General features: G+C 33.1%; 2 protein-coding genes across 3 annotated transcripts in view; one reads left to right on the top strand and one right to left on the bottom strand.

Moving 5' to 3' along the window:
• Positions 1–4,106, top strand: part of LOC106125376 (folliculin-interacting protein 2) — a 22,781-nt gene extending 18,675 nt beyond the window's left edge. For both annotated transcript variants that reach the window (XM_013322553.1, XM_013322554.1), the window contains exons 10-13: positions 437–1,926; positions 2,141–2,267; positions 2,563–2,674; positions 2,906–4,106. In XM_013322553.1, the coding sequence (XP_013178007.1) occupies positions 437–1,926; positions 2,141–2,267; positions 2,563–2,674; positions 2,906–3,112 (1,936 nt within the window). In that variant the 3' untranslated portion in view covers positions 3,113–4,106. The remainder of the gene's footprint in view (positions 1–436; positions 1,927–2,140; positions 2,268–2,562; positions 2,675–2,905) is intronic.
• Positions 4,107–41,125: 37,019 nt separating this feature from the next.
• Positions 41,126–70,610, bottom strand: LOC106125502 (NACHT domain- and WD repeat-containing protein 1). Its single transcript, XM_013322733.1, has 31 exons — positions 70,379–70,610; positions 54,560–54,726; positions 52,810–52,889; positions 52,545–52,667; positions 51,924–52,093; positions 51,305–51,459; positions 51,059–51,227; positions 50,789–50,948; positions 49,608–50,352; positions 49,391–49,534; positions 48,714–48,914; positions 48,283–48,461; positions 47,877–48,023; positions 47,561–47,679; positions 47,272–47,462; positions 46,509–46,632; positions 46,206–46,317; positions 45,824–46,102; positions 45,458–45,629; positions 45,036–45,154; positions 44,699–44,959; positions 44,267–44,437; positions 43,837–44,025; positions 43,409–43,607; positions 43,172–43,309; positions 42,900–42,986; positions 42,677–42,821; positions 42,304–42,376; positions 42,121–42,225; positions 41,768–41,846; positions 41,126–41,297 (listed from the first exon to the last, which is right to left on the bottom strand). The coding sequence occupies exons 2-31, from the start codon at positions 54,669–54,671 to the stop codon at positions 41,281–41,283; spliced, it is 4,965 nt and encodes a 1,654-aa protein (XP_013178187.1). The 5' UTR covers positions 54,672–54,726; positions 70,379–70,610; the 3' UTR covers positions 41,126–41,280.
• Positions 70,611–72,089: the final 1,479 nt, after the last annotated feature.

Raw genomic sequence — 72,089 nt, 5'->3', positions numbered from 1 at the left:
AGTATAACTTGTGGTAATGTTAGTTTCATTGAACACGAACGCGAGTTGAATGTCCCGCCCTTCCCGTTATCTCAACATAAATAGGTAATCTTCCTGTACGTGTTTCTCGTCTAGAATAACGTAAAATATAAGTGTTAATATATCATCCACATAGAGGTGGGCGAAATGTGTATTATAATTTGAAATATTTCTTCTTAATGTTGTCATAAATCGCCGAAGTGGTGATAGGATACTCGCCTTTGTTTGCAAATATGACTAGTTGATGAAATAATATTGCCATAAATATGAATTTATGGTTGTTATTTGATTTTTTATACTTAAATTATTAATTGTAAAAACTATTTTCAAACAAACCAACAATAAGAAACTGGAGGCAAAGACAGATATTTTTTTAGTAATAATTTGTTTTGTATTAATTGTGTAATCTCTATTTCAGTTTCATCAGCACTCTGCTCACCAACGTGCTCACTTATCACCTCGGCTGGGTGACTACAGTCAGCCCGTACGACGCCATCGCCCTCGCGGGAGGTCAGGCAAAGCCCTCCGGCAAAGAGTGTCGTCGTCCATACAACGCGCTGTGGGCGCAGCTCGGCGACCTCTGCGGCAGCATCGGCTGTCCACCCCGCGCCGCCAGGACCATCATCGCCGGCACCACCAACGCGCACTTCATCAACAAACTCCTCACCGTGCTCACATACTTCGTCCGCTGTGGTGATGTCACCAGGACCGACTTCGCATACAAAGACTGTGATTATCAGGAAGGCAAAGTCAAATGTGTCAATGTCGCACACGATTACGGTCTCGGCGGGAACGAGTCGTGCGGGAATAGCGCCGGGCGACTCAAGTCGCCCGATAGTTTAAAAGTGCCGTCGTTCAATACTCAGAGTAGCGGTAGTAGTGTTAGTACGTTAGTTTCGAGCGAGGTCAGCCTCAAAAGGTCGGCGACGCTCTCTAATTTTAATGATAAGCTCTCTAATGCCTCGGAGCCGGCGGTCTGCAGCGAGAGGTCGGTCGCCGGGATGAGGAGGAACCCCACGGTGCTGATCTCATTGAAAGGTTCGGACTCGAGTCTAGATTCCTCCGGGTCGGACTTGGAGTCGGAGAATAAGGTGGTGTTCGTTCTGGGCGAGGACGAGAAGTTGGTCGGTTTGAAGAACAAATCGAATGGCGGAAGGAGCGTCAAGAAGTCCTCGAATGCGCAGAAGGAGGGGACGGGTCCAGTGGCGCAGGAGACGTGCTCGGGGGCCCGGCGGGACTGCGCGCGGGACAGCTCGTGCGGCCCCGACAGCCCCTCCAAGTGCTGCCGTCAGACACTGCAACATTCCAAGCCAATAAAACATTCCGGTTTTAAGTTTGAATTCGATAAGTACCCACAGATAGTCACTAATTATATGAAGAGCAAAAACTTAGAGATACTAGATAGGCATTACATAGGGAAGCCGGGGAACTTAAAGCTGGACAACTTCCAGTTCGACCCGACGATAGTTCCGCCCATCCAGGAGGAGAGATGCGACACTTGCTACAAGTGCCAGCTGATGGAGTCGCTGCTGCAGACGCCCACCAATGCTTCCGAAATGGAGTACATGAACGACATGCCCCGACAGTCTGAGCCGCAAGTCGCCAAAGAGGTCATCGTGGGAGATGAGAAACGCGAGATGTCGCCGAAGACTTTTGTCAGAAAACGAAAGGAGAACACTATTATAGTAAACTTCAGTAGTTCCAGAGACAATTCAAGGCCGGCACCGCAACGTAGACATAGACAAAGCGGGGAAAAGCCCAAGGAAACAGTAGACGTGAAGCAAGTTCTAGAATTTCCATTGCCAAGTGTTTGTTGTCGATCTCACCAGTGCCAAATGCGATCCGGATTCGATGCGTCTCTGTTGGGCGGCCTCACTGAACACTATATACCTGATTTAATTTTACAAGGTGAGTAGGCATCTTTCTTTCTGCCATACCTTCAAAATTTTTCCTTTGAATTTGAATAGAACACAGCAGGACCTGTTATCCGACTCGAAGGACCATTATGTGAACTTTGAATGATTTTTCCAATAATATACATACATAATTGACTAATGTCTAAGTGATTTATTGTTAAACTTTTAATCTGAACACTTTTACAACAGTCTTGTTTCTATTCCAGGAACAATTTCAAATCCTAAAAGTTGGGAGACTGAGCTACGGCGGGACCTAGACCTCACATCGTACCTGAACAAAACTCTGGACACGCCCATGCAAGCAGTCGCCATCGTTGGAGATACAAATACTTGGTAATTATTATTATTATTAAACTCTAATTAAAACTTTATCGTAATTTATAATTTACTAGCTGACGCCTGCGACTCCGTCCACGCGGAACTAATACAGATATTCGTGAGTACCCTATGTGTTCTACGATACTATGTTCTACACCTATGCCAAGTTTCAGCGAGATCTGTGCAGCCGTTCCTGAGATATCTTCCGACATCCATCTATCCATACATACATCAAATAATTAGCATTTATAATATTGTAAGATTGATGATGGAGTATTATAAAAATTAATTAATTAATTATTTTTGTCAGGGAGGTGCGCGTGGTGGGGCGGGATTGCGGCTGGGGCGGGCTGTCGCCGTTAGTGGGCGGCATGTTGGACGCACTGCCTCTCATGCGACACGCTAAAGTACCCGCCTATCAGGTACATATGAACTAATACATCAAAACACATCTATTTATCCGCCAAAAACATAGAATCCATGGTATTTGTCTTATTTACCTTGAATTTTAGATTCCAGACATTCTTTAAAATGGCAAATGCATAAAACAGAGTTTGTTAAATATTTCATTAAAATAGCAATAAAAAATAAAGAATTATGATAGACTTTTCAATATTTTATCGTCATCTTTATTGTTTAATAATTTGTTACAGTGCATACAATATTTAGAAGGCAAATTACGTGAGTTATGCGTACTATCCAAGACTCTGGCTGATCTACTCATGACGACAGACTTTTGCGACATCGCTTCACTGACCAAATCCCTCAACATTGATGTGAACGACGTGCCCCTTCTCCTGGCCGTGGCCACCACCCACACGCCGCAGCTGGCCAATCGCTACGGCATCAGCTATAGGTAGCCACGCCCACAACACACACCACGCCCACCACACAACACTTTATTTCAACACGTCCCCATAGCTATAAGACTGACCTATATCTATCAATATTGAACACATCTATTTTAAATAATCCCCTCGCTTACTTTTTACCCCCACTTTGTAACTCTCACTGTCAAAATTATGACTTAACGTCACTGTCAACATTTGAAGTTACGTGTTGCAATTTTGATGTAATTTCTTTTTAACTTTGTAATACAAATTGTCCTTTTCCATTTGTAATAAGGTTTTTTGAAATATATGAATGTTAAAAATAAGATTTTTCAAAGATAGATAAAGTTAAAACAATTTTGGATACTTAGTGGAAGTAGCGGCTTTATACATTTCTAAACGTACATATCAAATATAACTTTTTTTCTATTAGTACTATAGATAATATAGATTACAAAAAAAAATCAGGTATTTTATCCATTTGGGCTTTAACAATCGGCGTAATACGTGACAATTGAATTTGCACTTTGTCACAAGAGTGAGAAATCATTTTTGTATAGCGTTGTCTCTGTCTATCGCAGTAACGTATTGTGACGTCACTTGTGCGATAGAGACAGCGCTCTACAAAACTATACCCATCTTTGCCATACATCGCACTCTTGCCAGGTAAAATGGCGCGTATTATATTTGCTTATTGAGCTTTGTTTATCGGTGGGAGACATATCTGTGATTTAATAGAGTTGGTATATTTTTATTTGTATATATTTACATATTTATTGTGATTCAATTTGATTGGAAAAATGAGTTTTGATGTTTTTGCTGTGATTGCGTTAGAAACGAAAATATGTATATTTAATACATTTTTTTTTGTCATAATAATAGTGTTTTGAACACTGGCAACTATTAAGTTTATATATGTAATCAAATCATTTAAATGCTGCCCTTCATTTGTTACTAACCGTGGATTTCTGAAACCAAAATCTCCGTTTAAAATATATTGTTCCCTGTTATGTCAAAGATAATGACAGAGACGACGATATGTTTTATACAGAGATTATAGTCTTAGAAACCCAAGGTAAATAATATTTTGTTATTTTGTTACAATGATTTTATTCCTTTTCAAAATAATTAACTTTAATATGAGAAAATTAACATTGTAACGTTATTTTTTTTACTAAAATATATATGTATTTAATCCGTTATATGTTTTCAGGGTTAAATGTAGAAATTACATATTTGGTTTATGTTTTTAATCTGTATGTAATGAAGCACAAGAATACTCCGCATATACGTACCTTTATTTATGCAATCGATTTGTGTGAAGGATTATTTTTTTATTTGTAATTTTGCAAGAAGTAATTTTTATACTTTAATGAAATAAATTATTTTTTTCTTACAGATATGTCGTTTTTTTTAACATTCTAAAATTTTTTTTATCAACTTACTAGCTGTCGCACGTACTCCGACTCCGACTCCGTCCGCGCGGGATTCAAAATAGATGTTTTCCGATTCTCTGAGAATATGCTCACAAAATTTCATGAGATTCGGTCAAGCCGTTTCGGAGGAGTATGGGAACGCAAATTGTGACACGAGAATTTTATATACAAGATTGATATTATAAATGCGAAAGTTTAGATGGATGGATGTTTGTTGGAAGGTAACTCAGAAACCACACAACGGATCTTGATGAAATTTGACACATATATGAAACATTGTCTGAAAAACACATAAACTAAGTATTTAGTTTACTTTTTAAATTCCACGAACGCAGTCACATCCAATAAAACTACGCATTTTTAGACAATGTGAGCCAAAGTTTAGCTTCTGAACCCAATAATTTAATTTCATCATCAAACATTATGGTATTAAGTATCGATCTTTAACAAAACTCTACATCGTAACCCCAGTCTCTTGGGAAATTAGTAAATGGAAAAATGTTAATAATATAAACGCGAATGTTTGGATAGATGTTTGTTTATCTCTAGAACGTCTACATTGATCTCGATGAAATTTGGCATAGATGTAGAACATAATCTGGACGAACACGTAGGTTACCAATTAAGTTTTTTTTAATCCGCGCAGACGGAATGTGCAGAGCGCAGTGTGTCATGCATGCAGGCATGTTGCGCGAATGTAGTAGCTCGATAAAACTACAGTACTGAATTGCTCAGGCTATCAGGCTATAGGTTGAATCAGGTTATCGTTTCAATAGAAACTATTAAATTTTTAATAGGTATTATTGAAAACACTAGCTGTCACCCGCGACTTCTTCCGCGCGTAATGTATAACAAAACCTCAATAAGTAGCTTATATGTTGGTTTAGATTATGTTCTACATCGGTGCAAAATTTCATCAAGGTCCGTTGAGCCGTTCCGGAGAGACCTAACAAACATCCGTCCATCCATCCATCTATCTAAACATTCCTATTTATAATATGAGTAAGAAGTAAGATATTTTACAAATATTAATTTAATAAAAAATTTGTACGGAAGTATTTTTTGGCTATCCAAGATTGGCTATTAAGTTTTGCTATGTATGATATTTGAACAAGCAAGTAATATAATATTAACGTAGGTAGGCTCAAACAAACACACTCGGCTTGAGTTAACTTAAACAAAAGAAAAACAATACGTTCAAAGCAACCCTTGCTTGGGGCGCTTAGCTAGAGATTTATTACTTTTTTGTTGTTTTACATGTAGGTTTAATAGAGGATTTTTTTGTGAACAAACCCAAAAAATAAGCTTTGATAGTTGAAATGAAAAAAAGATGATTGAAAAAACAAGGCATTTAGTCTTAAAAGTAAGTAATAATATTCATATGTCACGTAAAACTTATATAGATATCAGAAATGTAAAAATTTCATTATTTTCGTAATTATAAACGAGAAGCGAAGAATAATTCTCCGTCTATCTTATCGTTTTCTAACAAATTGGAAGGTTTTAATTTTATTGATTAATTTTGTATTCGTCTTTTTCTTTATAAAAATTATTAAACATCGATTTATTACTCCTTTTATTGTTTTCATTTTTGTCTATAAAAGTTTGTTGTTGGTTTTTCTGAGTTTGGGTAAGTTGTAAAACGCAATGTCTCGGTAATGTAAAAGTTTGATTGATGGTAAAACTTTGGTTTTCCAACGAACATTCTCTTTGGAGCTGTATTTTATTACAAACGATAACTTGCATCAAGCGTGGCGTTTTACCTTATTTTTTTAACCCAATGGATAGTAATTAAAAGTTAATATAAACAGAAAAATAAAAAATATATTCAGGCAACAAATTACCTTCAGAGCATCTAATTTCCAAAAATTCCATATTATAAATACGAATGTTTAGATGGATTGATGGATGGTATTTTTGTTTGAAGGTATCTTCAGTACGGCTGCATGGATCTCGCTAAATTTTGGCCATAGTCAGGAAGAACACATAGGCTACTAATTATGTTTATTTAATTTCACGCGGACAGAGTCGTGGACACCTAGTTATGTACATCTACAATAATATAATAAAAAAACTGTTTCTTAATTGCAGCTGTGTGTTTATGAAGCACTAAACAACCAAAAAACCCAGACTGTAATCGTTTAACACTCGAGGGAGGAAGACGAATCATATGACATTACACTCGTCTCTATTTCTATTTCTTTCTACTACGTAAAAGGTTCGAATTGACGTAGTTGACAGTTCATATATCAATCAATAGCGTATGTATGACGTATAACAAGGAACACTTATATACTGTTTGTTAGTATAAATGTATTCTGCACATACTTCGAGTTATATCACGGCCATTGTTCTCTAAAATATTCATGAACGGACCAATGTGGTTGTGAAATTTTTATGCACAATATAAATTATTTTACGTCTATACAATATGATCTTTCCATTGCCTATTTCTATTTTTTTTAGCAATTACCTAATTTTAGAACTCTTTCCCTTCCCATCCATTTCTTGTAAGGAAGGAATCCGAAGGGAAAGTGTATTTAAAGGAAGACGTAAGGGGAAACATTAGCTTTCTGTGCATCTTTTGTCGGCAACGCATATGAAATTGCGGATGTCTATTGGCCAGCGGTTGCTTCGTTATTTCGGCGAATTCAGGTGGCCGCCTGCTCATTTGCCAATTATTTATCTATTTATATATATAAAATTACACTATTTATATGGTTGAAAATTGGTGAGGAAGTAGCTTAGAGCCAGCAGACGGACATAGGATACTATTTAATCTTTTCTTTTTCTTTTTGAATTTATGCCTTGAAGAGCTGCTTTTTATTTAATTTATCTATATATTACATTTTTTATATATCCACGCGGACGTAGTCGCGGGTGACAGCTAGTTTATGATAAAGCACAATTCAATAATTATATTCAATATTATATGTTTAAATTAGTAATGAAACACAAATAAGTACAGATTTGTACAAACATTAATTTATAGTATTGTTTTGTATGTATATTTTTGGTAATAATTGCTTTGAACGTCTACCAAATACGTTAGTAAAAACACATCTTACTATATGTATTATATGTTACAACTAAAATAAAATAAATTATATTTACATTCTTACAGTAATTAAATGACTAATTAACTTAATTAATTTAGTTTGTATGTATAACTTGTAGAATAGCTCGTACATTATGGTAACACAGAGAAGACGGAGGACCAATTGTCAGACGACATCGTGCACAAACACGTTACTTATTGTTTGTGGCGTCTACATAAGAAAGGACTATTTTCCGCCAACATTCAATTCAATGAGTTTGTTTTTTATCTCTATACGCAAAGATAAACATGAGTTTTACGAATATAAGTCATAATAAGGTAAGAATTCAAGAATGTTTATATTTTGAGACCATAAATGAATACTGCAATAATCACGTTCAAATAGTTATTATCACTTTAGTATAAAAGATAAAAGGCACTTAATGTCAGCTTAGGTTTAATCAAATTATTGATTAATAATATTATTTTATTTTAATATAAATACCTTCCATAAAGTATATAACTGGTTTAATAATTACACTAGGTGTTCCTAAATGGGCAAACTGACAGAAACTATGGCGATATCACGAGATATATATTCCCCTAACAAAGGCAATTAAGTTTGGGTAAACTTAATAAAGCCTATTAACGCAACCCTTGTAATATTATCGTAAATCTCAACGTTTGTTCTCGTACGTAATATTAATTTTCAAAGTTTATCATGCACTAATTCGTATAATTAAAAGTCGTATTAATCAACCTCTTTGGTGATGAAAGAAATATAAAAAGTACTAGCGACAGCCCGCAACTCCGTCCGTGCGGAATTAAAAAAAAACTTAATCAGTAGAATATGTGTTCTTTAAGACTATGTTACTACACATATGCCAAATTTCAGCGAGATCTATGCAGCCGTTGTGGAGATACATTCAAACAAACATCCATCCATCCAAATATTCGCATTTATAACATTAGTAAGATATGAGGTTATAAAAAAATAAAACCCTTTACTAACCATCCTCGAGTGTACAAAGAAACGAGTAGATTTCCCATGGGAACATTCGGTTTACTTAATTTTATTAAAAACAATGTTGCTAAAAGACCAAAGAATTTCTATTTTTCTGCAATCAATATTGTATGTAGCACAATCTTAGTAGTACAATACCATGGAAACTACATGAATATTTACGAGGCAAGGAACATGTAAATTCTGTTTTGTGTAACGTCAACGAACCTTGAACCCTGGCACAATGGAAGGTATTGAATGCGGTGAATTATTATGAGTAATGTACGAGTAGATTTATTACATTCATACGTAAAAAAATTATATTGTTCAATCTTATTTTTTTTTATATCATAAAGTGGCAAACGAGCAAGCGGTAACCTGAAATCGCTGAAATAGCGAAGTGACCGTTGCCCATAGACGCAATTGCATATGCGTTGCCTACCTTTAATCGACGGAGGAGAGAATGCATAGAAAGCAAATATTTTCCCATCCCATGCATCCTCTCATCCGGAAAGTCCACTTCCACTTCCCATTCTTTCCTTATAAGAAAAAGGGCGCGAAGGGAGAGAGGACTAAAATTAGGCCACCGGGACGCACACTCATCAGACAAAACGCGGAATTGCTTCCACTTCACGCCTGTGTCTATGTGGTCGTGGTATTTCACCGGGCGAGCCGGGCCAATTTGTGCGAAGATGTTAAAGCGGGCTCTACCACTGTTAAAAACTTTTATTACAAATGCGAAAGTTTAGATGGATGTTTATTAGGAGGTATCTACAGAACGGCTAAACTGATCTCGGTGAAATTTAGCATAGATGTAGAACATAATGTCAAAACACACATATAAGCTACTAATTAAGATTTTTAACTGCGCGCGGACAATGTCGCGGGCAAAACCTAGTTAACATTAAATATAAAAATATAAAAGAATTGAACAAATCTGTGTATTACTTCTGAAGTCTGCAATTTGTAACCAAAATATTAAACAGAGAAATTCGAACAACGAAACAATAGGACGTCTTTTATATACTGTCTTTCATTTTATATTTATGTACATAATGAAAAAGTGTTATCACATAAGCGTGTAACACGTATTATACAAAATTACACAATAAAAAGTTTTAGTGGAATGTTTAGTAAAACTATTCGAACAAGCTCGCAACTTAATATATTCGAACTAACTTTCCAACTAAATTATGCTGTGAACTGGAAATTGGAGGATAAAGTAAGATCAAATTAAATTTGTAACTTTTAAAACTGCCAACACACCTGATATAAACTACTAGCTGTTGCCAGCGAATCCTTTCGCGCGGAATTAAAAACATAGTAGCCTATGTGTTCCTCCAGGCTGTGTTTTATATCTATGACTTTCAGCGAGATCTATGCAGCCGTTCTGGAGTTACCTTCAAACAATCCGTACATTTGCATTTTTAATATCAGTATGAAGCAAGATTATTAAAAAATGAATGTTTCGATTGATGTTTTTAGAAGGTATCTGCAGAACGGATCTCGGTGATATTTGGCATAGATGTAGAGCATAGTCTGGAAGAACATATAGGCTATTAATTAAGTTTTTTTTAATGCCGTACGACCTGAGACGCGGGCGACTGTCAGTATGTCAAGATATTCCATCTGATTGATATGTTGTCGTGAGGATTAAAAAAAATGGATCATAACAATAATTCTTAAAGAAATTAACGACTGTTTTTGAAACGATAAAATGAATAAAAAGCGAAAGTACGAAGTTTTTGCATTTATTTACATAGCGAACAAAACAAATTTTGGTGCGGATTTACGGCGGCGCGTAATCCGGAGGCGGATGGATGGAAAATTTTAAACTTGAATTGGGATTAGTCCCTTCTGGCGTAAATGGATGAAAACATTGCAAATTCAAATTTACTCATCATTTTCAAATACTTCAAATGATGGATTAAAATTCAATGTAACGATCGAAATAAATAAATAAATAGAGAATTTTATTTTAGTGTAATCCTTAATGCGGTCATATTGCCCGCAGAACGGACGTCCGATGGGCCCGAAAAGTCCTAGAGAGGCGGCCGCGGACGGGTCGAGGCAGCGTAGGTAGGTAGGCGTAGGACTCCCGCGATTGTGGCCAATGTGGCAATCGATGCCTACGTACACCAGTGGACGAATTCAGACTGAATATTCTCTTCTTAATTTTCTCTCGTAAGTATTTTAAGTAACATTTGTTGAATAAAACTTTAAACAGAAAAGAAAAGAATCGATTCGATCGTATTTTGCTCTTTACACGTTAAATTCAATAAAATGTTTTAGTCTGGGTAAACATTTATAGAACTAAATTCTGTGATCCGTGAATCGTTTGCCACAACAGGGATCGGCTTAACCTTTTCGTCTTTTCTGCGTACAATCGAGTTTGGAAACTTTTCCTATCTCACCTTCACGTGCGTCTTCGATAACAAAAACCGAAGAAAAATACGTTATTGAATACTCTATGCCAGAGTCGAGAAAAAATTACAAAAAATATACATTTTTTTTTTAAACACAGGACAACGGAAAAGATGTACATGTCTAGTTCACTGCGGTGTCTCATCGTCGAAATATGAAAAAAAAACACATTATCGTCCATTTAATTTTCTTTTGAAAACAAATATAACAATATGATTTATATGTTCTCCACTGTCCTCGGCGGTGTTTCCAAACCAACCCCTAAGGTCCTTCACGAAGCGAGCATACCATTTCCTTAAAACCTAGCAACGCATCTGCAGTTTTTCTGATGTTGCAGATGTGTCGTTGATCACCTTGGTGTTCCGGCAACTCGTTTGCTCCCTTCTCTTATAAAAAATACTTATTGCGCCAGTGCTAACTAGGGGTTATTCTTACAAAATATACATATTTAGTAACGTTGCTTGAATATATAAAGATAGCTAGATGGCACAGCGGTTGGAATAATGTAAATTTAATAAAACTGACATTTCAGATATCAAGGAAAAACTTTCCTCTTTGAAGTTCACTTTCAAAGTTGTCGTGGTCTTTTATTTAATAGCACCCGGTCCTTTATTGCTGGGGATTTAATTTAAATTAAATCGAAGACAAGGGGTAAGATGTTCCGGTATACGTCGATTCCTTCTAACAAATTATCGTAAGACTTAATGACTAATATTGTTTATGACACAAATTTTAATAAGTTATTTACCAAAATTGATTCCTGATCTCTTCTATAATTATTGAAAATACGTTGTTATAATTGTTTTTATATCTTTTATCTAAGTTTTGAGAATTGACAACACAACTTTTAGTATGATTTATCGTGAGTTTTTTGAAAATCCCCGTTTAGATCTTTATCTCTGTTTTGTTAAAGGTAATGACAGGGATGACGATATGTTTTATATGGAGACTAGAGGTCGCACGCGACTCCGTTCGCTCGGAATTAAAAAGAAACTATAATTAGAAGCCTATGTGTTCTTCCAGACTATGTACTATGTATGCCAAGTTTTATGATATCCGTTTAGCCGTTCCGAAGATACCTGCAAATAATCCATCTATCCATCTAAACCTTCGCATTTATAATATTAGTAAGAGTTGTGACGAAAATTAACGCTTATTAATAATAAAAGTTATCAAGAACTTTTAAAATATTAAAAGCTATGAAGAATGTCACTTGTTGTTATAAGAGAAATAAAGTATTTCATAGAACTGTCTTTTAAATTTTCCTCTTCATTTTATTGGTCGACGATGAATCGCACTTTCCACAGAAAGCTTCACCACAAAAGCTGTCTGAAAGCTTACAAGTGACAAAGGAAACTAGGTCAGAGGTTAAACGGACAGGTTTTAGTATAGCAATAATTTTCCACAGATATAGTCAGGAAGAAAAAAGGTAAAAGAAATAACGCATTATATTTTTAATATATTAAAAAATAAAACTATTGCAATAGCAACTTGTAATTGTGTTATAGTGTTTGCTACAATTTTTTTTTTAATTCTGAATTTTTTTTTATATTTCTAAAAATACAAATTTAAACCATTTCCAAAATCCTTTGAATTTTTTTATTATATATGTCAAGGTAAACTCTGTCTATTCCATTATTCATAACAGGCATATAAAGTTAATTTTTTTGTATATTATAAAGATACCCTACAGTTTGTCGACGTATAGAAAAAAATGGGTCAATCTATTCTATACGCCTATTGTTCAATAGAAAAAGCCTACGTAAGCCTATAAGTACGTTATCTCCCGAATAACGTCATCTAACTGCGTAACTGGGTGAAATTGTCAGACCTAACTTTGTTAATACGCTTCGGACATGGGGAATGTAAACACGTTATGCAGTAAGTTTTAGTGACTTCAAAAAGCAACAAAGAAACTTTTTATTAATGTTGAGACAAAGATTAGGATGTCGCTGTAATCTACACATATATATAAAAGAAAGTCTAGTTAGTTAAACTATTTATATTTTAACGCCTTGAAGATCTGCTTTTTATTTAACTTACTAATATTATAAATGCGAATGTTTAGATGGATGTGATGTTGATGGATGGAATGGTGTTTGAAGACATCTGAACGACTGAACGGATTTCGATTAAATTTTGGCATATGTATAGAACATAGTTTTAAAGAACACATAGGCTACACTAATTAAGTTTTTTTTATATATCCACGCGGACGGAGTCGCGGGCGATAGGTAGTAAGTAATAAAAACAGTTTCAAATTTTTTTTCTAGAAAGACTTCCCAAATAAGTATCTTACGATATACTTTCTATAGTAATTTTAAATTATTTGAATTATTTTCTTTTACATACATGTACATAAAGTGTTCATTAGTACATTTAAATAGAAATTACAACATAAAATACTAAAATAATTACCTCTAAAAAGCTCTTGATACTTCTTTAAACATGTCTCCTTTTCACCAAATTACACGTTTAAGTGTTTTCAGGCAAAAGTGTTAGAATTTTAATTGCCACTTAAATTATGTCAAGGATAACTTGTCACTTTTGAACTTGGTAATTAACGCCGAAATTTTTAACGAGTCCTTGTAAATTAACTAATAACGGCTACATTACAGCGTAGACGGAGTAAGTACAAAATAGTTTTTAAAATGTCGGAACTTACATCGTCATATTTTAATTTCAGAGCGTCGGTGGCTCAAGGGTCAAGCACTTGACTTGCAATATGCAAGTCCTGGGTTCGCATCCCGCCTTGTACCAAAGTGTTTTTCAATTTCCGATTTACATATGTACATTTATCCGACGTTCTTACGGTGAAGGAAAACATCGTGATGCAACCTGCACATATCTGAGAAGAAATTGAAAGATATGTGTGAAGTCAACCAACCGAAATGGCCAGCGTGGTTTACTATGGCCTAATCACCCTTAACTTAAGGTAGGCTCCGAGCCCTCAGTGGGGACATATAGCTGATGATGATGAAACAACCGTTAAGTTATCTCTCTTAGTACCGATTTAGTTGTACCTAACCTTACATTAACGTTAAATGGTTCTGAATGGGACATTTTGTTTGTTAAAACTTTCACGAAAGTGTGTCATTTTTGGTTCATTAAAATTTCTCACATTCGGAGCATTTTCAGTACACTTTTTTATTGTGATACGTCCTATTATTGTGGTAAAATATTACATTTTATCTTAAGATATATTATAACTTTGGTTGTTATCAATCTAACTAAAACAGATAAAATCAACGCATCCGTCAATCACAATGTGAAGTAGAGAGATGGATGTTTGCTTGTCTGGATGAGACGTGAAAAATTGTGTCTTATTTGTCTGACACAATTTTTTCGTCTAACAATTTTTTGTTACACTTGACAATGAGATTGTTCAGTTACATTGGGACGTAAGTATATTTACGTACGAAACGTAAGTATATTACGTACGAAAAATATGTACGTTTTATAATCAATTAAGAATGTAGTCCTCCCTTAAATGCCGTGAACGCGGTTCCTCTCGCGTTGCGGATGCCCATAGGCAGGTCAGCTAATATGAGGCAATCCGCTGATCTGATGTTCTAACGGTGAATGATAACATCGTGATGAAACCTGTATATGTGTGTGAAAAATTTAAAAATAGGTGTGAAGTCAGCCTGCACTGGGGTAGAGTGATTGACTATGGCCTAGTCACCTCTATCTTAGGGTAGGCTACAAGCTTCTCAGTGAGGATGTGTAGTGAGCTGATAATGATGATGATCCGCTGATAAACAATCAGACCCTTCTTCACCTCTTCGACACCTTTCTCCTAAAAAAAATAAAAAAGTGTTTCTAGATAATTCATACAATTATGTTATGTCTGTAAATTTAATTTCAATACTTATATTTAACAAAATTGTAGACACTATAGTTATAAAACATTCTCGTACAATAAATATTCCTCATTGAATTCACAACATCGCTCGTGGAGTTGTCTAACTTTCCAACTTCCCTACGAAACTCGAGATATCGCATTACGAAAGTGGATGGAATTACAGGAGAGAATTTGTATTCTATCTCATACTGGCATTCCTATTTATATTAAACTATTTTTTGCTCCTACGTTTACTGAATGGAACTAGAACTAAATAGAATACCTGAAACTTACTGCCAAAAATATCATACTAGGAAATAGACATCTATAAGTACAAAATGTCTTAAATATATGTTCTTATATCTTAAATATATGTATATATATATATTCTTTTACGTAACTTTCGTATTCAAATTTGACCAGTTTTATCCTTAAAATAACGTGAACCCAAAGTAAAAAATTCTTTCAAAAATATTTTTAATGGAATTTGGACCCGAGGAATTTATCAAAACAAAATACTTTTGAGCTTTATTTTCCTCGTCCTCTCTGTTCGGAGTAATTTTCGCGGTATTTATGTGGACAACATATTCACATAAAATAGGAATAAAATAGGAACGTAGAATATTTACATTTATATTGCTTAATTAAAATAATTTATATTAAAAATCCTTTAAAGGGACTTACCTTCAAAACTTTATCGTTTATCAGGATTCTATCGAAAATTTGTTACCAAGAATGTTTAAAGTTATTTATTAAACCCACCACAAGGGCAACTCATCATTTGTCGAGCCTTTGTGCGAACAACGATTGAGTTTTTGGAAGTTTCACGCCGTATCCCCCATTTTAATGATTAATATTTAACAGTCAAAAGTAACACATAACTACGATCATTTTCCATTGTGTATATCGCCCGCGCCTTCGTCCGCTTGGAAAAAAACTTATGTGTGCTTGTTAGCCTATGTGTACTTCCAGACTACGTTCTACATCAATGCCAAATTTCATTGTGATCTATTCAGCTCTTCTGAATTCTTACGAACATCCATCTATCTATAGATCTATACCTTCGTAATATTAAGTAAAATATTAGATAAAAATCTTAATATTGTGTTTATTTTGTTACCATATGATAACTCTGGTTATTTTCTATTATTTCATATCTTAATGTTAATAAAAAAAACTACGGTCCTAATCAGAGGTAATTCATATTTGCAAAAATAAAATTGTAAAATAAAAATTCATATTATTATAAAAAAACTGTATTCTATTTTTGTATTTTAATTGTTAAGTTCTTTTTACAGAGTTCGTTGTAATAAAAAATAAGAAATGAAGCGGTTTTTGCAATGTTAATTTCAAGCTTAGGTCGGTGCATAATTACGCGCTTATCAGCTCAACCTCGCTGTGAAGGTTTTAAGTTTTCAGGTGCAATAACCTTAAATGCTAAACAAAAATGTAATGCTTTTATTGTTTGATACATTTTGTATAGATAATTCTTTTAGGAATTTGTTATTTCTTTGTATAAAAATACAGACATCTTACTAATATTATAAATGCGAATGTTTGGATGGACTGATGTTTGAAGGTATAGACGTAGAACCTAGTCTGAAAGAACACATAGGCTACTTCTATTTATTTTTATTCGGCGCAGACGGAGTCGCGGAAAAAGCTAATATAGTTAAATAAAACATCTATATTTGTAATATGTAAACAATTTAACCGATTATGATGAAATTTGGTACATATATAGAACATAGTCTAGAAGAACACATAGGCTTCTTATTTGTTTTTTTTTCTTCCGTGCGGACGGAGTCGCGGGCGACAGCTAGTTTAAAATAATTAAAACGCAATAATGGTTTTAAGTTTTCGCGTATTTATTGGGTAAAATCAAACAAGGTTTTGTGAAACCATCGTCAAAAAATTGCCCCAAATCAATAAATACTTGTTCATTTGTTCCAATTAATAAAAAAAAACTATTGAACTGATTATAAAATCACTAGAAAGTCCTTTTTATTATTTGTCAATCGCATGTCATATAGCCTATGACGTGCGATTTTTTATTTGTCTGTTTAAGAGTCCACTCACACTAGAGACTTAGTCGCCCGATAGTGTGATCGCGCGCTTCATGAGCATATAATCGTTGTAATTGCGCACCTCCAAATATGCTCATACTGATTAAGCGCACAAACTATCGGGCGATTAAAAGTCTCTAGTGTACGGGGGCTCTAACTGAGCGACGCTGCGTTACTAGGATAATATAAAAGAAATAGAGCATTCTGTTCATATCAGCATAGTAGCATGTAATGCAGCAGAAGAGCGCCTCGGCGTCAAATCACAAAGGCGTGGTATGTTCACTCTTGTGTTAGTAATACGATTATGCACGACGCTGTTGCTAGACGAGATGTTATATACAATAAATGTTATGTATTGTATAAAAATAGATAATTGTACTTGAACATGCTTATATTGCTACTAGCTGTCGCCCGCGACTCCGTCCGTGCGGTATTAAAAACATAATAATTAGCCTATGTGTTCTTCCAGACTATGTTCTATATCTATGCCAAATTTAATCGAGATCCATTCAGCCGTTATATCTTATATATAAAATTCTCTTGTCACAATTTTCGTACCTATACTCCTCCGAAACGGCTTGACCGATTCTCATGAAATTTTGTGAGCATAGTAGAGTATAGCATAGTAGGTCTGAGAAACCAACATCTATTTTTAATCCCGCGCGGACGGAGTCGCGGGCGACAGCTAGTACAAGTTATATATTCGTAACTAAAACGTATTGTCTCACACGCGTCAAGGTTAATTTTCTTAGAAAGTAATTAAGATAATTAATTCTACGTTCATTAACAACATTTGTATAACACGAACATCGCTAAATTTGCTTACGAATTTCACGATTAAGCTTTGTTACCGAGGATACGCGCTGCGGTGTAACTTGTAAAGGAATACACCACAAATAAGGATTAATTACACGAAGGATTGCGACTAATAAGAGAGTATACATTTTTTTGGTATCTAAGTGATGAGAAATTCAAGAAGTTTTCCGCTTAATGTTGTGAAAAAAAAATTATGTGAGAATTAATGTACTAAAATCCTTTCGGAGGCTCTATCTAGATAGGGCTTTAGGCTCTCCAAAGGACTAGGGACTATGTCTAGTGATACAACGACACTCTCTTGTGACGTGAAACGTGTCTTTGGGCCTTTAATTAAAATTTAAATGTGAAAGTAAACCATACCTTATTAATTAATTTTCATATTATAAATGCGTTGATAAATTTAAAATCCTAATAAAATTTTAAAGGAAAAGTGTATTTTAACGTAAAATTTATTCATTATAATTCTTCTTTTAACATTTAATAGATGTTCTACTTAAAGTTTCGTTGTGCAAAGGACAGAAAAAATAAACATCGCCTTTGTAACTTTAACTTTTAGCGGAGCTTTCTGCATAATTACCTCTTTTATCAAAGCGGCTCGACCGCGCTGTTAATATTCTAACATAGTTAATACGCGTTTAAATAGGAACAAATAAGCTTAGCTTTGTTGTTTAAAAATATAAATGCAAATATAAATGGATGCTTGAAATTATCAAAGAGAAACTTAGATAAGATGTTTTCAAAATCGTTTAGGATTGTTAATAAATTTAAAAATAATGATAAATTATTATACTTGAATTTATTGTATAAAAAGGTGCGAACGCTACACAATTTATTGGGAGGTAAAAGCATCTAAGGATGATAAAATTGAGCATCGCCTTACGATTGAGTTAGATTGGTAGAAAAGTTATTTAAAAAAATGTTTTCTGCGCAACTATAATTTCAAATTCTTTTTTTTAAATCAAAATCGTAAACTTTAAATCTTGATATATTAACATATAGGGTATGTATGTTATTCGAATCATACATCTTACTAATATTATAAATGCGAATGTTTTGATGGATGGATGGATGTTTGTTTTAAGGTATGTCGAGAACGGCTCAACGGATCTACATGAAATACGGCATTGATATAGAGCATAGTCTGGAAGAACACATAGGCTATTAATTTAGTTTTTCTAAATTCCACAAGTTGCGGGCAACAGCTATTTAATTTAAATATGAAATGGATGTTCCTAATTTTCAAATTAAAAGCATCTTCAGGTGTAAAATGAACATTTAAATTATTAAGGAGTCGAGTTTATATTATCAAACATGTTCATTATGTAATCGAAGCAAGACAACGTAGCTTTCATTTAATATTCTCATTATAATGTCAGAAAATTGACAGATAAATGAGTTACTTTGAGATGATATCTTAAAAGCAATTTATATTATAATATTTTGTACGAACATTTAATGTTATTATTTTTGTTGTTATTTTTAATCTATCGTACTTCTTACTAATATTATAAATGCTAATGTTTCTATGGATGGATGCTTATTTAAAGGTATGTCCTGAACGGCTTAATAGATCTCGATGAAATTTGCTACAAACATAGAGCCTGGAAGAAACATATGCTACTTCTAATTCTTTTTTATTTGGACAGAGTCGCGGACAAAGTCGCGGCTAGTATAGTTAAATAAAACATTTGGATATGTTATTTTTTTTTAATTTTTCATCTTCAATTTGTTCTGAAACAAGAAATTGTTCAGTAAAGGTAAGACCAATTTGTTAAATTGAGAAGGGATTCCGTAACGAATTCCAAAGATTCATAAATATTTATTCAACAGCCGTTGGATTGTACAAGATCTTTTATTTCACGTATAAGTCGAGACCCGTAAAAACAAAATGTTACTTCTTACGATCCTTTTTAGAATTAAGGTCGTGTATTGAAATTTAAATAAGTAATACTTTTTATAAGTGATGAAAAAACTAAGGTTGTACCACATCATCAGCTCATTATATGTACCTATAAAGGAGCTCGGATCCTACTCAAAGTCGCTACACTACACCTACACAAACCCAAAGGTGACTAGGCCTTAAAACACGCTGGCCCAGTTGACCCTGGGTTGGTTTCTTCGCAGATATGTGCAGGTCGCATCATGATCTTTTCCTTCACCGTAAGAACGACGAGAATACGCAGGTTTGCTTATTTATTTTAAAATCATTAAAAGTGCTCAAGAAAGCTCTAAAGATTGCATCTTATACAAAAATAAATGGTTGTGAAAATCTACGCTAATGCTAAAGTACATACATGCTTGATAATATTCAACCCCTACAATTTGCGTCATGTTCAATTTTCCACGTAACTTGCTTACGTCACTCAATTAAATTCAGAATTGTGATAGTTTCTCGTGCATTACATTTTCATAAATTAGATTGGTTAAATTATTTGAAATAGTATTTAGTAAATAATTTATACAACCGTTAATGTTGTCTAATTATCGAGTTAAAAAGTTTTTAGTCAGATAAAAAAATGAATAAATTTTGGGCAAAATCTTACTATTAAATTATTCAAACTTTCGTGAGACATTATACTAAACTTAATATAAACACGGCTAAACACTCACGTATATACGTCCGGTGGCGGCACCGACTAGTTTCGAGCCCATCGGGGGCCCTTCATCAGGATGAGTGGTACTGGTATTATTTCGCGTATATACGTGAGTGTTTAGCTGTGTTTTTTTTTAATAATAATAATAATATAACAGTTTAGTTTAAAAGTGTATAAAATCTTACTAATATTATAAATGCGAATGTTTGTTGGCTTCAGAACGACTTTATGGATATCTCTGAAATTTGGCATTGATGTAAACATAATCAGGAAGAACACATAGACTACTTTAGTTTTATGTTAATTACGCGCGGACGGAGTCGCGGGCGACAGCTAGTTAATTAATACAGGTTGAAGTGCCCACTCATCAATACTATGTTAAAGTTTGCTTTAAATCATTTCGTTATAATTGAAAAGGTCTATAGAAATGTGTTATTAATATTGACACAAAACATACCGTAATGCGCAAACATGACTTCATTAATTAGTTCATCTCAACGAAGCTTATGTTCGCAGTAATTGGTTCGTGCAGTACATCGTTTTACTTCATTAACACCGCATGCAATGTTATCTTGTTAAGTATATTACATTTAACTTACTAATATTATAAATGCGAATGTTTGAATGTATGGATGGATGGATCTTTGTTACAAGAATTTGGATCTCGCTGAAATTTGGCATAGATGTAGAACATAGTAGGAATGAATAGAAGAGTCGTGAGCGACAGCTATTACAAAATATCATCCATTCAAAATTTTATATTTACAGTGCTTTTCGATTCAACGTAAATAGTGACACATCTTAAGAAAATTTTAAAGAGATGTTACTCCTTTTGTCGTATGAATCGTTTTGTGTTTGTACCGTGACTTTCTGACATTAAAATTTCTGTATAAAACATATTTTCATCCCTGTCATTTTTGATAACACAGAGATAACAATATTATGTTTTAAACGGAGATTTTGAACTCAGAAACCCACGGTAAGTTTTACGTCTTTAGTTTTTTATACAATAGTACGTATACTATGACATATATAATACGTATATCATTTCACTTGTAACAGGCCATAAAATAAACAAAGATTGATATCCAAACTCTTATTAAGAAAACCCTACAATACATTTGTTTGAAATGAAGATTTTGTTTACGTCATTTTTATTTCTTAATGCAACATTGACCGATTTCACTACAATATTATAAAAAATATGTATTTTTGTACAGATATATTCTATTATGTTAATGTAAATGAAGTAGAAAGAAGTAAATAAATTTATTATATAATACATAATTATACGTTATACAGTCCCTTATGTCGATTGAAAAAATCGGCTCGAAAAGTTCACAAAACTCAATTATTGTTCGAACAAAAGGCATAAAGTTAACAAGATCGCTTCTTGTGGTAAGCGTTTGATCATTACATTTGATTCTTTTTTTGGTACGATTTATTTCAACGAAATCTTTCAGTCTTTTTATCACTGAAAAACTCATCGTTAATTGTATTGAAATTTTCTTATTTATAAAATTATCTTAGAAACACTCGGGTTATATTTGTAATATGGGACGGCAGAAGACAGGTGTGAAGTGGTAGCTATTCCACGTTTCGTCTAATGAGTGTGCGTAGTCCTCTTTCCCTTCCCACCCTTTTTCTTATAAGAAAAGGATGGGAAGTGGAAGTGGAATTTCCGGATGAGAGGATGCATGGAAAGGGAAAATATTTTTTCTTTCTGTGCATCATCTCCTCCGTTGATTAAAGGTAGGCAACACATATGTCTGTGAGCAACGGTCACTTCGCTATTTCAGCGATTTCAGGTGGTCGCTCGCTCGTTTGCCACCTTATGAAAAAAAAAACGTAACTATTACTGGAAGTTGGCTGATGAAACATGGCTATTTCTTTTGTTCCGCGCTAAAGAAGTTTAGCGCAAATGTTCGTTACGTAAACACGAAAAAGAATATGCGTTGATTAAAGATAAAACGTGGTTTGTGTATAGTTATAAAAATTCTAACAAACCCTGTAAATCTCGCTTGCTTAATAAGCCAGAAAATTAAAAGCAAAAAGGTCCAAAGTTTTGATGAGAGTTTGAAAACTCTAAATGGTAACCCTCATTCAGAAAGTTTTACAAGAAAAAGTTGTTCTTATTCTGAATTTTTTTCTCAAGTTATAGGTTTTGTTATTTTTTACTTTTAATTGCAAAAGTATTTTACTGTTTTTCTATCGTTAATATAGACCAATAGTAAAACTGATAACGTGGTATAATGTTAGAAAGTTAATGTTTTGTCACTGAAAAATATTAAGTTCGATTTGTTTAAGTATTGTAGCATTTTATTATCTCTTAAGTCCTTAAAAAGTATCCATTATATACAAGTAAAATAAAACAAAATCCGTATTTTTAAAATTTATAACGTCGTTCACAATTTTTATTTTTACGTCCGCAATTATGTAAAAACTCTGCGAACACAGATTGCTTAAACATTAACTTGAATAAGAGCGGAAATTTTCTTTAAATCTCAGCTTGAATTACTCTTAATTTAAATATCCTTTACATAGCCATTCGTTTTTAAAGAAAATATTTACAATAAAAAAAAATGTGACAATTATTTTGAAAACTTTTTAATTTCTAGCGTAACGCTTTTATGTCGAAATACAGGAGGTATTTATTTTCCGTGTTTATTTTTTATGTTATTTCTTACGTATGTAGATCCGTTTCTTTGTAACCTCTCTTAGCTTAAATTGGTAAACTAATTTGGACTTGTATAACTTAAGTCATACTCTTCCTCGGTGTTATGTAAATAAGGTAAGTACTTCATTTTCAACCAGCCAACTATTTTCGAAGTCTACATGTTACTTTGATGCAAGTATTACTTAGGAAACTAAATGGATCCCTAAAACTATTTTGTTTCACACATTTAGTTGGAACGACATTAAAACTTTTCCTTACGAACATCATCATCATTAAACGCGTAATAGAACTGTCGAGCAATAATAATTAAAACTTTTTGGGTTCTTCGGTAGTTGGACACGTTCAAGTCAAGAATTTTTATATACACTGACATATTAAAAGGACTTTCACGATCACAAACTTAAATGGAACTAATGTGATACATGGAAATTTATATTTTTTGAATGTTTGTTACATATTCTTTTTTTTTAGTAATACCGTGAATAGTATATCTTGTATTATTGGAGCCTATGTGTGTATTTTCTATATCTGTCTCAAATTTCAATAGTCTGTGTTGAACCGTTGCTGAGTTGTCGATTAAATATGTTAATCAAACGTATCTCACGGGAACCTTACACATTTCCGGGATCATAGGTTCATCCAGACTGTTTTCTGCGTCTATACCAAATTCCAACGATGTCCATGCAGCCGTTATAAAGATATTTTTTACAAATCTATTCGTCCATTCGTATATCTAAACATTCGCATTTATAATATTAGTAAGAAGTAAGATAATGAAATATTCTATTATCATTGTTAGGATTTTTACACCTTCTGTTTAAAACTTCACAAAGGATAGAAAAATATAACCGAATACCGGTTGTAATTCTATATTTTACAATACATGTTTGAGGGTTTTCTGTGTGAAGTTATCAACAAAAAAAAAAGAAATAAATTAATAGCGCAGCCGCGTGAAATATCTAGTAAGAAATAATACATAAAACATTCATCTTCAACGTTTTTCTCCACATCTAATATCTTTGTGACCGATTCAATTAGGATTGGTCCCAATCCTTCCCATGAGACCCGTCTTATGACCAATGAAAAAATATCGATCACTTACCTAATAATATTCAATACATTTATAAGTAAAAGGAATGAAAAAAATAATTTGAACATAAATATCACATCAAAACTTTGACTTAGCGTTTCATTTTTGTCTGATTAAAATCTAAACAAAAGTATATTGCCGTATTCTATTATATAAAACAGTATCATATATTTATTGGCATAACTTATAATATAACTAGCTGTCGCCCGCGAATTTGTTTGCGCGGAATAATAAGAATAATAAGTAGCCTATGTGTTCTTCCAGACTATGTTTTACATGTATGCCAAATTTCAGCGAGATCCATGTAGTCGTTTTGGAGATATCTTCTAACAAACAACCATCCATCCATTTTCATTTTTAAATTTAGTAAGAAGATAATATGTCGTACAATATGAATACACAGAATTTAAAGTAATAATTTTCCTACAAAATTTAGCGAGCACTCAGACTATTTCGCTGTATTTAAAGCTCACGGGAGATGAAGTTTTTAAGCACGTTAAGCTTTTTGTGTAAGCTTCTTTGTTTACACATTATATGCAAAGTTGTCAAATACAAAACTTTTATCGCGTTTGAGCAAATCTTGCTAATTAAATTTTCCACGTTACTGTGTGTTACATTTACTTATTTTTATTAAAACATTAATAAAAAAAACAATACATAGGTAAAATAAATATTATAAAAACCTTTGAAGATGTACATAGTCTTTACAGGGAAATATAAATGTGTTGTGATTTCATGTTATTTCAGGGTAATTTTAATTAGTTAAGAAAAATACTAAAGGGACAGAAACAATTGACCCAGAGCTGGGGCCCCGACCGCTCTTTTGTAAGCAAAAAGATTACAGAGTACACAACCTGCAGGACCAACTATAATCAAGGTTTTATCACCCAGAAACCCGCAGAGAATAAATTACATTTTATATACGCTTTCATGGCTTTTTATGCCTAGTAGCTTGTATAATAATGAAAAAAAAATCTTTACAATAATAATAAGTTATTTTGAGTTATGTAATCTGCATAGCTATTTTAAGCCCATTACATCACTCACTAAGGCTTAGTATCTTAAGACACTTTTAGAACTCATTTATAGGTTTTAATTTACACCTTTTTTATTTCCATCGATACGTTTTTATCAACCTCGTCAATGAATAAATCAGAAAGGAACGTTGTAATGGAATCTATATTTAAATCTTAATGTAATTAGAAAGTAGAGTATGAAAAAAAGAGACGAAGTTATCTAATTAATTAATGAAAAAAACAGTAGCAAACATAAACAAAGTTTTTTGTGAGGGTCGCGCCGAGTATTCGAAACCATTAGCGTAATGGTCGGCAGTATTTATTTCTTTTTAAAAGCTATTGAGAAGAATAGTTTTAACTTACAAAAATATAAACTGATATGTTGAATTATAATATTTGAATTTACGTATTAGATTCACTAAGGAGCGTCGGTGGCTCAGTGGTCAAGCACTTGACTTGCAATATGCAAGTCCTGGGTTCGAATCCCGCCATGTGCCAATGTGTTTTTCGATTTACATATGTACATTTATCCGACGTTCTTACGGTGAAGGAAAACATCGTAATGCACATATCTGAGAAGAAATTCAAAGATATGTGTTTAGTCAACCAACACGCACTTGGCCAGCGTGGTTGACTATGGCCTAATCACCCTTAACATAGGATAGGCTCCGAGCCCCTCGGTGGGAACGTATAGTGAGCTGATGATAACAAAAGATTCTGTGTTGTATGTTACAGCAAATATTTTATTTCAATTTATAAAACATGCTATGTAGTAGGTATGGTGCGATCCCTTCCGACCGAGTTTTGCCCTCGTAAAGGGGAGGTTAGGGATGGCCTCATTATCTCAGGTAAAACAAGCGGGAATCATATTCGAGCGACCCTTAGTGTGTCGCAGATTTTATCTTTAGTAACGCATGTCAGTAAAATCATTAAAAGTAATAGGTAAATATATTTATTTAGCAAATAAAATAAGTATAAACGTTTCTTATTTAATAATTAAAAGGAAATACTAAGTGTCGTTCTACGTCTGAATAGTCACTAACGAAATAGCTTAGTGCGGTTTAAGTATGCGAAATCTATACTAAGAGACTTATTGACCATTATAGGATAATTAGTGTAGATTTAAAGCATGCTAAAATGTACTTAAAAAACGGCGATAGAAATTATGAAGGTATTTTTGTCCTAATTACATAGGTACGATATGACCAAGTTAACTGGACTTCTACGGTAAATACTGTTGCTTTAAACTGAATGAAAAAGAGAAAATATCAGCCTGAATGTAGCGGAAGTTACGATTGTTTGCGTAGCACTCGTGTGTGCAAATGTTCGTTGACAGTGCAGCGATGCGTTTTTCATGTCGGTTGAATTTCGTTAAAATTTTACTGACAAAAAAGTTACATTTTAAAGACTAATTTTATTTTATTATATTGGTTATAACTGTAAATTTAATCTTGTCATACATATTTGAGAGATGTAGGCACTTTCTGCCTTTGACATCCGTCAAAACCCATGATTTCTATAGCTTAAAACTAAATATCTTCGGAGTAAGGAGCTTTGATATAAATATCGTAGCTACTACGAAATTTGATAACTACAACGAATCTGTTGCCTACTACGAAATTTTGTAGCTACTACAAATCTGTTGTCTACTAGGAAATTTTGTAGCACCTACGAAAGTACTTAGCTACTACGAAACTGCGTAGCTACTACGACTTTGCGTAGCTGCTACGAAACTGTGTAGTTACTAGCTTAAATATTTTTTAAGTCTAACGATAATGTTTACATTCTATAAGAATTGATAAGTATTACATTTTTTTCAATTCCAATTTCAAATCAGCGAAAACAAAAGCTAAGTTGTGCAGATGACGTCTACTCTGAGGCTTGTCTCAAGTGTTCGTTGTCTTAGTTGATTAATTGATTCAACCTCAGGCATGTCATTGACCTCTCCCCGTTCATACTCATTCCAAACTGTCAGACAAAAGTCAAAGTACTTAAATATTATTATTTAAACGTGGACACGGGATAACTATTAATTAATTAAATTAATAAGGATATCTATTAAAAGGCTATCCTTATGTGTATTATACGTTGGAAGATATTCAGTTACCAGTTTTAAAAGAGAAATAAGTGAGAGGGGTAAAATATATTGTGGAGACAACAATGAACTTTCCGACGCCATAAAACTGATTAATTGTACCGGATATCGTTCTCGGATGTATAAAATCAAAAGAAATGTTATTTATATATAAGGTATAAATATACAAAAACATATATGTTGTATATATCGGAAAAGGGATCAAGATAAGAGGACACTTTTATTGTTGGGCTCAAGATCCATGGTAAGGCTCCGACCTCTCAAGTTAGTTAAGTTAGTAAGCTATTTTCTAAATAATGTCAGTGGTGTCCGTACTGGTATCTTCTTTTATAGATGCTTTTGCATATAATTATAAAATATGGTTTAAATGTATTACATAAGCGGTTGTAAATATTTTATTAAAAAGGGACGGTTGATCCATAAGATAAAGGGGATAGAAAGTTACGTCTTGAATGTAATAAAATAAAGTTATGACCACTCTAAAATGATTGCCGGTGTTCCCTTGTTATAAGGCACAAATAGACTCGCAAACACATAAAAAGATGGCGGATCTCACAGGATTATGTCTACGAGACGCCACTGAGTATGGCTGATATAAAACTTTGTATCACACTTAAATATAAAATAATATTAGTTCTTAAAAAAAATAACAGTTTGCTGATGCAATCACATAGCAATAATTGTGAAATATTATGAACTACATTGAATAGTTAACTTATATAACTATTAGACAATTATATCTTTGGAAATTAAGAGATAAGCTAATAGGGGTAATATAATGGTGATAATGTCCTGAACTGAACTGAAAAATTTACTAAAAATCTCGATATATATGTTGTATTAAACACTGAAATAACCTCGATGTATTATCGAAATTATTTTAGGTAACTGGTTTATGTGGTGAGCTTCGATTGCTGTGGTTTGGTAAATAATATTGAAATGTACAGATATTCGTCTAAATAAATATTTCGGTTAAGTAATGACTCAAAATACATATTATAATGACAAAAGTGTGTATGTATTATAAGATAAAGCATGTATTTTTATACATATGTAAAGAACAAACTTCAAAATAAAAATTGTAATTACCGTTTAAAAAAAAGGTTGATCCTGTAAGGGTTTTCCTTTCGAGGTACGGAACCCTAAAATCATCATTAGAATTCTTTATTATCTCTAAGCAAGATATTTGACTTTGTTATGTTATGACAACAACATGTTAAAAAAAATTTTAACCCTTGCGAAGCCCGAACAAAATTGTAGTAAGATAATAAAAATATAATGCAAACATTTTTCCTTCTTTTGCATAAATTTTACAGACAAGATATTGAAATCATTTACAATATTCAACAAAGGAAATATTATTTTAAAATATCACAAGTTTGCAAGAACTTGCATTTCTCCGCATTTAAGTTACAGTATCATGTTTTATTTGTGTCGTAAAAACAATATATTGGTTTGCTTGAAATCAGATTTATGTTGAATATAATCATTGTGAATTTCAGCAATATTGTTTAAGTATCTATAAATTCGATTTCCAGCTTGTAGCAATATATTTTAGTTTTGTTGATTCGTATGAATCGAAACGGATATTTCTAAAATATAAAATTAGCAAAGTATTATAAGAAAAATTAGGTCTGTTAACTTATTTACTACCACGTTTGATATACAGATTTTTTACTATGATATTATTATAGAGTTTTTTTTTATATCATAAGGTGGCAAACGAGCGAGCGGCCACCTGAAATAGCTAAATAAAATAGAGAAGTGACTGTTGCCCATAGACATACGCAATTGCATATGCGTTGCCTACCTTTAATCGACGGAGGAGAGGATGCACAGAAAGAAAATATTTTCCCTTCCCATGCATCCTCTCTTCCGGAAAGTCCACGTCCACTTTCCATCCTTTCCTTACAAGAAAAAAGAGGGGAAGGGAAAGAGGACTAAATTAGGCCTTCGGGACACACACTCATCAGACGAAACGCGGAATAGCTTCCACTTCACGCCTGTCTTCTGTGTGCTCGTGGTATTTCACCGAGCGAACCGGGCCAATTCGTGCGAAGATGTTACAGCGGGCTCTACCACTGTTAAGAGTATTTGTAGAGTTGCATTATCATAGATTCTAATCCATTTTGGGTTGCTGCACCAGCGAAGTAGATAATGTAATGCTTTTTCATAATTAAGAAATAAAAAAATGAACTTTTATGACATATAATTACGTGAATAATTTTGTTAACACACTGAAAAGTGAGTGGCCCTTTGTAACCTTACTATTTTGTAGAAAATTAATTTGAAGAAGAATAATTTGCTCTGCTAATTTACCTTGGTAACAAATTATAAAATAAAAGTTCGGAAACAATATTGTAACTCTCAATGGGAGTTGAAAAAACTTTAAATGGATGTGGTTTTTAAAGAAAGTTAAAATTGCTCTTACCCTTCCTCTGTTTTTATAAAACTTTTGTCGATTCGCAAATGAGGTTCTCATTTGTAAATTGAGAGAATTTCTAAGAAATCAAATTCAAATTCGTTGATAGCGTAAAGTGTTTTTTATTACGATGATTATTTACTTAGTTAAAACTATCTACTTCACACTGAAATAAGCGATATTTCATATCTCTAATAAAAATCTGCCTAAACTACGTTGAGTCTAGAATGAGTTCTTTGTTTACTTATATAAAAACGGCTAGCCACTCATATATATTCGTCCGGTGGCGGCATCGTCTAGTTTCGAGCCCATCGGTGGCATTTCATCAGGGTGAGTGGGACTGGTATTAATTCGCGGACGCGGCCCTTACGCTACATTTAAATAATTTGAATACTTAAATATTATACATCTTTTGCATGAAACATTTTGATAATATCGTGTTGGTTTTGTTTTGATATATTATGTCTCAAATAGAAGCGGACAGCTGTAGCAAAATTCAGTTTGTTAGGTCAACATACGGCGTCAGCCGCTGTTGGAAACAAGTTTGCTTCGTAAACGCGAGACAGATTAAATTTAATATTTGAAATGTGTCAGCTTTTTGTTCAATAACATATATTTCTAAATCTATGGGTGATATTTCACTGTTTTCATACTAATACATATTTTACCATGAAATTTAACTTTGATAAAAACAATTAAGAATTCAATAAAGATAATAAAATAAATATTTATCATAAAAACTAACAAAGACAAATTTTAGTTACAATAATATTCGGATTAAATAATATTGTTTGGTGCTATTTAAAAAGGAAAGGTATAAAAAGCACGTATTATATTATACGAGAAGCAGGAATGAATATAACAAAAGCTTTATTATATAGACTCGACGTAATCTTTTATCCGATGGAAAAATAACAGGGACATTGTCAAACGCGTTATTAATTTCACCGTGAATTATTATCTCCTTTTTGATGAACAATCCTGAAAAAGATTAATCTTTTTTTGTTTGGTCTTAGTAAATATTCTAGAGATTTAAGTCGTAATAAAACATAAATTACTGGCTGCTAACAAATTATTGTAATAAAAACTCCTACGAGAAAAATTTATAAAAAAAAAGAACATTGCAAACTTAAATTTTCAATTTCAAATTTCGAACATATTATCCAAATAGTTTATTTCAAGTAATCATAGTTTATCCTAACATAAGAACTACGTGTTCAGAAATACGAAGGAAATATCGCAGCAGTAAACAATAAAGCTTTATACGATATAAGCTGACCTTACCGTTTCGTTCTGTTTTCGGGTTCAGCAATCATCTATGTGCGGGTCATAAAATAAACTGCGGGATCCATTGCTCTTTGAATAAATAAATATGTATCCTTAAGCTTTTTAGTATCCTTTTCCACTGAAGTAAATTGTTTTATTGCCTTATTATTAGTGGAAGTATTTAAGGTGACAAGAGATTGCTCGAGAGTTCATTTCACAAAACTAAAGACTGTGAACACTTTCAAGATTTGTTAAAAATTTCTAATAACGTTTATGTACATTAAATTGTTGTGATTTTTTTTATGATTGTAGAATTACAGTTTTTATTTTGTTGTCAAAATAATGTAGTTTAGTTTTTCTGTAAGTTATAATAAATGTTCTAGTAACTTAGAAAGTACTGTTCGACTTTCAATTTTCTTTTCCAACTCATAGTAAATAGATTTTGTATGTCAATCAATGTATTAACTCTCAAAGTCGTGCATCAGGAAAAGTTTGTAAATTCACTGATTGCACAAAGATAGTTCTCGACATGTACTGACCCAAATTGTATTTAGGGCAGACTATGCGCCGCAATCTGAGACCAGCCAAAGCTCATAAACTTTAATATCAATATGTAGACCAGACGTATGTCATTTCAAGTCATATAATTCTCTAATAGTGTAAAATATAATTTTATAAGATTAAAAGCTCAATAAATATATTATTAAATAATTATCATTATCCAAAATAACTTATGTCCGAAAAAACATTCAGAACTTTTTAGAACAAAGGAAAATTAAAGGTGTTTGTAAAGCCAACCTAATAGGCACTAGGGCTAAGTATTTAACTAAAGCCTTATCACCCTTTATTTGGGGTTGACTTGTCTTACCTTACGGGCATATCTCTAGTGTATTTGAGCTTGTTTTCATACCAAGAATTGATTAATTATAGAATCTGATGAAGCTTTAAAATGCGACTATGTGTGTGAAAATAAAGGTAGGACGCCCCAATTCCAAACATGGGAATATTTGACCGTTGCCGTGAGTTTGCACTGTCATTAAGAATTGTAAGAACATATGTCGAAACACTTATTATCTTTGTAATAGTGGAGATAACAATCTTCTTCTCTTCTTGTCAGCCATGCGGCCATGTCGCCCACTGCTGGGCATAGGCCTCCCCCAAAAATCACCACGATGACCGGTCCTGTACTACCTACATCCAAGACGCTCCCGCAACCTTGACCAGGTCATCGGTCCATCTTGCAGGCCTCAGGTCGTCGTCGAAGATATCAATATGTATTGTATAAGTATTTTAACAGTGGAAACAGAAGGTTAAACACTAGAACACACATGAATACTGGACTGGTTAGATAGAAATGCTGTTGTAAAATGCAATTAAATGTTTAACGTTCCTCTTAATTGTGAATGTAATTATTCGTTGCTATAATTTATAGCTACATTAGAATTTACATGGTCTATAAAAGAAGCATTACGCTTTTAAATTGTTTGAATGGATTCGTAACGTCTGTATTGGGTATACTTGCCCACAAGAGCTATTTATAAAGAGCTGAGACGAATAAAATCAATGGTAATGCATGGGCAAACTGTTAAATTTTCTTAACAGTAAGATTTACTTAGTAATAGCTGACATTGCTCTGAGTCTAATGCCATAAGTTTAAATTATCAAACATTTTATTTACATTTTTAAGACGGAAAATAACAGGCACCTATAGAACGTCCTATGATAGTTTCAACAAAGTCTTTCTATTGCTTTAAGAACTCTTATGAAAAGATAATTTTAAAGTTAATGCTAACGAAAAAAGCGTTATTATTACGTTCAATAATATTTTTTCTAAAAGCAATGATTGTGAGTTTCTTTGCTATGAATATAATCGTTCAATCGAAGTCTCCATTCAATTTTATTATCTTACCATTCTTTTGTCTTTCTTTCATCAAATTCGTTTTCGCATTTCCCTTTGGACCCTTTTTATCGTTCGAATAAAATAAGTATTTTAAGGAACATATTATGTTCCTATATATTTATAATGATCAAAAGATTTAAGCGATCAAAAGATTGAACCAGAGTTCTAAGTGTATTTTCTTTTAAACAATAATATTTCGTTTTACGACTACTTTTCTCTACAAAACTAAATAAGTTTTAACTATTATAATTTACAGACTTTGTGAATCAATTTGAATCCATTAAAAATTGAAATCGAATGCCTCCATTAAAATTTTCATTGAAGTTTAAAAACTTTAAATGGAGCACAAAGACAAATCTTATACCGCAAGTCTTATAAAAGGTAATTTTCATTTAATCATTTATCTATGTGTGCACAGAGATTTTGATGCCAGTTTTTGTTATCTTTCTAATTGTATATAGAACTGTATATAGAAAATAGAAACTGTATATAGAAGTTACGCGCATACGGCGTCGCGAGCGGCAGCTAGTTTATAAATAAATATGTCGATATTCACGTGTCGCAGCGTTCCTTAAAAATGTATAGAAGTCAGACAGGCAATTAGTTGACTATCGCGTATGGTGTCGATATTACACAGGAGTTTGTATCTGTTGGGTAGCGGTGGAACAGTTGCAATTTTACAGAATCCATTTTTCAATTGATTCGAGTGGCTGCTGGTAAACTTCGTTTTAATCAATAACACTGGACGTATACTTTTTACAGCGATTTGCTTGAAAGAATACTATTGCTATTGAAAAAATAGTGTTGAAAAGACTACTGAAAAGATTTTAAATATGACCATAGCAATATAACAAAAGCAATTTTCGCATTCATAATATTATAGTGAGAGTAGCTGTCGCCCTTGACTTCGTCCGCGCGAGATTACAAAATAGATAGTAGCCGATTCTCAGACCTACTCAATATGCTCACAAAATTTCATGAGAATCGGTCAAGCCGTAACGGAGGAGTATGGGAACGAAATTAGTGACACGAGAATTTTATACTCGTATATAAGAAGTAAGATTATTTTAAACAAATTATGTTTCACACAGATGTTTCAGGACAAGGCCTATAGAGTCAACTTTGTCATACATTATGATATCTCTTCAGTTGTATTGTTGTTTCCAAACCATTTGATGTTTTCGCGCATGTAACAATTGACTGTTATAATCAGATTATGAACATTTGTGTGAACACGGCGACGCGGCGCTCGCCTTTGTGATGTGCAGCCCACTCAGCTGTGACTTGTGTGTTCTCAGTACATTGTCATGTCTTTACAGAAAAATATTTTTTTGAATAACCTTAGTATGTCTTTTTTTTTGTTTACTCTCTATGTTTTTACTACGAATTTAATAATTACTTATGCATACCTAAACTGTATACTTTTAAGCTTTTGTTTTAAATTCAATAGTATAAAAATGAAAATTCTGATGCCACGAAACATATGCGGAAAAATCTTTGAAGATCTTGATGAAATTTTGTACAGTTCTTGTTAATTTTAACAGATAAAACAGATAAACTGATATATAAACACGGCTACACACTCACGTATATTCGTCCGGTGGCGGCACCAAGTAGCTTCGAGCCCATCGGGGGCCCTTCATCAGGATGAGTGGTATTGGTATTATTTCGCGGACGCGGCCGTCGCTCACTTTTGATAAAATAGATTTAAACTATTATTAGCAAGAGCAAAATATTGTGAAATTTATAATTTCATCTTTGACTATAAGAATATTGTTCATTGTTTTATCTTTTAGTAAACTAAATAATATTGTTCTTTATGTCTAGTTCTATAGATTCAGTTTATGTTGAAATATCGTTTTCCTTAAGTGGTTGAAAACAAGGGCTCTTAAACAATATCGAAAAATCACAAAGACTTTTCTCAATAAACTCGACAGTCAGAAATTACGTTTAAACAAGACAAAGTTTTTGTAACTTTATAGATCCACGTGCTCTTAAATAAATACTCTTTAGAGTTTTGAAGGTGATTTTAACCACTTTTCATGAATTAAAAAATTACGTTTATTCTATGTGTTTGTTTACAATTATTTAAAAGTTTATATCTAATATTAAAGGGTATTATTTTTCTATAAATAAAACAGAAAAATATAACGCAAGATAAAAATGCTCGCTTTTTGTCTCAACAAATTTCTTTTTATCGGAACAAATGTAAAACTTGCTTGATTTAATGAAAATGCTGGCCGACAAAATATTAAATTTCATTCCTCATCTAAAATTCACATTTCTGTGATATACATTTATATATTTCATTCAAAAAATTGCAGCAAAATTTTTTTGCACATTTAATTTAAACACGATTGGAATTGTAACGACGCGAAGAAACAGCAAAAATCGAAACCAACATGACCCAATTCGACATTTGCTTCTCTGGGACATTTTAAAATGAACATTAAAATTATTCATAGCATTTTTATATTTCCAAGTGCAGCAGCTGGGTCAAGTGACCCGCTACAAATGCATCGAGAGTAGAATTTTATCAGAAGGTATTCAATCTATTTTCAGTTTTAATTATGAAGGAAAATAACAGATATAGCCCTAACAGCCCGCGACTCAGTACGCGTGGAATTAAAAACAAACTTAATAAGTAGCCTATTTGTTTGTCCAGACTATGTGCATTTATGAAAAATTTCAGCAAGATCCATGTAACCGTTCCGGGGAAACCTTCAAACAAACAGCCATCCATCTAAACATTCGTATATATAATATTAGTATGATAACTCGAGATCATAGTAACACTGTTTAACTAAACACGTGTATTAACGTAAGTATACGTAAGTGTAATACGTCTTAATGTAGGAATTACTCAAGATTAAAATATCATTCGAGACCTTATCATCTGCTCTATGTATCGTAAAATCTTCACCAAATCGTTCCTATGTTAAAGTTATAAATTCTTTCTTTAATTTGGCTTATATTAAACAAAATATTTTGCATGATTTTATTAATTAATGCGCTCAAAATTTTCATTTATCTTGATTTTTGTCAGATTAACCGACTTTAATTGTAATGTCGGTTTAATCCTTTAATTAAATTTGTCAGTTTAAAAGCGGGTTGTAACATAGCGCAGGTCGGAAGATAATTAATTTACGCGACCACACAGGGGAAAGCAGCGGCCAAAATTTACATCGTACTTTTGAATAAAAAAGCGCTTTTAAAGATATTTTAAAATCGTTTTAAGGATTCAACATATGTATATAAGTGTCCGATCGATTAGTGGTCTTAAATTTAGTACGTGATTTAGAAATATACACGTTGTTTTTTTTTAAAGTAAATGCATAAGTAAAGTACTTAGAGTGCTCAGTGATGTAAGAAGTAAATTATCTCGTTCGTTCACTTCTCACATACATAGTAAAACCTATTAATATATTTCTTCTGGGGGCTTAGACAAAGTGCATTCGCTACGAAGTAATTCCATAGCGAACTTTAAAATTGTAACTCGACAATCACGTGACTTATCGAAAGTTATTGTCAGTTCTATAAATTTTTGAAGTGCGTTATGGATTTTTTTCGTACATTTTGTCTAATCCTGCCGAAGGAGATAATGTTCTATTCAATAACGCTGTGACGTCATAGAACCTACTCCATTTAATCGTACAGATAGTTGATATTATTTGAATTAGGAACATTAAATACTCCTTTTGAGTAAATTTTATTTAAATAAGAAAGTACACTTGAACATAATTCATGGATCTGCTTAAATAAATAAGGATCAGGATAAAGGAATGTTAAAGGGAAAACTTTCCAATTCGAAGCGAAGCATTCGATTCGCCTTAATTAATGGCAACCTGTGCCTTGTTTCTCATTTAAATGTAATTAACGCTGAAGGGGAATTATTTGCTAGTCATTCTATTTAAATAGAAGAAGACTAGTCTACTTTATTTGAAATTTCTGGAACAATTTAATCCAAAGAATAATAAAATAAGTGTTTCGTCATTATTTATTAAAAAAAAACATGTGTGCAATTGTAGATTATATGCGAATGTTCACAATACTAGTAACTTTACAAAATTAATGTAACTTTTATGTACAGGAAAGACATATTTCCCTTTCCTTACCCTACCCAATTTTTATTTTTTGATTACCTTTCCCATCAAATTGTTCTTGTATAAATCTGACACTATTTGTCAATCATATAATATGTTAGTAAGCTGTTTATAAAAGACTAACTGTCGTGGCGACACCATCCGCGTGGAATTAGAAAAAACTTTATTACTATATGTTCATCCAGAATATCTCTACATCAGTTCCAATCCTATCTAGATCCGTTGAGCAATTTTGGAGATACTTTCTAAAAAACATCCATCACGCCTACCATTTAAACTTTTGCATTTATAATATTAGTGAGATGGATCTATTAAGACTATCATTGCCTTGACAAAAAGGCCCGTAATCCCATTGATGTCAAAATCACAGATTACGTTTACAAGCTACTAACACTTTTACACTTGACTACATTTCTATTTCATTGACTACGAACATTAGATAAGATTGGATATGAGGAAAGGTTAGGTTTACGTGTACCGAAGATCACATCAAACAAGAAACCGATCTTATGACGTTATAGGGAAAAGTATAAACACTTTAATACCACTTACTTTATTAAGTGTCCTTTAGAGTCGATTTAAGATTACTAGACTAAGCGCCTTACTAGTCACGACTAGACGTGTAGCGATAACTCAGCTCTTTTTGTCTTTTTAAAATGTTAGTTTATAAAAATTAATAATATTATTGTATAAAAACATTTGTAATTTTACAGTTCATTCGTTCGATTATGTGAATTAGGATAGATTAATAAGTTCCCGTAGTTAAAATGTTAAATTCTAGATAAAATTCTAATAACACATTCTAAAAATATATACTACATAAGTGTAATTTTTTTTTGACTAAGTGAAGGATCTACTTATTTATACTTTACATATTTTAGTGAATTATTCGGTTTTTTTTTTAATTTTTATTTTATATCATAGATTTAAGGCTTTATGTAATCATAGAAATAAGGATGTAAATAAATAAATTAATATAGAGAAAAAAAAATAACTGAAAAATTACCTCATAAAAGTGATCCATCTTCAAGTAATAAAGTATAAATGCTTAATGTAAAATTCCACTGCCGACATGAGTTGGTGAGGTTGAGAGTCAAATGTTATTATGTCTACTGTTATTATATTACGACTTACTGCTAGTGATTGGTTTAAGATATGCACGCAATACGGGAAACATTATGGAATAACTCAATGGCCTCACGTTATAATTATGCTAGCTGTCAACCGCGATTCCGTTCGCGCGGGATTAAAAAAAAACTTAATTAGTAGCCTATGTTTTATGCTATGTTAACAGACTATGTTCTACATCTATGCCAAATTCCGTTCCGAAACCGTTCTGTAGATACCTTCATACAAACATCCATCCATCTAAACATTCACATTTATAATATTAGTAAGATTGGTGTAATATGAAAATAAGAGATTGATTGAAATAAAACAAGCTTTTAAGAAACACAGAGAATATATTTTCAGATGTAACATCATGACAGGTCAAAAACAAAACTCACCCTTGTGAGGAATAAGAATCGTCACAAATATAAAACTCTATACAAACACTCAACAAGAGAGTGCTTCACTTTTACAATAGTTTGGATTGCGTTGCTTTATGATATTACATTTATAAACGTAATGGTACTGATGACAAAATCTTTTTAGGCTATTAGTTAAAGTTAAATCGCATAATCAATTTACACAGAATTAAACATAACTTCATATTCTTTAGCCTGAGAGTCTGCAATTATCAACGAATTTTTAACAGAAAAATGCTACTAAACTGTTCAATAAAATCGTATGAAGGTTTTTAGTCCAGTATTTAAAAGTTTTATTTTTTTTCTTACTTCAAATTAATTGCTTAATATATTAAAGCAAATGAAGATTTAAACAAGATTGAAAAATAAAGTTTACGCTTAAATTTATTATTTTAATTTGTAAGATTTTATGGTTAGAACTTAAAAGTTTTGTCTCAGTACTATTTAATCCCGGTATTTAGTTAAGCACATATAATTAATAGCCAGTGTAGCGTATGCATAAATTTAGTGTTGTCCCGAGCGTACACGTCATAAGTACATGCCGGAGAGGGGGAGTCAGTCGATGGACCTTTGGACCGGCAGCACGTGTCGGTCGAATATAACGCAACAAATGCTACAGCCAGTATTATAAAGTAATGCGTAACAGTATTTAGAATGAATATTAAAGGTTAGAACTATGATGGAGATTTATTTAGATTTTCCTATTTTATACGTGCAACTACATTACCTATTAATATTATTGCATTCACTAATTTTAATGTTTCTACTAATACCAACATTCAGTAAGCATTTTTAATCTATATAATAAATAATTAATTTATTAAAGTGTTTCATTTAAATAAGCATTACTAATGAGTAAATAATGGATCATTTTAATCAAATCTAAATTTTAACTTATAACGTTTGTTCTAAGTAATACTACGCTTTTGGAAACATAGGGCCTAGCACGAATGATTTCGACATACGCTTTCGTAACATAATAGACAAAACATTTCAAAATTTGTATGATATTTAGTTTACACAGGGTATTAGCGCTGCAGAAATTTTAATAAATTTTGTCGATATCGTTAAGAAAACTTTCTTAAGAATATTCATATTAGGCCCTCTGGTTGCGACAGCGGTGCATTTATAAATTAACTTCTGTGCAGTTAAAACTTCTACTTTCTAAATTACATTTTCAACCAACTAAATCTACTTTAACATGGCCTTATATGAGTGGGTTATGTAATGTAAGTCTAACCTGGGATATTAACGTTGGATTTCTGAGACCAAAATCGCTATATCAAACATACCTTACTCTCATCTTCTCATCTTTGACACAACAATGATAGCAATATTTTTAAACGGAGATTTTTGTCTCAGAAACCCACGGTTATATTTTTTAATATACTTGCGAAATAATTATTACGTTTTCTTTTAATTTAAATAGTAGTTTTCTAAATTTTAATAGTTTGTAGTAATGTTAGAAAGTTTTCCAGTTAAAGGTTTCTAAGCTATATTTTAAAATTTAAAATATTTAAGAAGTGTATACGTTACCTAAATATGAAGTAAGAATAGATATACTTACTGTGGTATTATATAATAGAATATAATTATTTTACTTATGTAGAAGTCTTTAAAAGGGATCACAGTTTGGAAAACTAGCTCAATATATTACGGGAAAAATTATTTATCAACTATAATTATTCCTATTAAAAGCAATAAAAAAATCAATTATAAAAAAGTATGTGCAAGAAGATATGCAGGGTGTCCCAAAAGGTTACGTACATAGGAAGGGGGATGATAGGGGTGGTCACAAGGGTCACCAGAAAAATAAAATGAAAATTCCCCTTTGGGTATTAAAAAAAATAAATGGAATTTTTTAAAAACTTAAAAAATTTACACCTTCTAAGGCAATTTTAATTTTCTTTAAAATCTTTGTTAGTTGTATTGTTTTTTTTATTTCATATTGATAAAGGGTTATTTACGATAGCAAAATAGCTTTCTTTATAAAATTTTTAAGTTTTTAAAAATGCCCTTTATTTTTTTTAATACCTAGAGGGGAATTGTTATTTGATTTTTCTGTTGACCCTTGTGACCACCCCTATCATCCCCCTTCCTATGTACGTAACCTTTTGGGACATCCTGTATATATATAAATATTTTTAACAACTAACAAAATAATTTAAAGCAACATACATAGTAATTCAATTATATTACCAAAAAGCAACTATAGATTACCATAACTTTCTACAAGTATCTATTAAAGTAAGGAAATAAGACAGAAATTTATCTTACGTACATTATTACTAAATTTTAAAACACATATTTAACATTTTGACTATAATTTTTACTAAATTAAAAAAATTTACCACAAAATAATCTCGAAATGGAATTAATCCTTTTCAATATCGTGAAAAAAATGGAAGATAAATAATCATGTCTCGACATAAAAAACCATCAGATCGGATTTATAACAATATTAAACTTTGAGAAAAATAAACGAAATTGATTAGAAACGACGTTTTTTTTTAAATTAAGAACATAGTCCTTATTCTATGAAGCCTAGAACTACAAGATCACAATGTAATAATCTAATGCTAAAGGTATTGAAGTTTCTACTCTTAATATAAGTAACATTATCAAGAATGAAATAAAACTAATTATATAAGTATTTTCTACATAAACAAAGAGATCCAAACAATTCATGTTTGTTACAAAAATAATTTAAAAATGAGATTATACAAAATTAACTTATAAAAAAACTCGTAAGTAAACTCTCTTCTTAAATTAAACAAAGATATGGAATTCGTAATAACAATACTAAGAGACCAGCTCGTCATATAAACTGAATCAACGTGTAATTATACATAGTAAAAAACATTACCACACTTCCAATCTTTACTCGACAATGTGTTCTGTAATTAAAAAGATAACATTACTCCTTTAGACGTTATCGTCATCAATCTGCAGGTCCTGGGTTCGAATCCCGCCATGTACCAATATGTTTTTCGATTTCCAATTTAATATGTACATTTATCCGACGTTCTTACGGTGAAGAAAAACATCGTGATGCAACCTGCACATATCTCAGAAGAAATTCAAAGATTTGTGGGAAGTCAACCAACCCCCACTGATCCAGCGTGGTTGACTATGGCCTAATCACCCTTAACTTAGGTCAGGCTCCGAGCTCCTCGATAGGGACGTATAGTGAGCTGATGATGATGATGCGTAAATAGATCGATAAAAAATTAACAGCAACATTTAAATACAAAAAGTTAGCTCTGAAAGGGTTAAACAACTAATAAATGACACTTCTACTAAAAAATGTAACGTCTTTTGGCCAAAGAATGTATTAATTAATAATATTAATAAGCATATTACTAACCTTGTTCTTCCACCGGCGTATGCTCTTCATCAGAAGAATCGAATCTACTTTCAATGAGTGAACTTTGCTTCGATAAAGACTGAAAAATTAAATTTCTCTAAAAATTTTGCATTTAAATTTTTATTGGAAATGAACGTTGTAAAGATACATCCTATAAATTCCAAGAACATAATGATATGTTGGCGTAATTCGTAGTGGGACCATACATTTCGTAACAACTTTATAGTTACAAAAATAAATCTTTTTCCACATGTGTTCCAACATTATGGAAATATTTTCATTTATTGTGCCTCAGAACTTAGCAGCATTTTAGCGTTAGAATCGTAAGATTTTTATGTCACCATTTTACATACCTTATTCGAACGACGACGAGGAGGTGAAATTTTATTCCACAGCGCTTCGAGTTGGTCGAAATGTTGTGACTGCGCTATAGCGGCTTCTTCAGGTCCTAAGCTTACCTAACGTTGAAAAGTAATATGCGTTTATTTAATTATTATACCAAAGGCGAATAATCCTAGGTTTGAAAAATAATTTACCTGAGAACCCAGATCTTTGTTCTTAGCTTCTTGTATTTTCGATATTTCTTCCATCGAAGCTGATACCGAAAATCTGAAAGTAAATGCAACTATAATCTGTACAAATGTATTATTATTTTGATTATATTATTTCTTAACCTAAGGAACCAAATAATTCCTAGCATTTTGACTACCTGGTACATCAACCAGATGGCTGTCCAAGGTATCGCTAGATGTATGATGGATACAGATCTTCGGGAGCTACAGGCGCGGGACCTCATAGGATCGGGGAATGTGGAGACTTTTGTTGTCCGAGGCCAAGGCCCACTTCAGGTCGCTGCGTCACCCTTCTTACTTTAGTCAGGTAACTAATGATTATAGGAATAAAAAGTACCTCCGCTTTAGCCGTTCATCAACTTGTGCCATCATAGCTGCTGACGTAAGATGGCCATATTTCTTCTGCCATGTATACGTATCCAATGATACTTCCTTCTTAAGTAATCTTCTCATCGGCCGCTTTGGTGCCAAAGGCCGAAGTTCTAGCAAGAAAAAAACAAATGCATTTTTACAATGTATTTTCATTAAATTTACATTGAATATGCAGTAGTGTAACTAACCATCAATATCCTTGGTTGGTGCTGCATACGTTGGAATCTTTACGTACGTAGCTGGTGTATTGTGTAAACATATTATCGGCAAACAACCTGTTAAAGTATTACAAAGATAATAAAATAAAGTAGAAGTGAATTAAAATAAAACATCATCAAGAAAAGCAAAGATCATGCCGTTTACGCCATACAAAAATCACAATGCGAATTCTGGCTTCTGAATTGCTTGGGCAAATTAAATAACTGTTAATGATTATTTTATGAAATAAACACAAACTAACCTCTATCTAGTAAGTGTACGACAATGCGAGCACAGTCACTCGTGATCTGAAATCCGAGCAGCGGTACATGTAGCGCTAGCGAAGTAAGGGCCAAGCCTCGTTTTGTCTCCCAAATTATTAATGTTTTATCTTCAGCACCTATTATAAGAATTCGAAATATGTGTATTAGTGTTAGTGTTTCTTTACTTCATACTATCAATAATTTTGCTCTGATTTAATTTATAGTCAAAATATTACCTGAAACAGCGATTGTTCCATCTCCAGTAACTTTGACACAGGTAACTTTGCCCAAATGTCCTGATAACAAATGTACATCAGACCCGGTGTTGATGTCCCACACGATAAGGTTGAAGTCCCAAGATCCTGATACTACTTGAGTCTTATTTGTGATAGACACAGCTACGCATGTCACTATATCTGTATGACCTACCAGCACCTGATTAGGATGAGAAAATTCGTCAGACCAAATGCTAAATTACCAAGAGTTTTTAGTTGTTTTAGTCAGCTTCGCATTGCATGATACAATTTCTGTATTCTTTGACGTAATATTTACGTTCAATCAGTGACCTATTAAAAACGGAATGGGAATTCGAAAAACTAGAAAGTCAGTTGCAAAATTTTAACAGTTCTCTTTAAATGAAAGATGTTTTGTATTTGTGTTTAACCTGAGATAATTTTCCTCCATCCAACTGCCACACTTTAAGCGACATGTCCATTGAGCCAGTGACGACGTGTTGAGAATCCGCTGTCAGTGCGAAACATGTAATACGCTCAGCGTGTGACACTGAACGTCTTTCTTCTTCACCTCCAGTAAGAGTCCAGATTCGAATTGAGTTGTCACCATCAGATAGAACCTAGTTATGAGTTTGTTAGGATAATATATTTTATTCTTTTAACTTTATACCTATTTGTACATCACAATTTACGTACACAAATAATATAGATAAATATGTATAGACTATAGAAAGTACTCTACAGAATTAAACATATATGTATAAGCATATAAATTCATTCTAACACTCTTAAAATATACTATTTACTATATCAAGTTGTTAAATTCGTAGATATATGGAAGCATTTGCAAGTGTGCCTTACCGCAAACTTCATATTCAACGTAACATCAATGGTGGCAGATGGTCCGTTGGTGGAATGTAATATAATTCCGGAGTCGACGAGCCAGACGTGAATGTTACGAGCTCTATCCCCGGACATGGCACGTCGGCCGTCCGACATCATTAATAATGTCTGTAACGCGGCTGAGTGGCCCTAAAATGTTGCATTAATTTTAAAAATATATTGTTGAAAATTTGATATGCATTTACAACTTTTTCTCGCGGGTTTTAATGAAAAAAAAATGTAACTCCACCGAACTAATTACAAAATTTCCACACGCTGATTATTATTGTTTAATTTTGTTCCTTTTGAATATGTAGTGCTTGTCAAATTACCGTAATCCTAGCTTAAATAAAAATGTTCACACCAGTACTAGAGTTTCAAATTAAATAATGAAATATTAGGATAACATACCTTGTATGTTAAGGAAGGTGAATTATCAGCTAGTTGCCACACAACCACTGTTCTATCTTCAGAACCACTCAACACTAGCAAGTTATTTGGCGAGAATGTTACACACGTGATATGTCCAATGTGCCCATTTAACGTTGTTTGTAGTCTATGCGTTGACAAATGCCAGACTCGGACCAACCCTCGAGCACAGCCGCTCGCCGCTAGCTGGCCATCACGTGACACTTCCAGACAACTTATGGGTATCAATTCACTTTGTTCAGCCTAACAAAATAATTATCTTTAGTCTATGAAATATGCTTGAAAATAATGATAATGAAACTTGTATTTTGAAGGTCACCTGTAATAAAGTAATGTTCGTAGTCGACTTTGTTTGACGTCTTTTCATTTGTTTTGTAGGTCGGAAGTTCGTTAAATTGTCCTCCGTGTGGAATGAATAAATTGTTACTCTGTGCCCTCCTGCGACCGGAAATGTTATAAAATATTTATACCGAGAGTACTACAGTTAAAAGAAATAAACATAAAACTTTAACTAAAATGAACAAAGTATAAAAAATCTAAGAAACTGTTGTATAACACAAAATAAAGTAACTATAGAACTCAAAATGAAAATTATAACGTTATCAATTGCAATCAACTTTGCAAAGAATGTTGGTAACATTTTAATCGACTTTTTAAAATAGGTATGAATAAGATTTTATGATTACACTATAGTCTGACAACACAAACAGCATATTGGTATTTCGAGAGGCGACAATTTACCTGCAGCGAATAAGAAATGATCTTTGTCTGCAACAGCTAACGCTGCGAGATCGTGGGCAGCAGCTAGAGTCTTCAGCAGCTGTCCGCTGTGCAAGCTGTATATGTAGATACGCTGATCCGCACAGCCTACTGCCGCGCGAGATGAGTCATGCGCCACGCAGAAACATTTCACCTTTTTACATATAACATTTTAAATAAGAAATTACAACTAAAATAACTACGAATCACTACGTACATTGATCTCTTATATAATGTTGTTATATACTATACCACTATGAATTTTTAAACTTAAATGTACATAATGTGAATGTTCCAAAATAAATATTTTGTTTATAAGCAAATGATTACGTAAGCAGAATGCCTTACCTTAGCTTTATGTCTCTTCAGTGCGTGCAAATAAGTGCCCGTAATAAAAGTTCGCAGATGTAGCTCGTTATCCCCTTGTAATGTTATTAGGAAGACGTTGTCGTCTGTCACATCCATTATGTGTATCGGCATTCCGACGCTTATTGTGCTCAGAATAGTAAAGTTGTCGACATTCCACGTGCAGACGGTACCATCGTGGGATCCAGTTACGAGTATTTCCCCGTCTAATATCACCTTTACTGAAGTAACTGGCCCTCTATGATGATCTAGTTTTGTCACCTGAAGAAAAATAATAGCAAAAAACCGACAAAAATATATTGCTCGTTTTTTTTACGGTGTAGGAAAAACAAATGCATACTATTAAATTGAGTAAATGACATACCAAAGCACCGTCGACTAAAGAAGTGACAATAACCGCTGAGTCTTCTCCACCACTGATCACCAGAGATCTGTTCACTATTGCCGCCACGCATAGCACGGGCGCTATATGTTCCCTACATTATAAAACACGAATTTAGTTTATGCCTAAATTTATTAGTTAACTTTTAGTATACAGGTTCTTACAAACCTTCACTAATTTAAATTCTTCTTACCTTATAACTTTAAACGTAAAACCCCATGCAAAATATCACATTTCTTAATAATTAATCTCAAGAAATACTCATAGAGAAGAATTAGTACTTACAAGATTTTTGTTTTAACAGCTAACGTATGAAGATCCCAAACCACGACAGTAGTATCTTCTGAACCAGTGAGTAGGTACTGAGATTCCCGAGTCACGCACATACATAAAATGCGCCCAGAATGACCTGAACAAATTACACAATGTTCTTTCTTTAAAATGGCCTTAATCTACAAGATTCAAGTAACACTGTTATTGAGAATGACTATGTTAGTAAAGTAGTAGTTGATCAAAAGACAGTTTTTCAAATCCTAAAATGTAAAATTTGTTCAATTTCTCTTAGAACTTTTGTTCCAAATTTTTTATCATTTTATTGTTTACTGCTGTCTTGTTACTTATTAGCTGTCGCCCGTTACTCCGTCCGCGCGGGATTAAAAAACGTACTGAGTATATACAATTTTATAAAAAAAACGATCGAGCCGTAACACTATAACACGAGAATTTTATGATATATCATACCATTAGTAGAGTATTGCGCCAATCGACTGCAGTGCGCTTTCAGCTCCAAAGTGTACGGTTACGTAAATTAAATGGCAAATAAAGAGCTGAGAATAAGGCCAAATGCAGTCTCTTGACTAAAATAAACATTCTTTGCTTCTGCCTATTCATATGTTGATTTAAAAAGAAATGTTTTACGACGTATTCCAGAACAGGTTATTAAGATTTAAGAAATCGGTAGCATAATTTAGTACAAATTTAAATTTACTCTAATTTGAAATTTAACTGAAAAGTTAAGAGATATAATTAAAATAATTATATGATTTACCTTTAAACGTATGTACTCTGGAATTGGACATGACATGCCAGAGCTGTGGGTCTCCGGAGGCGGGAGCGAGAACCAAGTGCTGGCCTGACGGCGCCAGCTGCAACAACCGCGCTCCCGCACCCCCAGCTGTTCCCACCGCCGCCCCACCCACCGACATCACGCGTACTGTTGATGCTATAGGTGGTTGTAACCTACAGGAATACCCACAGAAAAAAATGTTGTAGCTTTTATTCTTAGTGCTTGATTGTTTTGATTTTTATAGTTTGATAGTACTAAAATGTATCCTTACCATCCATTAAGCGGTACCAGTAGGGGTTTATCATAGCCGTCGCACCACGCCATGGCTGCCGTCACCAATGTCGCGAGCACGCCGCGTCTTGCTATAGCAGGCCGCAGCCACGCTATTATCTATTACGAAAATTCACTGCTTTTTATTTCTACCACGACCTTCTTGAATCTATATATTAGTTACATGGTACTTGATTGTAATATCGAATTTATGCAAAATAATTTAAAAAATAAATTGAGATTTCCTCATATCCATCATTCCTTCTTGTTAATTTTCCTTATATAAACTTTGTCAGGAATTGATATACTCTACATACTTGAGCTCCAAGCTGCATAGGATCGCGTGTTAGGATGTCGCTCGATTTCCGCACCGCGCCGTACACGAGTTCGACGTCACGGTCCAGGATGTAGCAGCGCACGTGCTCCAGTATGCACCGGAGATACGATATTGTCACCGTTTGCACCTACACAATATACCTATACGTAAGTCTAGCCGTTTTATAATAATTAGTAATTATGTGTCATAAAAGATTTCATTATTAATTAAATTGATAATTTATAAAGATAGTTTAAAAAGTTATGTTTAGACTATTATTACGGCTGTCAAAGAACAAGATGCTCATTACAATTTTCCATATTATTTTTAAGATTTCTTCGTGTATGATGAGCGAAAGAGTCATAATGACATATAAAATTCTAAATGTATTCAAGATTAGTACGTACTGCAGCTAATAAGAAATCGAAATTGCAAACTGTGAGATCCTTCAGCTTGGAAAAATCGCCGGCAAGTAATAAATGCAACCAGGACTCTTCTACATGACGTTGTGTGAATGCCGCTGCAGTCCTACTGGCTGAGTGGAACGGAGTGGAATCCAACAAGGCATCGTCATCATCCACACAACCTAGTCAAAATAATCACATGATAATTAAAAAAAATAATAGTTTTTTTTAAACATTATTAGTTAGAATCATTTAAGCGAACGGCGCGCTTTCGTTACCAAGTCAAGTGTCATATTGATTAGTGAGGGGACTTAAACGTTGATATTTTAATAACGCTAGTGTTGTACCGATATATCGGCACAGAGTCAGATTTTCTTCCTAACAGTTTAAAATTTCAAAAGAAAAAAAAATGTGTTATAAAATAATTCTTGTACCTAGTTCTTGAGCTTCCGATGTATCTGCTTCATCGGTTTCGTGCAAGAAATTAGCAAAGTGTAACGCGGCGAGATCTGAATGTGTATCACGTAAAGCGCTCTGGACACGAACGTAGCGCCGACGAGCGCGCGCACCCGCCGCCGCTGCGCGCCACCGCCAAGTGCAGCGACCAGATACTACGTTCTCCACTATTAGAGATTCTGTTCAGAAAGAAACCACATTTAAAAGAAATTACAAAATTGACCCCATTTACTTCTTACCAGTACCACAAGAGCAGCTAGATATGCGTGATATACACGTATTTTATGCTATCTCCTTGACAGTTAAAGTTGTTTAAGGTGTTAATACTTTTATAGTTCTCCTTTGTTTTCTATAAAACAGCTAGTCATTCGTAACTTTTGTCATTTTTACACAAATTTAATTGCAGCGGTGGTCGCATTCCACATAACAAGTGTCTTATTTTCTTGTACAAATATAAAAATGATGATTATCTTAACTGTGGTTTGTACTCGCAGTGAAAAATAATTTCGATTCATTGCAAGCACCGTGGAGTTTTGAAATGGCTTATTTAACGAGACATAATTTCAAGTCTTAGTGAGAAGAGCAAAAGCGTTAAATTGTATTTCAGAACTAGGTGACGTTGTTTCCTATCGTAAATAAAAGAAAAAGAACTCACTCATCATATATTTTGTGACACACAATGTTGAAAAGTTAAAATTAGCATCTTGTAATGTTATTATTGCTTCACTATTACTAGTAGGCATTAAAAGTTCCAGAAGTTCAAGTTCTGTAAGGCCAAACTCCGAACAAGTCACGTAACCTAAAACATACGAATATTTCATATTTGTGGATTCCAGTACAGATCTTCAAAGCATCATTATCTAGCAACTTACCTGCTAGTTTACTAAAAGCCTTAGCCCCAAACACTGTTTCTAAATTATCAAAGGCACCATCAATATAATCTCCATAGCTATGATTATCAGATGTTTCTTCAATAGCATCCAACAAATAATAACAATTTTGAATTTTAAACTTTTCTTTTTGAGCCGGAGTTAGCTGTAATTGTTGTAAAGACACAGCGCTCGTGCAAATAAGGAAAACATTTCTTGGCAAAGACATCGGCAACCAGGACAAACCTGTGACTATATCACATTCCAAAGGATTAACTCTGTGTACGTTATCGATGAAAATAAGCATTATTTCATTTTCCATATCTTCACATCTTCTTAGTAAACTTTGGAACCAATTATTAATATAAAGAGGATCAAAACTGGCGTCTTTCGGTAAATAACCTTCTGGTATATTTAAGATTATCGATATTTGCTGGCACATCACTCGTAATAATTCCAAATTATAGGCCGATCTTGGAGTTGCTGCGGAAAATCTGATAATTCTCAAAACGGGTCTGGAGAAAAGTTTCTCACATTGGAAATATAAATGTGTTAATAATGTACTCTTTCCTGAAGCATCTGGGCCGTAGATCAGTACTGGTGGATGTCGACATCGATTGTCGTAATTCTCTTTCACGTTATTTAATATAGTTTTAGCGACATCTTCGATTTGTTTAACAGTTACTTTGTAAAGAGAATTATGCTCTATACATATCCTAAGATGAGTTATATGTTCCAGAAAAACTTCCTGAAAATAATCATTCAAGAATTTATCATAAGGTGGCAAACGAGCGAGGGACCACTTTAAATCGCTGAAATAGCCCATAGACATCCATAGACATCAGCAATTGCAGATTCGTTGCCTACCATTAATCGGAGGAGGGGATCCACAGTAAGAAAATATTTTCCTTTCCCATGGATACCCTCATCCGGAAAATCAACTTCCACTTCCCATCTTTTACTTATAACAAAAAGGGCGGATAAAGGACTAACATTAGGCCTCCGGTACTACACTCATCTGACGAATCGCGGAGCTTCTTTGACTTCACGCCTATCTTACGTGTGGTCGTGGTATTTCATCGAACGAACCGGCCAATTCGTGCAAACATGTTAAAGCGGGCTCCACCATTGTTAATTATCTGTTGATAGAAGTTGTTGTACGAAACATTTGTGTGGGTTCATACCTGTACAGTCTTTTTTCTGCCTCTTCCTTGATCTGGTTCTGTGCTTAAACTATCATCGATCAATGCACTAACAACAGTTTGTACTTGATCTCTAAATGGCGACAACTTTTCATCATTATCAGAAGCTCCATCAGTTCTTGATGATTCAGCTGATGGTACTCTAAAAAACGATGCTGTTTTTAGCATAGGAAATTCACAGATTATCTAATTTTATTTATTAATTTTTATTACAATAGTAAGTATTATACAATATATTAATTTTATACTTACTCTAATCTGATTACATGACCTTCTGGTAAGGTATCTTCAAGTTTCCTTTGTAAATTTTTTAATCTACTATGTGCTAAAACAGTTATTTTGGAATCATCGTGTTCAAGTTCAGGAATGTCTTTTAAAATAGCTATCACGCCCTTTGGATGTTTACCACTGGATAATAATTCTAAAACAAATTACTTATTAAGTATTATAAAATAATATATAATTAAAAAAAATATTGTAACGCTAGAGTATACGAACCTAAAGCAAGTTCACACTGTATTTCTGGAGAGCTTCGTAATAAATCAGCAAGGCCATCTTTTTCTTCTAAGGCTTCTAAAGCTAATGCCTTAAAAGCCTTCTCAATTGCAGTGAGACGTGAGCGTTGATCTTCGCGTTCTAGTAAATCGCTAAACCTGGTGTAAATAAATATAATCTACGTGTACATTATTGTAAAAAAACTACATATTTTGTTTACGGAATAGAATAAAAAAAATTCAAGAAATACATCTATAATCTACGTAATACATTTTAATTATTTTTATGTATGTTGGATTAATCTTAAAATTTAAACAGATCGGTGGCTGAGAGGTTAAAACATTTTACTTGTAATCTGCAGGTTCTGGTTTCAAATCCCGCCATGTACCAATGTTTTTCGATATTCTATTTACATACGAGTATGTACATTTTTCGGCATTCTTACGAAAAAGGAAAACATCCTGATGCAACATATCTACGAAGAAATTCAAAGATATGTGTGTAAAGTCAACCTGCATTGGGCCAGCGTGGTCGACTATGGCCTAGTCACCCTTAAACTGTTTATCAGTCTTTAATTCTCTTTCTGGATTTATTGACGTATTTAAATATTTTATATCTTTACCATTTATTGTCGCCTTCTAACTGGTAAGAATTGCTACCATTTAGTCTGTAGCAAGCACGGACTAGAGCCGCTTGTGCAGAATCTGATTTGACTAGTTTTTCAAATGTATGTACTGGGATCTTAAATGGTAGAACAGGTTGGTATTGTGATGCATCTCCACCAATGAAACACTAAAAAATATTACAAATTTTAACATAACATACAAAATTATATTTAAATAGAGTAGATCCTAATAAGACCTAGAAATAAAGCTATCGCGTTTCTACATTAAAACGAAGATTAGTTTTGTGAAACTTTTATCTATTTAATAATAGTAAATTACATTGAGGATATGTCTAGAATTCTAATTATTATTATACACTAGTTGTCGCCCGCAACACAGCCCACGCAGAATTAAAAAAAAACTTAACAAGTAGCCTATGTCTTCTTCCAGATATGTTCTACATCTGTGCTAAATTACATCAAGATCCGTTGAGCCGTTCTGGAAGTAACTTCAAATATCCATTCATACATCTAAACATTTGAATTTATAATATTAGTAAGATTAAACGGCGTTTAAAAGGATGATTATCATCAATTAGCTTGTAACGTTTGTCATAAAAGTAAAAGTAATAAACTTACAAGAAAATATCCAGCCTTGGAAGTAAGATTACAGCATCGGATCTCGTCGAGATGATATCGTAATAGCGCGGGATTAGTTTCATCTTTACCGTCAGTGCCGTAGTGCATGTCAACAAACTCTATCTGAAAATATAATCTATCTTCAGAAAACATTTTAAAATAAAAAAACATAGCTAATTAAACAGTAAATTCGTCTCCAAACTTTGTATTTTTTTTACTGAATACGTAGGTGGTAGGTGGTAGGTAGGTGCATACAAAATAATACCTCAATATGCCGGTCGTCGTATGTAGCCTGCAGCTCGGGGCCCACCATCTCAAGCAGATGGCGTCTCTCTTCGCGAAATTCTAAAATATAGCAATATCATTGACACAAAGCAAAATGAGTTAAGGTATTCTGGAACCATTAACATTTATATTATAGCTAGCTGTCGCTCGCGACTCTGTCCGCGCAGAATTAAAAAAAAAACTATTGTTCGCAGCGTAATGTTATATAGTCTAAAGCCAATGGACTATCCTAGTTCCTAAGATTAGCCCTTTTAAACAAACAAACCAACTCTTCCGCTTTATATTATTTGTAAAGATTTTAGAGTGAGGTAATTGTCAGTCGAATATGTAAACTGTTTAGGCCAAACACAAGTATTTGGTGTAATGGTTTAATAAGCGGTAAGTACAAAGTTGCAAATAGACAAAATAATCGTTGCGCGCATCGGTGGTCGAAAGCGGAAGTCCAAGTGACGTTTCGTGCCACCGCACGTCGGTTCGCACCGGTAGTGGTGTTGCCAGCACCACAGGCGCGAACAAAACTTTAATCGCTTGACTAAATTAAGTAAATAATTAATTGAATTGTTATCATATTATAATCACATTTTTTATTTCAATTTAAATAATCCTATGTAAGTGAATTGGGTTAAGATGAAAAGCAATTTAGTTACGTCAGAGATTTCACCACTGTTAGAACACCACAGTTTAGTATTTTTGACCGCTTTCTGCAGCCGACGTGTCTACGGAATTGACGTCACTGATATTGAGGCTAAACGAAGGTCAATATTTTTTTTCTTAAAAAGGGTAGAACATAAATTCATTCATTACGTCTAGTATCTTTTTCAACATTAATTGCAATTCTAAATGGAAAAGAAAATTAAGATCTGCGCTTAAGTTTCAAATAAGCCCAAGATTTTACTCTCAAAGAATTATGAAGCGTCCTCATTGGGGACCATCCTAAGCTTGATATAACATAAAGAATACTTATATATAAAGAAATAAAAGTGTGCATTTAAAAAATAAAGTAATCTTTTTATTACACATTAATTAAAGATAGATTTTATTAGCAAATATACGATATTACCAAATATTTTTAGTGAAAAATAAATCGGTAACGGCTGACTCCGCCAACCTTGTTACTATGCAAACAAATTAGGATAAAATGCATTAAACTTAGAATCAATGATTATAATAATCTTTGTCTTAAAACTACAAAATATATTTTACATATTAAAGAAAAAAAAACAAGGTTTGCAATCTCATAATTAACGTAATTTTTGACAACAATTTCCTTATTAAAACAAGACTGTGAACTCTATCGTTAAACTTGTTCATTATGTTTTGATGGAATTTCTAAGAAACGCTTCTGAAAGTTCCGCGCCTAACTAAACTAATTGGACTAATGAAATATTTAGTATACGCCGAGGAAGAAATGCTAATAATATGAGGTGAAGACAAACAATGTCTGGAATAAATAAACTACAAAGAAAATATTATATATAAAACGTTTTAATAAGGCTCCTCTCCTTTTATAATATGAAGAGAATCTAATATTTATTTGATTATTTAAACTAAATACAAAATATGAATGAATACTCTTTAGTTCGGGAACGCAAAATTTATAAAATTAGTCAAGCTGTTTACATCACAGAGAAACCTCTAAAATGACACGTTTACCGGAAATTCCATTCTATGTTATTTTTTCCCAAAACCATGGCAATTTTTGAAACAATAATAATACTATACATACTAACCATTATAAACGGATGCGAGGTATATCTTAACAAGGCGAGGTCCTGGCCACTTATCGCTATGGTCGGTGTAGCCCTGCAGCGCCCGCAGCACAGCCGGCTCCGGGGCACTCATCGCCCCAATAGTACTCCTCACTCACCCAGCACCCTTTATTCCATTCTCAGCCATTCTATTACAAAAAAAGGAGAATTAGACGCAATAAAATGTGATAATATACATAAATTGTAGCTGTAAAATAAGAAGAGCGTCGGTGGCTCAGGGGTTTAAGTACTTGACTTGCAATCTGCAGGTCCTGGGTTCAAATCCCGCCATGTACTAATGTGTTTTTCTATTTTCCATTTACATATGCACATTTATCCGATGTTGGAAAGAAAACATCGTGATGCAACCTGCATATATCTGAGAACAAATTCAAAGATATGTGTGAAGTCAACCAACCAGCACTGGGCCAACGTGGTTGACTATAGCCTAGTCACCCTTAACTTAGGGTAGGCCTCGGTGGGGACGAATAGCTAGCTGATAATGAGAATAATTTATCCTCCTCGTAAGGACCACAACAATGGTTGTAATATAATGTAGGCGTGGAGTAAAAGGTCTTCTATTGAGCTTTCTATCTACGTTTTTACGGCTGTTTTTCTAAAAATGATAGAAACAATATTAAACAACCAAAAACTAATTTATTATGTCAAACAACTTTGCACTAAAACTTTTTTAAAAATACTTCGGTTAACAACTGATTAACTAATAATCGTATGTAATTTCAGTTAAAAGCTTTCGCTTGGAACAGCGAATTAAACATGCAAAGCGAAAATATAATCTACACGTTGCCCGGGAAATGATAACACCAAAAATAACTCCAGAGCGTTATCTAAAAGGCGTTCCTGTATACGACACGACTACGTCCTAAAAACAATGTAAATATTTATCAAACTGTACTTGTTTTTAAATTATTTGAGAATTCCGTCCCCGGGGAATTAAAATAAAAAACACAATAATTAGCCAGTAACACATAATGTGTTCTTCCAAACTATGTTCTACATATATGCCAAATTTCATCAATATCCGTTCAGCCGTTCCGGATCTAGCTTCAAACAAACATAAATCCATCTAAACTATCGCATTTATAATATTAGTAAGATTAAAACAAACATATTTGATCGTTTACTTCGGATTTAAATTTAAATATGGTTCATAATAGAAATGACTCATTAAATAGCTCGAATAAAATCAATAAAATAATAATCCTGTCCAGAAGTAAAAAGTTTAAACACAATAGATCATAAAGAGAGGGTAATAGAATAGAAATCTACCAGCCAGATGGTGCTAAAGATTGCAGAGGATATAATCAAAAGCGATTCTCGTTTATCCATTATAGACATCTTATAGCTCGGTTGTCGTTTGGAGAATAGGAGTGAGGAGATTTATAGACGATAGCAAACATTTAGTGCCTATCGTCGCTGCAAGATGAATGGCCACAGTAAACTTATTTCATTACGCCATCATCAAGAGTTATTTCCTTTTATTTTCATTGGCTATGTACTTAACTGTGTTTATAGCAAGTGAATAAGCATTAAATGAATCAAACTTTCGTGAGACATTATAATAAATGTATTTAAAAACGGCGGCACCGACTAGTTTCGAGCCCATCGGGGGCCCTTCATCTGGGTGAGTGGGACTGGTATTATTTCGCGAACGCGGCCCGTCGCTCACTGTTTAACTAGTCGGTGCCGCCACCGGACGAATATACGTCAGTGTTTAGCCGTTTTTATATAATTTTAAGCATTAAATGGTTGATTTTTTAAATGTATAATTAAAATACTTTATTTTATACCCGTTCTAAGCCAGGTGGACCATTTCAAGGTCATTATTTACACAAATTAAAATATAATTTCACTTGCACCCGTCTTTGTCTTTCTCTATGTAAAAAAAAGGATAGCAATACTTTTTTATTTGTGTTTTTGCTATGAAAATTCATTGTATTTTGTTATGTAATCGTGTGGTAATTAATTTAAAATACTGTTTATTATGAAAGAATGAGGTAACTTGGTGAATTAGTGCGGAGCTGATTAAAGCGGACGAAAATTTAACGCGATAAGGATATCTTCGCCCACGCGTCGCAGTCAAATGAGGTCATGTGGATTACCAGTGGGCTTGTTCACACAACACTTTCGCAAATATAAATTGTTTCCATTGTCGTTGGGTTAGTTGGTTGGTTACAAATTAGTACATTCCATTCAAAGACATCAATTCTTACTTAACATCACTTAATACGAACAATGAGTGAAAAATATTTGCGATTTTTTTACATTGATTTTTTCTATTATATATTTATAATTTTATTAGGGTAAATGATTAGTTATGGCACACAAAAACTACTGCTCAGTAACATATAAGTAATAGCAACAGGAGCAGCTAACATATAGTCGAACCTTCATAAGCGAGAACTGGTAAAGTGAGAACCCTCTATAAGTGTGATTTTCTGTCAGACGGATAACTTACATAAGCGAGAAAAATTTCGCGGTCCCTTGGGCTCTAGCTTACCCAGGTTAGACTGTAAATGTGTAGTAATTTTACGTTATTATATGTTATATTACCTTACTAATATTATAAATGCGAATGTTTAGATGGATGGAGGGATAGATGTTTGTTTGAAGATATCTCCAAAACGGCTGAATGGATCTCGATGAAATTTGGCATACATATAGAACATAGTCTGAAGAACATATAGTCTACTAATTAAGTTTTTTTTTTAATTCCGCGCGAACGTAGTCGCGGGTTACAGTGTGTATATGTTTAATATATTATATGTATGTTATGTTTAATATATACAAGCTTAAATATTCTTAGGCTGGATTAGATTTCACGTGCAAGTTCGATATTACAGACAACGAAAACACAAAGAATGGGCCAAAAGTAATTGAATACGGAAAGTAATGAACAGAATTGTTGGACTATTTTGATCTTTATCTAACTCGTAACTGCTATGTTTTTTCAACATTACATATAGAGGATATCTACATTATGTTAAAGCCATAATTAGGTTAACTTTTACTAAGATTGTTTTATTTACTTGTTACGGTTACTGTAAACAGTACAAGGACAGGCTACATGATTTAAAAATAGAACGTAGTTATACATGTTATTGATTTCAGTCTTAACATATCTATACATTTAGTTACTAAATTAGCTGTCGCCCACGACTTCGTCAGCGCGGAATTAAAAAAAAATTATTAGTAGTCTATGTGTCCTTCCAGACGATATTCTACATCTATGCCAAATTACAGCGAGATCCATGCAGCCGTTCTGGAACTTCTAATAAACATCCATCCATCTATCTAAACTTCTGCATTAATAATACTAGTAAGATAAGAAGTAAGATAAAATTATTTTCAAGTCGGTATTCAAGTTCAATTATTGGTAAAGCCAATAATAAAAACCTTTGTAATCTTTTAACCTTTTGTCCAAGGCAAGTACATTGTCTTATTGAACAATGTACAAAATCTAGCAGTCAACGTAAAAAGATTGTGAGACTTGTAGGTCGAGTTACACTTGTGAAATTTTGCTGAGTTTCAAGAGTACTTGAATGGCATTAAGTACATTGTACCGGGCCTTTCTTGAGGCGCGTATTGAAGCACGTCATTGTCGACATGAATGAAAGGCCAACTCAACAACTAAGACCGATCTCAATGGAACTTAAATAAGATTTCTTTCTCAGACAATTCTAAAATAACGAACGAAGTAAAGAAAAATAAATTATATAATAAAAGATAAATTTAATTAGATTTTTATTTGCATCCTCAATTATCTTGAGGTTTGCGATCTGATGATTTTCTTATAGGACTTCCTTAACTTTACATTTATTATTCCTTAATAGAAAATAATTTACAACATTTATTTTAACTCCAAATTTACATCATTTTAGATTTCACATCACCCTGTGTACTTTTCAAAGAAAATATAATCCACCGTAATTTTAAAGGAATACAATTCAAATGAAATTTCTTCATTATATTTACTGTACGATTTCGTGTTTGAAGAACCAAAGGTCAGTCAAAAGGATACGTTTACCTTGTATCGTATTTGCAAAACCAAAAGGGCAGCAAAAGTAATATTTTGTTACGGCCTCGCAAACCTTAATAAACATTTATCTTAATTTATAGAAGTGTATTTTATTAATAGAAATATTATATTTGTCTTTAACCTTAAATAATAACATGAATTTTATTTGTACACGGCATTGCAATACCAAAAACGGTATGATGATTTTAATTTCAAATAACCGTAAATAATAATAAGTTACGATTTTTTCTAAGAAACTGAGAGACGTGATATGTTTTTATTTGAACGTTGACAGTGGAATCCCACGGTTAGTGAATTACAGCATTTTCAACACTTCATCATCAGCTCACTACACGTCACCACTAAGGGGCTTGGAGCCTACTCTGAGATATGGGTATAGGCCATGGCGGGATTCGAACCCATGGCCTGCATATTGAAAGTTAAGTGTTTAACTACTGAGCTACAAACGCTCTACTACGCTTACACTGGTAATATTTTAATAATAAATATTATATTGTTATTATGAGCTTATTTTTTAGTAGCGTGTATATTGCGGTAGATTTAAAAGCAAACAATTGCCAAACAAAAGCAGCAGCCGCGTCCGAGTTATTGAAATGCAAATACAAGCTTAAAATAGACGAGTAAGTTTCATAAGGCGAGCTTGTAAAACAATGGTCGGGTACGCGAGGGCGGATCGATACGCGGCCCGCAACAGGTGCGCCGACGAGATCATTCCACAGTACAATTGTTACCTCCCAATTTCCACAGAATAGATGACTATTGATTCTTTATTACCACAGAACCTTACTGCATTGGCACATTTATGTTGTCATCCCTTACATCATCTTCAGCGCTGAGTGTTCCCGAGAGGAACACCCAGCATACAAAGCTGAGTGAAACCTTATCCGGTCAGCATTGCAACACTCTTTGTATATATGTATTTCCTGTTTCTTGCTAATGTTATGTTTTTATGTGTTATTTCTTTATTATTATTTTTGAGCTGTTTGTGCTTATTGTGTTGTGATATTGAAAGTATTAAATGTTATTTTATTTATTTATTTATTTTAAAAAACAGGGACAACAATATGTAATAATGTAAGTCTTACTAATTGAAACAGTCAATACAATGACCTCATTGGGCAAGTGATATGCCCACCTGTGGGTAGATACAGGATGATGATGATGATAATGTATACAAAATAATTATAATTTGCGAAGTGATCTTAAGGATCGAATATAGATTTTAGCTTAAAGAACATAACGCTAATTGTCATTGTCAAATATTAAAAAATCAAGTTGCTTCGCAAGTCTTTCGCTACAAAAACATTTGAAATTATTCGTGAATTGTGAAGATTTAATCAGAATTTAAAAAGTTTCATGCTCGAATATGTAAATTTACTTTGTTGTAAGACTGAGTGAAAACTTTGCAAAGAAAATTGGGGACACAGTTTGGACGTTTCGTGATAACGATACGTTTGTACATTGGGGAATACCCATTTCGTGAATACACGAGCAAATAAGGCCCTAAATAATAAATTTTGTAAGCGTACTTAACCACGCTAACTGCTCGCATGTTATAAGTTCTCGCAAATAAAGGTTCCATTATCTTTATTACTGTTTTTAATAACCACATGGCTTAAACTAAGAAAAAAACAGCTATATAACAAGCGTGGCTTTCGTTTTTACGCCTAATAGGGGCGCTGCATTTTTAATACAAATTTTGTCGATGATTATACAATAGCGAGTGTCACAAATATTCGTACTGGGACCACTGATTATGAATAGAGTATGATTTTTATATTAGAGACTAGGTTCATCATCCATCCATCCATTTAAATATACGCATTTATAATATTAGTTAAATTACTGTGTTTACATTACTATTTAGTATAAAAATACTAAGTGGAAGTACACACATCTATGTTTGCGCATATGCTCCGAAGACTTCGTACGTGCGTGTACTATGGATGAAATACGCAATACGTTATAAAATGATATGCTTTCAAAGCAATGATAGATTTATAGACAGGAATACGTCATTACTGACATCACACGTCTACTGAAGTGCGAACATCTTTACTACGTTTTATTATCCTTACCATCGGCGTCATATTCAGAAATTTGATTTAGCATGAAGATAACTTTTGCTTGACGTGCCAACACAAACGCGGGGCTACAATCTCTTCTATGTTAAATTAAATAGTTAATGTTTGTTGTTGATTTCGAAAGTTTAGATGGATGGACGAATGGATAGATGTTTGAGGGTATCTACAGAACCTCTTAATAGCTGAAATTTGGCACAGATGTAGGACATAGTCTGAAAGGACACATAGTCTAAAAATTATGTTTTTTTTAATTACGCGCGGACGGAGTCACAAGCGATGGCTTTTCATAAATAAAACTTTAATTCAATTTCATGCAAAAAGTGTTTTTAAAACACTATATCAAGTTGTCAACATTTTTTCAAATCCGCATTTCACCACGTACGTGATTCACGGGACGCATGTAGCGGTCTATAAAACAAAAATAGAATTTTAACGTTTTCGTTAACATTACGCACATAGTTTATGCTTCACATCTCATAGCATTATATAACATTGTTGATATTCATTATTATAGTAGCTTTGAAAAAACTGGATAAGAATAACATAGTAACGTCAAACTGTTGTACTACAGTTATGCGTGTTTGTAAGAAATGTTTCTTTTCTTTACCGAATTATACACATATGCGTTTCTACGAGTCAATATTTACATTTAAAATTCTATAATCACTAGAAGCTAATTAGAAACTTTTTGGCAGATATTCACAGAACCTAAGTATCCAAAAAGTTATATAAAAACGGCTAAAACACTCACGTATGTTCACTAATTTCGAACCCATCGTCAGGCCCTTCGGGGCCCTTCATCAGTGTGAGAGGGACCGGTATTATTTCGTGGACGCTTCGTTCACTGATGCCACTGGACGAACATTCGTGAATGTTTTAACCGTTTTTATATAAGTTTTTAATAATGTCTCACGAAAGTTTGAGTAATTTAAGGTGCCCAAGAATTTGAAAAAAGAAAAACCTTTTAATTTTTTTATCCTTTGGTATAGCAAAAAGGCATGTTAACTTTTTGATAGTCTGATCACGTAAGGCAAATATAAATATTCCAAAATACCGAGAGGTAGAAAGATCTTGTATGACAACTCGTGCGTTAAATAAGTCAGTGTATCACACGCCTTGCCGCTCAAACAACCGGCACTAATACATTTACTTTACATAAAAACCGAATTATGTAACCAAAATACGTAAAAAAACACTATTATTTTCTTAATCTTACTAATATTATAAATCCGAAGGTTTGGATGGATGTTTGTTTGAAGGTATCTCCAGAACGGCTGAACGGATATCGATGAAATTTGGCGTACTTATAGGAAATAGTTAGGAAGAACACATAGGCTAATATTATGTTTTTTTTTAAATTCCGCGCAGACGAAGTCGCAGGCGACAACTAGTTTATCATAACTTTAATTATAACATATAACTTTCTTGCACTGCCGAAAGAAACTTACTTCAGAAATTCATCCGTCCGTTTTCACTCCTTCCTAGTATAAATCCTTCTACCAAAATAATATTTGAATACTTACATTGATTACAAATTCATCATCATAAGCTCACTATACATCCCCACCGAGGGGCTTGAAGCCTACCCTAAGTTAGGGGTGATTAGACCATAGTCAACCACGCTGGCCAAGTGCGGGTTGGTTGACTTCACACATATCTTTGAATTTCTTCTCAGATATGTGCAGGTTGGCATCACGATGTTTTTTTCACCGTAAGAACGTCGGATAAATGTACATATATAAATCGGAAATCGAAACACACATTAGTAGATGGCGGGATTCGAACCCAGGACCTGCAGATTGCAAATCAAGTGCTTGACCACTGAGCCGCCGACGTCTTACAAATTAGGAAATTATTTTTATCTTATCATTAAAATAATTAAGTAACAAATTATAATTATTAGTTCGTAATTAGCAACGCTTTGTGTTTCATCCTACACAATGACATCCTACGCTCAGCCTGTTAATTAATTATCTTTTATAATTTACTACGAAACAAAGATTCCCAAAACAACTTAAGACCTCATTTCATTAAAGCTTTTAACTAATGGACTTTATATTAAAACTTTAGAATAGTCTGCAAGTGAAATTACGTTGATATTTTAATATGAGAGTTTAGTCAAATTAAATTTGAAAACTATTTAACAGTAGGAGGGGGGGGGGGAAATTGTTTTTGTTTGCCTCAATTGTCTCATTTATATAGTTAAAATAAGCTGTTCCGTCCGCGCGGGTTGAAATAGTTAGAAGCCGATTCATGGACCTATTTAATATGCATATAAATTTTCATAAAAATCGGCCAAGCCGTTTCAGAGTACACCTAACACTGTGATATGTGAAATTTATATATAAATTACTAGCTGTTGCCCTTGACTCCGTCAGCGGGAAGTAAAAAACTTAATTAGTAGCCTCCGTGTTCTTACAGACTATGTTCTACATCTATGCCAAATTTCAGCGAGATCCATGCACCCGTTTCGCACCTTCTAACAAACAGCTATCCATTCAAACATTCCCATTTATAATATTAGTAAGATTATGTTTTATATGTAGAATATTAAATCTATGTCGTATTTGTGGCCTCATAAAGTAGACTAGTTGTAAATAGGAGATAACATTTAATGTAATCATGTTAACATTTCCTCCGACGAGACTCCATTAGATTAGTACATCTTGTATTTGTTTGGTGATAACAAGAGCAAAGTTAGAATAGTGCGTGAATCCATGTTCAAACATAGCCAGGGACGACTCTTACGTATACTTGTTGACGTCGATTCAAATTAAAAGTCTGCGGGGCTAAACAAAATGCAATCGCTTCGAAACGATTCCTTCCAACTTCAAAAATATATAGAACTGACGCGTGACAATCACGTGACTTATCGAAAGTAATTGTCAAATCATTTTTGAAGTACGTTATAGAATCGATTCAAACGTCATACTTGACGTATAAATAATTATATTACAACAACCATGTTTTTTTTAGTAAACTAGCGTTTCCCTGCGACCTCGTTGACGCAGAATTAAAATAACTAAGCCTAAGTTATTCCCGCACACATCAGCTATATTACCGTGAAAGTCTCATCAAAATCGGTTCAGCCGTTGAAGATTGTTTATAGCAAACGTTAACTTACAGATAGATGAGACATACAAATATTTTAATAAAATTGGAATTTCATTATAAGCAACGTAGATACAACATGTTCATGAATTTATTATATAACTAGCTGTCGCCAGCGACTCCGTCCTTGTGGATATATAAAAAACTTAATTAGCGTAGCCCACCCATCCATCAATCCACATCACATCCATCTAAACATTCGCATTTATAATATTAGTAAGTTAAATAAAAAGCTGCTCTCAAAGGCATAAATTCTAAAAAAAAATTGTATCCTATGTCCGTCTCCTGGTTCTAAGCTACCTCCTCACCAATTTTCAGGCATATCGGTAAAGCCGTTCTTGAGTTATAAGTAGTGTAACTAACACGACTTTCTTTTATATATATAGATAACATATAGACACTCCATTTTTATTCATTGTATTGATTTAAATCGATAATTGTGTGATGTATTAGAATAGCAAAAATTATTGTTCACTATATATTTATTATCTTTTGTTCCAATTTTCGTCGGAAATTCTGTGCCGTATCGAGGTGTGTGTTATTATTCTACGCTCGTCTGAACGTCAATGTATGCGTGATTTCGTGTTATTAAATTATGAAATTTCCATAGCGATGTTCTAGTTGTTTTCGCGCATGTTAATTTCTATAGAAAAAAGCTACGAGTAACAACACCTCATACGTAGGAATATAATAAATACATACAAAGAATATCGAAACATAAAAAAATGAATTAACCATTGGTTTCTAAAACCAAAATATTTGTATTTCTTGTTGTATCTTTGACACAACAATATGTCTAAAAGGGATTTTGGTCTTAGAAACGCACTTTAAGATTTTTAACTTCTACTTCTATGTAATATATTTGTTTAAAAAATATTTTGCGCAAGTATAATAACATGACAAACTATTTCATATCATGTTTTTTCGTGTAATCAATATGTGAATTTATTCGCAATGTGCTATTCTTTGAATTAATTACGCTACTAACACCCCTAGCGAAGTACTGAAAGGTAAAAATGTTAGAAGCTTTTATAACACGTTCTACCTGAGGTTGCCCTCCTTTGGTTCGTATCGATTACAAGAACGAGGGAGCCGAAACGGTCGTGATCTCTTTGGTATTCCAGAGTCTCGATACATAATTAATCCGGTGCGCCATTTCACTCGATTATTTATTTATACGCCCCCGGCCGTGATTCTTTCCGAATGCCTCGCTAATGCTAAATATACCAACTTGGATGAGAATAAAACATTTAAATCGATGCAGACGAAAGCTGATTGCCTGATTAGAAATGTTGATTGATTAATTTAACAGAACAATCGTTTCTTTAGATGCCTTTATATAGTAACTAGCTGTCGCCCGCGACTCTGTCGGTACGGAACAAAAAATTAATAATAGCCAATGTGTTCCTTCAGACTATGTTCTATATGTATGCCAAATTTCATCAACATCAGTTCAGCCGTTCTGGAGATACCTTCAAACAAACATTCATCCATCCATCTAAACATTAGTATTTATAAGATTAGTAAGATATTTCCAAAAATAGTGAAAAATTACACGTAAATTACAAAGGAATATGATAAAAATCGTCACAAGAAAGAGAAATGGAGACGGAATACTTAAAGAATTGCAATAAGCAAATAGACTATTATACATTTTTAAAAACATTCTTTCAATGCGATGCAAATTGATTTGAAAACAAGTAAAAGCTTTTACGTTGCAAGCTTCATAAAAAAGCTCGTCTGGACGACGGAGCGCTGCACAATTTCCATATTTAAAATATGTAAACACACGTTTGTTTCCCTTAAGCGGCTAACGAGGTCATAGTTTTACGGCGGCAAATATGCCGTATGTTATAAAGATAAGAAACGATCAATATTGGTATACGTATTTATAACGTGTTTATTGAAAATTATAATTACACGTACTTGAAGTTGAAACCTATTAGTTTAAATACAAGTTGAAAACTTAATTTCAAAACTATAAGCGACTAGCTGTCATCCGCGACTCTGTCTGCACGAAATTTAAAAAAAAACTTAACAAGTACCCTATGTTTTCTTCCAGATTATGTTCATATCTGCCAAATTTCCTAAAGATCCGTTAAGCCGTTTTGGAGATACCTTCAAACAAACATCCATCCATCTGTTCATCTAAACATTTGCATTTAAAATTTAAGTAAGATTTGATTTCAGTAAAGTTATTATTAACAATTATTCAAGCGTAGATAATTAACGTTGACATCTCCGTGATATTAAATTATGAGGAGGATGTAGACTATTTTTAACACTTACTTGCCCGATTATTTTACATCAACTAAGAATCGATCGTAAAGCATTAGTTGTAGAATTCTTTATAACTAGACTAGCTGTCGCTCGCGACACCGTCCGCGCGGGATTAAAAATAGATGTTGGCCGATTCTCAGACCTACTCAATATGGTCACAAAATTTCTTGAGAATCGGTCAAGCCGTTTCGGAGGAGTATGGAAACGGAAATTGTGTCACGAGAATTTTATATATAAGATTACTATTAAATAGTCGTGAAATAGTCATAGAAAAACATGGAGAGAGCTTCTTATTTGTCTTCCTTTGTAAGTGTAGAACAAAGCTATAGAAAATATCCGATTTATGTCAGAGGCATTCACAAAGCAACGACGCAATGTAATCCAGGAAATTAATATGTAGCTTATTGCAGGAAAAAGGAGAAGAAAATACCTATCTTGTATTACTGCCACACTTAGGGTCGCTTAATGATTATTTAAACAATTCCTTAGTGAACACATAGCTAAATCAACGCTTTTCGGTAACCGCAAATGATTATGACTGCATTATATGTTTTTATCGTCAATTTCTAAGTAATCTAGATAGCTATTCGTTTTTTTTTCAACTAGTTACGTAATGCAATGACTACAAGATTAGTTACCTTGTGAACTTTGACTCTTTCCTTGGTAATAAAAAAGTAAAAACACGACATCGTGGAAGGAAACTTTGGTTGTTAGCAATTTTCAAGAACGTTTTATTATCACTTTAGCCGTTTACTTTCAAGATTTAGTATCGTTAATATTTTATTGTTTTATTGGGTGTTTATGATAACCTATAAAAATGTTATCGTAAATTTTTTAACAAAGAAATATGGAACATACAGAAGAAATATAATTTATAACCCCTTTTCCATTCGATGTAAGTTTTATACATACTTAATATATAGCTTATGTGTTCTTCCACACTATATTCTATATTTATGCCAAATTTCAGCAAGATCCCTTCAGCCGCTTCGGAGATACCTTTAAACATCCATCTAAACTAAACATTCGCATTTATAATATTAGTAAGATTACCGATTTCTCTATATTATGTATTAAAATTATCAAAATTAAAGTCTATGTTAAAGCGTGAATACATAAGAAAGAGTAAATGACATGTGAGGACCAATGTAACAGAACAAAGTCAATGTTTCAAAAATATTTCACATAAGCCATGAGACTTTTTATGCTTTCCAAATCTTATATATAAAATTCTCATGTCACAATTTTCGTTCTCATACTCCTCCGAATTTTGTGAGCATATTGAGTAGGTCTGAGAATCAGCTACTATTTTTTAATACGGCGCAGACAGAGTCGCGGGCTACAGCTAATATTGTTTATATAAATTACAAATTAATGATATAGTAATCGAAAAACTCCATCATTCAATTTGTTTATCTTTAATAACATGTTTCTAACCGATGACGTCAAACGTATGCATCTCATGTCACAAATATTTGCAATCTAATTATCAATCACGGACTCATAGTTACAAAATAGTGCACACATTTGTAACGTGACTTATCATTTATCATATATTTAAACTATGATAAGGCGTCTAGATAATATGTGAATCCAAAATATATTGGTAGGAATCGTGCGTTTACGCATTTCGTTATAATAGAACAATAAAGTCGTAAATATGTATTTTACGGATCATGATTAAACTAATATTATAAATGCAAAATTGTGTATGGATGGATGTTTGTTACATGGTATCTCCAGCACGGCTGCATGGATCTCTGTAATTTTTGACATAAATGTAGAGCATACTCTGGAAAAACATAGGCATATTTTTTTACTTCATGTGGACGGAGTCGCGGTATACAGCTAATATAGATACAGATTAGCCATCGTGTACAAGCGACCTTATTTAGAACGGACCAAAACATGTGACCTAAATTTAGTTTTTAAATCAATAAACATGTGGCTTATTTAAAACGATATTTGCATTGAAAGATCAGAAGGCTCACAAATAACAGCTAACAATGAAATATGAATCAATAAAGGACATACATTTAAAAATAACAAGAGAACTATTTTTGAAAACGGCTGATTTTATCGACAGAAGGCAAGCGACAGCTTTTGTATTTGCTATAATGTGTTTCCACTGAGTCAACGCAAGCACAAAATATAATGTCATCTCGCTCATTCTTTTTGAAAAAGACAGAGATTCTTTACAAATATTTAGTTGCTGGAAGCCTTCGGTTACGCTATTTGAGAGCAATATCGCTTATCTTAATAACAAAAGAACATTTCAAATGCTAATAGCCATGTAAATGTTTAGGCAAGTTTCCGACACACTTAAATATAAACATGTTATTTAAAAAAAATCAATTGCTGTTCATCGGTCTCGGTTAAACTCGCGAACGGCTGAACGGATTTATCTTATCACGTTCTTGAAACGATCGTGAAGGTCTAGGGAAGGTTTAAAAGGTAAAAAAAATACGAATTATTGCCGGGAAAACCCTAAAAACAACCCTTTTTCCCATATAAAAGGCTGAATGGATCTCGCTGAAACTTGGCATAGACGTAGAACATAGTCTGGAAAAACAAATAGGCTAATAATTATATCCTTTATTACGCGCGAACGAAGTCGCGGGCGAGAACTAGTCTTTAAAAAAATACAAACAACGTTGTGTTACAATTGTCACGTCAGACGAATTTCACGGTTACAGTTTTGACAAGGCTCCACGGAAACGTCTTTAAATACATTAACCATGCAGACGTAAAGAATTGCTACATTTTATCCGACTCTAAATTATCCCGTCAGCAAGTAAACGAGAACCATCTGTTTCATCGTCTGTTGAATGTTCTTTGAACTATTCATAATAAACAGTTTTATATTACTTCATATTTACTTGATTTGACCCTCGTCTATATCTCTGCACATGTTACATTTATAATATTTTATATTACTAACTGTCGCCCGCGACTCCGTTCGCGCGGGATTAAAAATAGATGTTGGCCGATTCAGACCTACTCAATATGCTCACAAAATTTCATGAGAATCGGTCAAGCCGTTTCGGAGCAGTATGGGAACGAAAATTGTGACACGAGAATTTTATATACAAGATAACATTACATTTCCCGACTTCTGATAATTAATAAATATAAGTAAAGTATAAAGGAATCGCGTAAATCACAGGAAAACACCATCAAAATCTCCATAAAACAATAATACTATTGATCAGATTTAAATCATAAGATAAGTTATCATATTTTGTATTCACAAAATTAAATATTCGATAAATCAGTTGGTTATCGAGTCACTATTATTAAATTAGCTGTATAGGCTCGATTTTCGCAATCCCACGAGTAGGGTGTATTTTGCGTGTGAGCAGGACCTGGACTCACTCCAGCCAACCCAACTCTCCGAAGAATACCAATATCCCCTTGATGTCGGTGATCTCCGGGAGTCATATCGATTTACTTTTAGATTATTAATTTTTCTTAGAAGAAAGAAGTAGAGAAATACAACAACGCCTAGCGTAGATATTTACTTCCTTTGTTCTCTTCTTACCATCCATTCATTTTCAAGACAAAATGAAAAGAAAGAAAGGAAAGAGCATTCTGTTAACTACAGAGTGTGTAAAAAATCAGGGACGATGATTGGACGCACTAGATTAAAGACAATTACTAACTAGAGTCTTTTACTCCTTATTAATCCATACTATAATTAACCTCACAATGCTTCAACTTTACACCAAAAAAGCAGCATACTTTTGTTTCAAATAATATTGAAAAATAAAAGTTTTGCACAACCTAAATATTATAAAGAAAAAAATGTAGGTCATTTTTTGCAGAATGAAAATATAATTTTTCATACGTATGAGAAAATTAAACTAAACCCTTTTCAATGTAATTAAATAAGTTACTTTTACCCTTTATAATTTATGAGCGACATTTTTATTACTTACATCATTATTCATAAGACTTAAAAAATACAGTAGAAGGTTTTTGGAATTTAAAACTAAGTAAAATAGGTTTTAAAGTAAAAGGAATAGTTTTAATAACTTAAATTGAAGATAATTTAACGAAAAAGATAAAGATTATAGATAAAGATAAAGATAAAGATTAAAGAAATTAGATTTAAGATTACTTTCAATACAAAACGAGTTTTTATTTCTGAAATAAAAGGATTTTAGACTCTCTTAAAACCAACGCTTTGCTTATATATTTTTAAATTTTTAATTCTAATAAAAAATTAATGACTTCATAATAACATCAACAAAGTGCATAACTTACCTCTATCAATCAAAATGTAAGAATAAATATATCTTCCCACACAAAACAGTTATTTCAAACACTAAATAGTTAGTTAGTTCACAAAAATAATAAAAAAAAATCACACGAAAACAAAATAAGTTTTATTGTTTGAGTCAGTCACTGATAGAACAATTTAAAGCGATGTTTTAATTCATAATTATGTGCTACAATTTGGGGTTACGAAACACAGCGGCGTAGCGCGTGCGGCGCGTTTCGTAGCTGACAGTGGACTGCGGTAAGGTGCGGGACGCGCCCGGCCCGAGCCTCGCCGCCTCGCCGCCCGCCCTAGCCATAGCTGATACGAGCGATACCTTACATTCCGCTAATTTCCGCTCTCCACGTATCTTCCGCCGCTTGTTACCAATCTTCAAACGCTTTTTACATCACATTTGTCAACTACTTCTTAAAAAATTTTGAAAATAAATGTGTCTACCTGAAAAAAATCAACGAAAATTATCAATATTTTGTTGAATTGGGTCTAGTGATTTCTTCAATAAAGATTAAATTTTGTATTTCCTAACAAAGTTAATTATGATTAATAGTAATAGATGTATCCAACCGAAAAATATTTCAGCTTCAAAATATTTTTTAAAGAATTTTAGAGTGAAATTGTTTTTATTTATTTTTTGAAATTAGCATTTACCACGTATTAGTGTATAGAATTGTAATATAAATTTTTTGTACTAATATAATATAATATGAGTATGATAATATAACAGATAAATAACCACTCCTTCTCGTTTACCCTATGGGTGGTGCTCAATATCGCTCAATCATAATATTTTGTCGGTGGATATATCCGGAATGAAATATTTGTCGCCTTGAGATATGTATATCTCAAGGGCGGAAAATATTAAACCAACTACTAAAGAATTATGTGGGAAAGAATATTATTATATATTCATATACATTTATTTATCACATTTCTAATATAATACATTTCATATAAAATATATATATATATATATAATATATACAATATATTATATATACAAAACATATTATATTAAAAAGAGAACACCACCGACTGCGGAATCCCATGACTCAAACAACCAGTGGTCAGGGCTGCAGAGACAGGAACCTTCTCACGATGCGCGCGGTTTCTAGTATAACTGCCTTTTGTATCGGGTCCTTATTATATATATTTTTATACTAAATATTGTATATGTAAAGCAATCTATGTATCGCATTGTTTTGAAAGCGTTGCATTATTTAAAACGATATGTATTAATTTAATTACGAAATCTCAATACAATAATGAATGATTTGTTTAATTTTTGTCGTTAAGGCTTCTGATTGTTATAATGTACTAGTTGTCGCCCGAAACTCCGTCCGCGCGGGATTTAAAAAAAGATAATCAGTAGCCTATGTATTCTACAAGACTATTTTCTTAAAGTTTGCAGCCGTTCCGGAGATACCTTTAAACAAACCATCCATCCATCTAAACATTCACAGCATTTATAATATTAGTAAGATATATTTGGAAAAGTTTAATCACTTCCAAATAAAACAAGTTTCATTTTATATTTAACACAAAAAGAAAAGGATATTTAAAAAAAAACGTGTGAAAATAAAATATTTTTGAAGTAAAACTAAAAGTTTTGTATTCATAAATCTGTAATGCTACAAATGGAGAATTCATGTCACGGTAACTCCCACTTTCGTTCTTTGCTTTCTGAAATGAACGTTT

This window comes from Papilio xuthus, unplaced genomic scaffold (genome assembly GCF_000836235.2).
Source record: "Papilio xuthus unplaced genomic scaffold, Pxut_1.1 DF825928.1, whole genome shotgun sequence".
NCBI classification, from domain to species: Eukaryota; Metazoa; Arthropoda; class Insecta; order Lepidoptera; family Papilionidae; genus Papilio; species Papilio xuthus.
The sequence above is the reverse complement of the archived record's forward strand: the minus strand, read 5'-3'. Positions and strand labels throughout refer to the sequence as shown.

Bases quoted from the DNA above. Each gene is read 5' to 3' on its own strand.
- LOC106125502 (XM_013322733.1), bottom strand. From the start codon at position 54,671: ATGAGTGCCCCGGAGCCGGCTGTGCTGCGGGCGCTGCAGGGCTACACC. The intron at 44,438-44,698 runs GTATGTTATCCT...GCAACATTTTAG, and splicing joins CACCTTCCTTAACATACAAG to GGCCACTCAGCCGCGTTACA. The intron at 42,377-42,676 runs GTACTTTTTATT...ATTTACTTTCAG, and splicing joins GATGAACGGCTAAAGCGGAG to ATTTTCGGTATCAGCTTCGA.